Raw genomic sequence first — 64,372 nt, 5'->3', positions numbered from 1 at the left:
GGCAAGAGAGAGATTTAGGTTCAAAGAAAGTAGAAGAAAGGAAATGAGGACAGCAGAAGCCAACGAGGGGAGCCAGGGCCCAGTCCTGAACGCGGAGGCCTGCAGCAACGGGCAGCCGGGACCGAACCAGCCAGATGTGCCCTGGTGGCCGGCCGCCCGCCCTCCCCCCGATTCGGCTGCGTGTGGCACCCCGCTGACAAAGTTACAGGGAAAGGACAGCTAGTGGGGACACGTGAGTATGACTGTGTGTCGGCCGGTGGGAAGAAACTAGTGTTCCTTTTCTGACCGCGACACGGGATTGCAGTCCTGAAGTTTCATACATACTTACAGGCAAAACGTTTCCACATCTCAGACCTGCGTTAAGCTTCTTTAAGGAAGAAACAACACGGTTCACAGCTGGTCACCACTGGCAACAGGCACGAGGCCGATTCCCTGGCTCTAGTGTGTCTACTCTTACAGGGGACCTTTCTCTGTGGCCAGAGGGCCCCCCCATCCTGAGAGTCATCGTGCCCCCGTCCCCGGGCTGGCCTGTGGCAAGCAGCACAAGCCCCGTAGCTGCAGGTGGGGGCCCGGTGGGCAGGGTTTCAGCAGGGCCCTTCCCCATCATCAGAGCCCCTCAAAGCCAGCCACCGGGTCTGTCTGCAAGGATGACCCAGGGCTGAAGCAGGGGCTCTGAGCACCAAGCTCCGGTGCAGGGCTTCTGAAACTCGGGGACCCCGTGGGTGGGTACTGGGTGGGCGGGGACCAGGTGGGGAGGGCAGCCCACAGGAGGGGTGGGCGCCGGAAGGGACACTGCGTCTCAGCGGGCTCAGGCCACTAGAACAGAATGCTGCCACGTGCGAGGCTTGGACAAGCTCCTTCCCACCGTGCTGGAGGCGGGGAGTCACTGTGGGCCTCTCCTGGTTCACAGCCGGTTGCCTTCACTGGGCGTCTGCAGGGCAGAGGGCAGCCGGGAAGCAAGCTGTCACATCTCCTCTGACAGGGGCTCGAGCCCATCGTGAGGGCGCCTCCCGGAGGGCCCCTCCTCACGCCAGCACAATGAAGATAGATTCCAACATATGAATTTGGGGGACATGAACGGTCCAGTAACACATAAGCAAACCCCAAACCACCCTCAGGGAATCATTCTCTCTGTGCCTCCTCCAACAGCCACACGCACACACCCATACACGTCACGCATGCCAACCAAAGACTCCCCGGGGAGCCTTCCCTATCCCGCTGGGCAGGCCCCCACAGCAGGGTCACGGGCAGGGAGCTCACCCACATCTCTGTCCTCACCGTGAGGCCTGGGCTTTGGGCAGACAGGCGCTGGCTGAAGAACTGGGCCAGGCCCCTGACCTTGCCCCACCCCTGGACCTGGGGTGGGTGGATCCCAGGACACAGGGCAGAGAGGCGCCCCCAGCATGAGGGCGCAAGAGGCCACAGGTCACTGACTCGGGGTGCTCAGCAGCTGCTCGGGGCCACCGTCGACCCAGGCTCCCCTTGTTTTGCCCTCCCCAGGAGGGGGTTGTCCTGCATCTGGTGCCTTGGTGCTGATGACGCTCTCAGGCCAGTAGCCTAGGCGGGAAAAGAGCGAGACCCTGGCCAGGGGCTTCCTGGAGGCTGGCTTCCAGGGGTTTGGCCCCTCTAGTGCAGGGGCAGGAAGCACAGCCGGGCTTGTGCCCGGCTCTCAGCCCTGGGTCATGCGCCATCCGGTAGGTGGGGCCACCGTGGAGCTGCACCACCTTGGGCCCTGCGCCCGGCCACCCGGCTAGGCTCAGCTTAGCTGGCTCCGACATGTAGAGCAGGTGCTGCCCACGGCCGGCCGTTCCGACGGTGGCCTCCGTGTAGGGGCAGTGCTCCAGGGACAAGGCCAGCGCAGGTAGAGAAGGCCACACTGCTCTGCCGGGCGACAGCCCCAGCGTCAATGACCTTCTAACGCTCCCCAAGGAGCGCCCTGCTGCAGTTTATAGACTTGGGGGCTTTTTTCCCAAAAGACTACAAAACTACAAGTACAAAATTAGCCACAAAAAGAGAACAGAACGAGAAAAGAAACAGGTTCCAAGAATTTAAAAAGGCGATTGCAAGAAACGTCACAAACTGCAGGAAAGCGGCACTCTGACTAACCACTGCCTGATCCGTCTCCATGCTCCCCCCGGGGTTCTTGGCTGCACTCCTGAACCCCCTCGCCCCGTGACAAAGCTTTCATCCTATCACTTGCTATCCAGAAAGGCAACTCCACGTACATTTACGACTGCTGGTTCAGAGGCTCTTCCAACGTAAGGCCCATCGGCGGCCACGCCGCTCGACCTTCGTGTGACCTTCGGGGCTGTCAGTCAAGGCGCGGCCCCCCCTGGAATTTTTCACAGGCCGGCTGTCAACCCTGAAACCTGCTTCCCCTCCCCCCAGGCTCCGGGGGCAGCGGCGGGGGCCCCCGCCCGCCCTGGGAGCCACAAGTCAAGACAGCAGGGGCAGCGGGGTGGCAGGCATGCCCGAGGCCCGTCCTGGCTGAGGAGGGCGAGCAGAGGCTCAGCCATGTTCGGGAGCAGCAGGAGACATGCACCCGAGACCCGCTGCCCTCAAGCCGGGGTTCCCCTGCCCAGAACCACAGAGCTCCCCTGCCCCACCGGAGAGGCAGCAGGAGAAATGGGGTGAGGACAGGAGCCTTAGCATGCTGTGGCCGACAGGGGCGCTTGGACGGCCGGAGTCCTGCACGTGCAGGTAGGATGCATCCCGGCAACTGGCCACCTGCCTCTGTCCCTCTCTAGAGGCGCTCACATGTTTCCAGGGCCATCCGCAGTCAGGTGCCCACCAGCCAGCCCGGCTGGGATGACAGAGGGCCTGCAGAGTTGGCCCTGCCCAGGGCAGCTGGGCCACCAGGTGGGCGTGAGGCGTCCCACGGGAGGGAGCCCCTGGAATGCAAGCGGGCAGCTGGGAGACAACAGGAGAACAAAGGGGGAAAGGAAGGGCAGGAGCAGCTGTGTCAGCGAGGTGGGGACCCCCAAGCTGGAGGCCCTGCTCGGCTGGCCGTCCGGAGCGCACCGGTTCTCTGAACTGCTCCACCTCGGACAGGGGCAAGTGGGCGCTGCAGCCACTGAGACTGAAAATGTAATTTTTAAAGAAATCATATAAAGACACAAGGTACTTGTTAACCTTGAAAATAAAACTGCCAGTTATCTCACCAGCAAAAGATGGATTTATGTGGGAATAACAGTTTCAATGCAGGACAAGCAAGCTATGGAAAAAACCCGAGAACATGGCAGAGGAGGCGCCTTTCTGGGGGGCGGGGAGTGGGGCTGTTGTAATCGGAAAGCCCGTTGGAGTAAACTGGGAGCTCATAGAGATTTCTCATTGGCTGGGCTTGGGGCAGTCTCTTATTGGCTGGGTTGGGACTGCCTCCCTTTGGATGGGCCGTGATAGTCTCTCATTGGCTAGGCTGGACCATCTGTCATTGGCTGAGCCGGAACTGTCTCCCATTGGCTGGGCCGGGACAAGCTGCCATTCGCTGGGCTGTTGCCAGGGGCGGAGGAAACCTCCCCTCCTCCTGCTGGGAAGGTAACGTAGTATCCCTGAGCAAGGGGCGTGTCTGCCCGTTGGGTCTGCAGTGGTCAGTGACGGGGGTGCAGGGAGCGCTGCTCCTGCCGACCTCCTGAGGCCATTCTAAATGAGGTGTCTTTTACTAATTTTTCACAGTTTCAGGCTTATTGTTTATTAAGACACATAGACTTTATTTTCCACGAGGAAAAAGTACGTTCAGAATCCGAAGGAAGCCGTCCGTGGAAGTCTCAGCCTGCTGCTGGCTCCTCCAGGGCACTGTCCCTCCCCCCAGCCCCACAACTGGGGCAGAAGCAGGTGCTGAACGTCGGAGCCTGTGTGGTTGGCAAAGTGCCAATTTAACACATCCAAGTGAAACAGATAAGCCAGCTGAATTGACCTAGGAAAAAAGATCCACTCGTGGATTATGCTGTAGCTGATAATGAACACACTTCCATTTTGTTTGCTGGGTAATGTTTAATAAAGCAATGTGTACATGGTGGATATTAAAGAAAGGTCTTATGCAGGAAAGAAAACAGACTGTTTTGGCTAAAGGCTGGGTAAAGAAGAAAAAGCGCGAGAAGCAAGAGATGGGCAGGGGTGGGGCGGGGAGTGCAGGCTTACTTGTAAACCAGTGAAAAAAATCAAAAAGGTGTGGGTGTTCCCAGTGTCCAGGGCAGGGTCACAGGGAGCACGCAGGGTACCCCAAAGCTCACTTCCGCGGCACTGTTCCGCCAACCCCACTGTCAACCACCCTCGGGATTGAGAAGTCATACAATGATGAGTGTCCAGATTTAATTATAGACTTCACCTCACAGTTCTGTCCCAGCACCAAAGCAAGCATGGGCACTCTCCAGTCCAGCGCCCTTTCCACACACACCTGGCACATGGCGACCTCCGTGCATGCCAGCCCGGCAAATGTGGGTCCAGCAGCTAGGCTAGTGTTGACCTTTTTACCAGTAAAATGGGTTTATTCAGGAATAACAGAATTACAACCTGCTACGGCAGAACCACACACAAGTCCAACAAATGAGAGGAACATTATTTATGGAGAAAGAAGGAAGCGGAAGGGCTGTTTGGAACGGAAGTCCACTGGAGAGAAGCGGGAGTCCTGGGTGATGAGGGCTTGTTTCTGGCTGAGGTGCTGGGGCCAGCAGTTTCTGGTGGGAGATGCAATGTGCACCTTTTCCTGTGGGGCCTGCAATTGACTCTTTCCTGTTGAGGATTCTTCTGCTGGGTCTGTGATCGACAATCCTTGATGTCCAGTGGGATGGAGTGAGAGCCCCCTCTTCAGGCCTCCCCACTCTATTTGAGTGAGGTTTCCCTTGATTAATGTCCATACCAGTCGGAGGCCCTCTACAGTGAGGCATGCTGGCAGGCAGCATCTTCCCGGGAGAGGCCCATTGTGCTGGGAAAACCACACAAGAGGGGCCCCGAGAGTCAGATCCTCTGAAGGCACCACCCGAGACACCTGGGGTGCCCACAATCTGACTGACAGGATCTGACCTTTGCCTCCAACACATACATATAAATAGGCATAAATAAAACCTTCTGAAATCCCCACGTAACTCTAACGAAGACAGGGCTGGCACAGCAGATCTGGTAATGACACTCAAGAATAAAAGGTGGGGCTGTGCAAGGTGCTCTAATCGTCACGGAGGACAGGAGAAGGTTCACACAAACGTCAAGTGAAAATCATGACCTAGGTACACTACATGAGTGAAGCTTCATGTAAAACAAGTCCTTACTTAAACCTTAAAAAAAGAAATACACCAACTGCAACTGTTTAGGTTATAAGTTTCTAATGTAGCAGCAGAAAATGTTTATAGAAAAAATATACTTTTAAGAAAATAGCTGAAAAAATCTAAAAAGATAAAAGTATAAAAAGTTTAAAAAATATATCTTAAGACAAAATATTGCCCAAAACATATAAAACTTAATTTAAAAAAATTCACCTATCTAAAGTTAAACCAGGCTGGATACAGAGCTGGCAACTCGAGCCCTCCACAGAGCTGCAGCAGGACAGAGGGGACGAGCGCCCAAGGCCAGCGGGATGTCAGACTGGCCCGGATGACCAGCCCGAAGGAAAACCGCCTAGCCCCCTTGGGGAGAAATGGGAGAGGGCAACTGGATGGTGTTCTGGAACATTCTCCTCATCACAGACAAACCAGGCGCTGAGCCCGCAGATGCAGGGCAGCAAGCATCACAGGCCAAGCACTCTGGATGCCTTATGAACCCATCCCCGATGTGTCCCATCAGGGCACAGCTGCCCTCTCAAGTCTCCACCAGGATCTCCACCGCGTGCTCCAGCTCGCCCAGATCCGACCTGCAGCTGGAACTGGGAGGCGGGGCGGTCGCGGAGGAGAAGGCCTGGAGCCCGCTGCCGTGGCCTGACTGGGTGCTACCCACCACCCCCGTGAGCACCGCGTCCAGGTCATAGTAGGAGCTGTCCACGTCTGCAAACAGCTCTTCCACAGAGCCAGAGGTTTTATTCTCCAGCGTTTCAAATATCTGATCCAGGGACTTCTGAAAGCCTCCTCTGTTTTCTCGAGAGCTGTCCACTTCCCAGAGGCTGCTCTGAGGGCTCCTCAGGGCCTGTGCAGATGGGACTGTGGCAAGTCCCGGAACCAGGTCTGGCGTGTGGCCATCTCCCGCGTCAGGGGCAGGGCGCTCCCCCTCCTGCTCCCGCACCGAGCGACACAGGATGTCAGTGGAGACGAGGCGGTCCAATGGCGCCCGCCCTGCCGCCTGGGGTGCCACCACACGCCAGGTCCCATCCTGGGCCATCTCTTCCTGGATCTGCCGGACTGTGTTGGCTATGAGGACTGAGCGGCAGAGGTTGGGCTCCACCAGCATGTGACACAGCTGCAGTTTGACCAGGGACATGTCCAAGAGCGACTGGCGCTGCAGGCTGTAGGAAGGCATGGCCTGGGCACCTGCCAGGCCTCCTTCCACATCCTCCCCGTCTTCGGCGCTTTTTCTCTTTAACCCCCGTGCAAACATCGTGCCCTGTGGAAAGCAAGGAGGATGCCATTTAGCACATTCCAGAGTCCCCAGCAGACCCTGCCCTGAGACTCAGTCTGCAACTGCCAAAGGCAGGTGTAGGAGGGGGACTGGCTGCGGTAACGCCACCGATGTGGTCCTGGGGGCACATGGCGCCCCAGCTTCTGGGAGGGAAGGCTCTGACACACAACAGAGCTCTAAACCACTCCCCGCCCCCATCTCCATCAGGAAAGACAAACGGACTACAAATACAGGAAATACACTTGTGAAGAGCAAGGCTGAAACTCTACACCCAAATTCTGGGCACTGGTGCCCACAAGGGAGGAGAGCATGGGGGAAGCGGGACAGGTGCTGGCCTGCCTGCCACCCCTCAGCCTGTGCCCAAGCTGATGACCGTGGGGCCCCGCCATGGGCAGCTGCTGTCCCCTCAGGGCTTTCCTGCCACAGCCCTGCCGAAATGTGCCCCTTGGGTCCAGAGGGCCCAAGTCTTCACAGCCCAGGGTCTTGGCAGCACATTCGGCTGGTGAGGGCAGGGGGAGAACGACACTTGGGCTGATTCCCTAGACAACTGTGTCCCCCCTCCTCCAAGGCACAGCTTGGACTCCGCCTCACTGGGCACAGGTGGGTACTCTGAGGCCAGCTGCCATTCCAGCCTGGAGGACCAGACACCTTGGGGCAGGTTAGGATGCACCTGGAGGCTCTGGGGTGGCACCGGTCTCATATACCATAGCAGGCTCATTAGACGTCTGCTTTCAGAAGCCAAAATAGGGGCAGACTGTTCTTTTGAACTCATTCTAGGTTGAGAGATCTCTGGAGAATTAAAAAGCAGAGCAGGAAAGGTCTGGGGCCCCAGCTTGGTACCTGCACCACCTGGCCAGGCACCAGGAGGGCTCCGGAGCCGGCTCTCAGGGCTTACCACAAGCAGCGTGTGAGGTCTACCCTTTCTAGAACAAAGGTAAGCCATAACGCATCAAGTTTCTCTCTTCTCAAGTTCGTAAAGTAGCTAAACATTTTTATTTCAAGTAACTTTTTTTTTTTAAAGATTTTATTTATTTGACAGAGAGAGACACATTGAGAGAGGGAACACAAGCAGGGGGAGTGAGAGAGGGAGAAGTAGGCTTCCCGCTGAGCAGGGAGCCCGACGTGAGGCTCGATCCCAGGACCCCGGGATCATGACCCAAGCCAAAAGCAGACACTTAACGACTGAGCCACCCAGGCGCTCTCAAGTAACTTTTTAAAAAAGATCTTATTTTTTTGACAGAAAGAGCCCAAGCAGGGGGAGTGACAGAGGGGGAGGGAGAAGCAGGCTCCCCACCTGCCCAATGTGGGGACTTGATCCCAGGGTCCTGGGATCATGACCTGAGCCGAAGGCAGATGCTTCACCAACTGAGCCACCCAGACACCCCTTATTTCAAGTAATTAATTTGAGTTATTCATAAAGAGGATTAGTCTTTTAAATTTGTAAATTTTTAGATTTTTTTTTTTTTTTAATCAATCCAGTGGCTCTCTGTGACTACTGCTGGCCTATCTGGTGTGTGCCCAGGGCCCCCGAGAACCGTGGGAGGCGGGGCTGGTGCCTGTGCTGTCTGCACTCAGGCCCCCAAAGTTCTGCACCCCCGCCAGGAGCCCTCTGAGGACTCACTCCTGCCAGCCCCACCCTTAAATAGACAGAAAAAGGACCTCTGTCCCCAGGGTTTCCTTTCAATGTCAAAGATCTCACCCCCATACGTTTAACATTTTAAGAAATTTTTAAAATTAAGTGACCTTGGGGGCATTTATCCCAAAGAAATGAAAGCCAACATTCATGCCAAAACCTGCACAAGAATGTTCCTAGCAGCTCTACACATAATGACCCAGTGGAAACAAAGCCCAGCACCAGGGAGTGTCTGACACACTCGGGGCACCAGTCACACACTGCCACTCAGCAGGAGGGCAGCATACCCTAGAGAGACCCAAACCTGGAGGAGTCCTAGGGGAATTATGCTGAGCGAGAAAGCCCACCTCAAATTGTTGCATATGGCATACATTTCCGGAACATTCTAACACGACCTAGATAGGAAGTGGGTATAGTGCGTCCACGAAGCTCTCCATGTGCTCTGACCGCACAGAACCACGTGTGTGCACACAGGATCACTCAGCTCTGTGGTTACACGGAAGACATGTGTGTCTGCGTGTCCATTTAAATGTCAACACTGGGGAGGAGGTGTAGCTCCACATCATTTCTTTACAGTGGCCTACGCATCTGTTTACTTCAAACTAAAAAGTTTAAAATACTAAGTGACTGTAGCTTATTCCCCTCCCAGACTACTTTCCCCAGAACAGCAAACAGGTTACCAACTCTAAAGCCTGAAACCACTGCCATTTCTACCAGGACACCGGCCACACACTGACTTATCGACTATTTTTTAAACAAATGAATGAACAGGTTTACCACCACAACACATGAAAAAATTTCACTCACTACTGGTAGCAAAGGATTCAAGTTCTTTGTTGTAACTGCAAATTCAACTTTTACAGAAGCTTTTTTCTGTCAATATTTGTGTTAAAGCCACTTGCTTAAAATTGATGAGTATATTAAGAATTAATATGAGATTATGTCAAACTACAAGATACCCTGTGTTGGGGGAAAAAATTAAGTCTTCAGGGTTCCTCTGTGGCAAGTCACTTTACTTGTCTTTTAGTATCTCTTTTCAACCAAATCTAAAATCCCAACTCTGGGGGCACCTGGGTGGCTCAGTCAGTTAAGCGGCTGCCTTCAGCTCAGGTCATGATCCCAGGGTCCTGGGATCGAGCCCCGCATCGGGCTCTCTGTTCAGCCGGGAGCCTGCTTCTCCCTCTCCCTCTGCCTGCTGCTTCCCTGCTTGTGCTCTCTCATTCTGTCAAATAAATAAAATCTTTAAAAAAATAAAATAAAACCCCAACTCTGTATGGCAACCGATTTAATTTAGAGCCCAACAAAACTCACTCAAATAACATAATGAAGCCCACGTTACCAAGAGAATGACTCAGAGCCACCCTTTCTGCGAGCCCTGCATAGCGAGATCGGCTAGCAACACCAGGGCCGCTGGGGGCAGCGAGAGACCCACAGCTCACATAGCTCAAGACGCCTCGCCAAGGACCCAACTCCCTGGGGCCCCATCTCCCTTTCCTCGAGGGGTCCTCAGAAAGCCCAGGACATGAGCTTACGCGTGGTCAGTGCAGTGGGAGCCCCCCACACCAAGGCTGAATTCAGTGCCTGCCACAGCTGCTCCGGTTAAAAACAGCCCAGAACAGCACGTAGGAACACAGCACATCCGGAAAAGCCTGGGGAGGGCCCCTGTTAATATCTGCTTTGAAAGAATGAATAAACACAGGGTAGCAGCTAGATCCATCCAGGACGCCAACCCCTTACCTGCAGCAACCAGCCAGAAAAATTAATAAAGGCAAGCCTCACTAAAATGCAGAAGCTAGAAGGGGGAGCCAGTGCCACTCATGTCAATGACAGCCCCCCCCCGAAATATGCACACTGCATCTCCCACAGGAAACCGACACTGCAACTCAGCCAGTGGGAAACCCTCACCACCCCGAGCTCCTACTTTTCTCCAAGGGACTTCGTTTCCTCCATCTTCCTCCTTCCTCACCTTCGTTGGATTTGCCTATGGTTTCGCCGGAGCGTGCACGTTGTTAACCTTAGAAATAAACCTACCAGTTATCTCACCAGCAAAAGATGGATTTATGTGGGAACAACAGTTTCAATGCAGGACAAGCAAGCTACGGAAAAACCCGAGAACATGGCAGAGGAGGCGCTTTTCTGGGGGGCGGGGAGTGGGGCTGCTGTAATCGGAAAGCCCGTTGGAGTAAACTGGGCGCTCATAGAGGCTTCTCATTGGCTGGGCTTGGGGCAGTCTCTTATTGGCTGGGCTGGGACCTCCTCCCTTTGGAAGGGCCGTGATAGTCTCTCACTGGCTAGGCTGGACCATCTGTCATTGGCTGAGCCGGGACTGTCTCCCATTGGCTGGGCTAGGACAGGCTCCCATTGGTGGGGCCATGACGGTCTCTCATTGCCCGGGCTGTTGCCAGGGGAGGAGGAAACCTTCCTTCTTCCTGCTGGGAAGGTAACAGAGTATCCATGAGCAAGGGGCGTGTCTTCCGGTTGGGTCTGTAGTGGTCAGTGAGGGGGGTGCGGGGAGCGCTGCTCCTGCCAGCCTCCTGAGGCCATTCTAAATGAGGTGTCCTTTTACTAATTTTTCACCCAAATAAATACATTTTCGCTAGTAAAATAACTGACTTTCATTTTTAAGGTTAACACAGACCAGGAAGTCAAGACTTGTATCTCCATGACAACCCAGGAAGCCGATGACGTCTGTAACAGTCACCCCAAGGGCCAGGGCTTCATCAATAACCGACGGCTGCCCTAATATTTGTCCCCACTTCCTAGAAAAATCCAAACGTGCTGCCCACGAAACCACAAGGGCTGCTGCCTCCCCAGCCTGCAGCCCCCATCAGGGGCCCTGGAAGCCAGTTCCAGCTGGCAGTGCTGCCACTCCCCTGCCTGTCCCCAAGTGTCTGCCCGCAAGCCAGGAGGTGGCCCACTCCCTGGCTGCAGGTGCTTCCAGTAAGCAGCCTTTGCTCTTCTCCCACAGGTGCCTTCATTGGTTTCTGCAGCTTACTGTACATAACTGGGAAGAGCATCAGAAAGTACAAGACAAAAATTACCATGGCCGACCCCTCAGAGAACCAGTTAGGACGCGGGTTCTTCCTAGCATCTCCCTAAACAGGTTCTTCTCTGTGCATGAGAGCTCACTACGGGCTCTGCTTTTCTTGCTTACACACTTTCCACCACATGCAAAAGCTGACCATCACTTCCGACAGCCTGGCGGTGACCCTCAGGTATAAACACACTACAAGGAACTGAGGCTTATTCCCTGCTTTTACACCACTCACAGTCTCCCCAGTTAGAGTGATGCTGGGTTCTGACTCTAGGTTCTGATATTGGCAGTACTTGGCTCTGCAGAGGTTCTACTAGGGCAAAGCAGGAGCATTTGTAAGGCACGTAATACACACCATCAAGTTGCTCTCTAGGAAGGCGCCATCAATTCGCCCTGCACCAGGCTTTTCTGTAGGGATTTTTTCACATTTGCTGGGAAGTTCCCCTCCACTGTAGTCATTAACCCAGCTCGATCTTCCAGGCCCCTGCCATTAACCTGTTTCATCACCCTGGATGTAAACATTATTTTCAGATTCAAAATAAGCAAGTCAAATGGGTAAGCTGGGGTGCTGACAATGGAACACCACCCAGCAAATCCACACGGACCTGTGCATCATGGACAAACCTCAGATACTATGCCTAATTACAAAGCAAAAACAAAGAAATAGGTACCATATGATTCCATTTATATGAACTTCTAGAAGAGGTAAAGCTAACCTAAGTTCTAAAATAGCAGAATGGTTACCAGCGGAGGAGTAGGGTCAGTCGAGAACTCCCCAGGATGATGGAAATTCACCCCATCTTGACAGGAGCATGGTATTTGTCAGATTCCCTGAACTGCACCACTAGTAACTGCTCATTGCATTGTATGAAATAAATGATACCTTGATTATAAAGAAAATACATAAACAAGTTGATGGGGGGAAGGCCACCACATTAGTTTAAATCTAAACCATTTTAGATATTGCCACCCCTGCATCACTAAGTGCTTGGATCTCATTCCGCATGCCAGGACAAGTATGTGTTCAAAGCCATTCTAATTATTCCCTTCAAATGTCCCGAACCCTGAGCAACTGTTAATTTTTGTTGCACTCTGTACAAGAAAATGCTGGCAGACTTAGGACTTGAGACAGAGTAGCTCAAGGGCAGCGCATCCAATCACACGAGCCCAGGTGCTGTCACCAGAGCCGTGTCGGGGTGATGTGCCAGGCTGAAGGTGGCCGGTGAGGATCACCCTCCTCAGACATTTGTGTTTGGGACAGTCAGCGCAGAGTACGGTTCTGAAGGCAGCAGAGGTGGGCACACATTCCCCCAAGCACAGCTCTTTGGGCAGCCCAGGATGGTGGTCTGGGGCGCTTGACCCTTCGAGCACAGCACACAAGACCCCACACTTCCCAGACTGTCGTAACTGCAGAGCCTGACTCACCATTCAGTTCTGAACAAAAAAGCGTTCGGTATTACGCACCTCCATCCACTTCCACAGATGGCCGGGAGGTCTTACTGAGTTAAGTCCCATCAACCCCTCAGGGTTAACAGTGTTTCGCTCAAAACCCTCCAAAGTCAGTGGACAAACAGGCCATTGGTGCTCAGCCCTTGGTCAGAGCACAAAAGCCTCCAGGCCAAGGGCTGACCAAAGAAAACTGAAGAAGACAGAAAGACTGAGGGTCCCCTGTGGTGGGTGGAGCCAGGGAGGGGCACTGTCCTGTTCCCATCAGGACACCCCCAAGACAAAGGGGACCCCAGCCTGGCAGACTCCCCACGGTTCACGACAAGTGGCCTCTCCCTCTCCTTGCAGCTGCTCTCACATCCGGTGGCCAGCAAACCCCAGACTCCAAGCAGAAGACAGACTCGGCTCTGGCCTGACCTGTCACCACGATCTTCAGCCACCACCAAGCACACTCATGACACTCAGGTTTTTCAGGCAAATCCACATGAACTCTGTTTCTGTCACATGATCAGACTGTCTCTGAAATACCCCATCAAAGGAAAACGGGAAGACAGAGCAAGTGTGCCAAAGTCTTGAGAAGGGCTGCGTTGGAGTCCACCTGTGGGGGTTCATCTTCACTGTCTTGAAATTTTCCTTAAGCTATTACTAAAAAGGGCATTTCAGGTACTTTTGTTACTTGGAATGAAATACACAAACTTTCTCTGCCGGGAAACATGTTCCCTTAGGAAGCTGTAAAAAACTTCCTAGCCCTCTTTCCAAGATAAAACCTGTGATTCTTTTTAGAAAAAGATCATAACTGACTTTTCATTCTGAATTTCAACTTCAGTTGTAAAACATGGCAAAATTTGAAAATAAAGTTATGTGCAGAAAGTGTGTAAGACATTAAACTTAATTTTGTAAGCAGGCATTTTTTCTCTTTTAAAAAATTAACTCAGTCCTGCTGTCCTGTGCATGCAACGCAAGGGTCACCGGAAGAGGAAACAGAGTTGGGAAACCCTCCATTGGGACCAGAGCATCTCCCAGCAAACTATTACCTGGTAATCCTGTTTTGCAGACAATTAGCTTTTGAAAATGTGGAGTTAAGCTTGCTTCTGACTTCTGGAAGAGGTTCTGATACTTTCCCTAGTGACAGCACGGCTCCCTCCCACACACCTGAGTGGCAGGGCGGGAGGGCACAAGGAGCCCACTGAAGATAGTTCACCAGCCAGGTCTGGGCATTCTCCGGTCCTCACTCCCCACTGCCCTCCCCGATGTCCATCTCCACTGCACCGGGCAGCTTCAGCTGGACTGCACAGGAGGCAGGCAGGGCGGGAGACCACCTAAGGCTGTCATCATTTGCTCCCCGATATTCCCTGGCCAGCTTAAAGAGAAGTTGGGTCCACTCGAGTACGGGGGACGGAAACCGTTGCAAAATATCTTTAACGTTCCTTTTCAAAGCAATTAAAACCCAGAGACAAAGGAAAAGGAGCCGAAGTGAACACTCGAGAGGCCTGCAGTCCGCAGCAGAGATTGTGCGGCCCTCCAGGGTTCCAGAGAATGGTGCCCCTGGCTGGGCCATGGTGGAAGGCGTCCTAGTACCAGCAAAACCCAGCTTCGCTCAAGGACTTAGGACGCACCACGCACTGTGTCAGGAATGCAGAGCAGGACACGAAGACCCGGGAGCCCGGGCACCACAGGTCCCCGCGGAGGGGGGAGGGCGCAGAGGGCAGTGCGGGGCCCTCCGGTCGGCGCTGGAAACACCGGCCGGCCGGACGCGGGGCTCGGCGGGCGGCGCCGACCCGGGTCCCAGGTGGGGAGGCGGAGGGGCTTCCTGGGGGGCCGCGCCGCAGCCCACGGCCCCGGCTGGCGCGCTTCCCCTTCCCGGGAGCCCACAGCGCGCTTCCAGCCCGGGGCCAAGCACGGCTCTGAGCTTCAGACACAGCCGAACAGCCGAAGTCCGGGCTGCGGCGGCACGACCGGGAGTCCCCGGGCGCCGGAAGCCCCGCCAGGCCGGCCGGCCGGCCGCCCCGTGTCGCGCTCCCTCCTCCGCCGCGCCTCCACCCCCCCCGCCGCGACCCCCGACCCCCGGGGCGCCCAGGGAGGCCAGCCTCTGCCGCACAAAGCCCGCCGCCCGCGCCGGGACGCTCACCTGGCCGCCACCGCCGTCTGCGCCCGCGTCCGCCGCCGAGGGAGGGGCGGGGCCGCGCGGGGCGGGGCGGGGCCGGGCGGCTCCGCGCCCACAAAGGGTCGCCATGGCGCCCGCCCTCCCGCCCGCCGATTGGCCGAACGTGGGGGCGGGGCCTCCGGTTCAAACCGCGGGCGGGGCCTAGCGCGCGAGTTCCCGCGCGGCCGCGTTGGCCGTTGGGCCCCGCGCCCTGGCCGCCCCGCCCCCGCCCACTCCCAGGTCCCCGCGCGCGGCCCCAGTGCGCCTGCGCAGGGCTAGCGGGGCGGGGCGTGGCGGGAGAGGATTGGGAAGGGAAGGGGGACCTCAGAGCGGTGAGCTGGAGGGGAGGGGACGGGATGGAAAGGAGGGGGAGGAAGGCAGAGGGACGCTTGGAAGAGGAGGGTGCGAGAGCGGTGGGCTGGAGGGGAGGGGACGGAGGGGGGCAAGGAAGGGGAGGGGGGAGGGATGCTAGGAAGAGGAGGGGGGTGGAAGTGAGAGCAGGGGGAGGGGAGGGGAGGGACCCTAGGAAGGGGAATCAGAACAGTGGGCTAGAGGGGAGAGGAGGAGGGGGCAGCAGCTCCCTGGGCAGCCGGGGGTCAGTACAGGGACTTCCCAGGCTTACATCCAAGGAATGAAACCATAAAAGTCCAGGGGAGGTTTCTTAGAAAATAATTTCTCCAGAGGTCTTAAGTAGAATATAGAGTCCTGACTCCGTTAATTCAAGCAACATTGCTTGAGTGCAGGCCAGGGCTGCAGTCCTAAGCAAGTAGAAGCCTCTCTGCTCTGTTGTGTCATGTGCTGGGCCTCTGCACCCACCCAAGGAGTAAGTGGTGTTGGGAGAGGCCCAGGTGAGGTGGGCTCCCTGTGCAGACACCAAAGGGAAGGGACTGGGCTGGAGAGGAGGAGCCCTGGCATCCGGGGAAGGCGGCATGGCAGGGGCGGGGGATGGAGACCACTGGATGCTGGGCAGAAGAGGGGCAGGTCCTGAGTGGGGCTTGGAGAGCATGACTCTGCTAAGATCAGATGTGGGGGGTGGAGGGGGAGAAGTAGGAAGTCCACCTGGGTTCCTGCAGTGCTGGGGGTGGCACAGATGATGGGCTGTGACTCGCACAAATGTAAATGTTCGCCTGACAAACAGTGGGAAAAAGCTGGGGGAACTTTTGTTCCTAGCCATATGCCACACAGATTAAATTCCTTAACACACAGATACCCTGCAAATGAAAGCAAGATGAGCAAACCAATAGAAACTGGGCAAGGGATATTAACACAGTTCAAAGCAAAAGAGAGAAAATGCCCTTCCCTGGTGGAAGGGCCTTTGGCTGGGAAGAAGAGCCACGTGTGTTCCCGCTGTCAGACTGGCAGAAATAAAAAATATTCTCTGCAGTAAGTCTGTCTTCCAGAGCTGTCACTCTTTTTCACCCAGAATGTCCAGCATAAAATGAAATATTAACAGGCATACCAGGACGCAAGACCAGAAAGGGGGGGAAAAAAACAAGGCAAAAAAACCCAAAAAACATACAGATAATAGGACAGACTCATGGGTGACCCTGACATTGGAGTTTTCAGACTTTTAAAAACAGCAATCATTTTATTCATGAGAATTAGTGACAAGGTGAATGGGAACGTGTTAAAACGACTCAAATGGAGGAAATAGCATCGAACTCTTCTCAACCAAAGGGCCAGCATAACCCCAATGATAAAACCCAGAAAGGAGGCCAGAAGGAAGAATCGCAGGCTGACTGCTCTCACAGCCACACTTGAAACTTCCAAACAATAGTAGCAACTCCAAGTCCCACAATACACAGAAAAGAAGATAAAGCACGACCAAGTTAGGGTTGTTCCAGGAAACAGAAGGTTAACACTCCAAACCAAACCAAGTAATTCATGACATTAACAAAATGAAGAAATAGTTGGAAATCTCAACAGGTGGAGAAGTATCCCCTGGTAACATTCAACCCCCATTCATGATAAAATACTGAGCAAACTGAATATACAAGTGCAAGGTTAGGAACAGCCCACAGCACCCCCCTCACTTCTGACACCCACTGCAAGTTTGGGGCCACCAAGACCACCCTCGGTTCAATAATTCACTACAAAGACTCGTGACAACTCACACTTGCCGTCGTGGCTTGTTACTGTGAAAGTCCTGCAGGGACGAGGTCCAGGCGGCCCCCCTGCCACTGCCCCCCCGCACGGGGCTTCCACACCAAATGGCCCCTGCCAACAGTCACCCACAGGCAGGCAGGACATCCCAGGGGGTTGGGGATCCCCTCCCAGGGCCCAGGGGCAAAGACCAGACCTCCTTGGGGAAGGCTCTTTTTTTTTTTTTTTTTTTTTGCTACACAAAATAGGGACTCCCTTCACCTAAATAAAGTGTATTTACAAAAAACCTACAAGAAACCCTGTAGTGTGCAGTGCCATAGTGAAACCGTGCAAGCTGCCTCCAGTGATCAGGAATTAGGGGCAGATTTCTACCCAGCACCATGTGGGAGGGCCTGGGGGGCAAACAGGCAAGGAAAAGAAGTAGAAGTTACAAGGATTCAAAAGGAATTGGGATCATTATTCCCAGAAGATCAGTTTCTGAATGTAGAAAATCCAAAGAATCTTGTCCCAGCCGGCATGGTCACCCACAGATGGGTGACCTAGACCCGCCATGATTTGTTCTCTCTCTGTCCCGGAGTTTGGAAGGCCATGGGAAGGTTGTGATGTGCAGAGCAAGTGGGAGGATGAGAGAGCGGTCCCGCTCTGAAGCCAGCCGTCCCCGCGGAGCAGGGCCCACCCTAGGAGCTCTTGCAACCTTGATTACCTCCTAAAAGCCCTGCCTCCAAAGACAGTCCACCGGGGGCCAGGACTGCCACATAGGAACTGGAGGGGGACACCATTCCATCCATAGCAAATCTCCACATAAATGACTCAGATGAAGTATTAGGCATGACCATCAGATAATCCTATTTCTATATACAAGTAACAAGCCAGTATAGAATTTTAAAAAATGTTTTAATGACACCATTTGCAAAGCACCAGATGCATCTAGCTACAAATATGCACGGACTGTACCCGAAGGAGCACAAACCACCGTGGAGAGAAGTCAGGGACTGAGCTGGGGAATATGCCAGGTCCCCACTGGAAGACCCCCCATTGTAAAGATAGCGGTTCTCTCAAACTTACCTGTAGATTCAGTGCGATCCCAATCAAAACCCTAGCTTGTTTCCTGGAAACTGACAAGTTGGTTCTAAAATCTGTGCGAATGGGACACTGGGGGGCTCAGTCGGTGAAGCATCTGCCTTCAGCTCAGGTCACGATCTCAGGGTCCTGGGATCAAGTCTGCTCAGTGGGGAGCCTGCTTCTCCTTCTACCCCTGCCCCTGCTCCTGCTCTCTTGCTCTCTGTCAAATAAATAAAATCTTTAAAAAAGGGGGCCCCTCCATTATAGCCCCAAAGTGAGAACAGCCCAAGTGCCCCAGCGGGAGAATGAGCTGGGCATATGCAAGCACGCACGCTGCTGGCTAAGAGCAGGCGTGCACATGGAGGAAGAAGACACCAGAGTGCACACTGGTTCCACGGTTACAAAGCTCCAAGCAGGTGGAGCTGTCCTGTGGAAGGGGAATGGTGGGGCAGGGGGAGGCCCGGAAAGATTTCTGGGACCCCAGGACTGTCCATACTGGATCTGAGTGCAGGGGGTTCACCTTTTTTTAATACGTTCCCATTGGGAGCATTCTCTGTTTTTGTGCTCCAAGAACTACGCTGATTGGGACATTGAAGGCAGGGTCCTCAGAAGCCCGGCCCCCAGGCCCCCAGTCTCGGGTAATGCACCGGCTGTGGTACCTCACGGTCTGTCGTAGACCCTTGGAATTACTGGACCACACGTGTGTATGACCCGGTCCAAGTGTCCAGCCTTTTCAGTAATAAAGAAAACCACACTGTGGCTCTGTGGCCTCACAGCAGAGCCCCTTCCTAGAGCCTTAGGGAGCATGTGCTCAGCCACCTCCAGGCAGGAGGAGGGGAGCCCCCACAGCCCCCACCTGCCCTGCCGCGCTCAGTGACACCTGGGCTCGCCTGGGACCACGCCCTGCAGGTCCACCTGTCTGCCCCAGTCTCGTGGGTAGAGGTGGAGTGGTGGGGTGGTGACAGGCCCAGGCATAGAGGAGACTCCGAGGCCATGGGCCAGGCGGCCTGTCCCAGAGATGCTCCAGGCCCGCCTGCTGGCGTGGACCCTTGCTGGACCCCAACCCTGAGGCCCCACCACCCTTCCTGGGATCTCCTGTCTGCTCTTAGAGGGGGTCCCACTGGGCAGGGCACACGTTTGCTGCCAAAGAAAATAGGTCAGAGGGTTTATGACCTCACCCATCTGGTGTCATCACTCAGTCCTTTGGATGTGGCCAGAGTTAGAATTACACTTTGACAAGTGGACTTTCTTTGAACATCGGGAACATTGTTGTGAACGTACCTGTGTGCCTTGTTTGGTGAACTTTTCCCATGAGACATCCTTAGGTATCCAGAATCCTGGAAGGTTCCTCATTGGACTCTGTGTTGTCTACAAAAAAACAGAATGACATTAAGAGATGCTTTCCTTTCTGTCATTTGGTATTTGTATTAAGAGTGGCGGTCACTCACAGAGCTGCTGCCCCATGAGGGGTGAAAGCAATCTCACCTCACATCGGCTGGATCGGATCGGCTGCAGGAACACAAACCCTACCAGCTCCCTGGGGCTGGAAGAGAAGATGGGGCAGATCTGGCGGGCAGGGAGTCTGGCCTCTTCCTGGCACCCCCAGCTCACGTCTGGCCTCTGCCTGCACTGATCCCCTGCCTGGTCTCTGTCCAGGGACCATGTTGTCCTCTCCTGTACAGACCCCCCCCAGCTCCCCAGCTTCTGTGTTCCCGCCCAGGTGAACAGCCCAGACCCTCTCGGTGCCCCAAGAAACGGTCTGCCAGGGCCAGGCATCTGCCTTTGGTGCCACCAGCCCCAGCTGAGCAGGGGGACCCTCCCCTCTGTGTGGGTCCAGGCCTCAAGGGCAGGCAGAAGGGCATGGGCTGGAACCCCAAATCTGTCCATGGTTGTCCATCCCCCCAGCATAGCTTTGGGGTGCACACGGTCCCTGAACTCATAGACCACCAGACCTGGGTGCACGGCTGAGGGGGCGTCATCGGGGTCCCCTCTGGCCACCCCCCCACACACATGGGGGCTTGCTTTCCCACGCACGACCTCCGAGGGTGAGCCCTGTAGGTGGGCGCCCTTGGAGGGCTGGGATGTGATTTTGTTGAAGGAGCCCTTGGTTTCCTTACACGGGTAGCCACTAGCTATTTCCACATGCACCGTCACCGACTGCATCAGCCACTGGGAGGGCCCCATCTACAGATTCCCTCGAGGCCTGGGGACCCACCTGCCTCTGCACCCCCTCAAGCCCCTCCTCTAGGGCCCCCTCGCTGGGTCCTCCTCTTCTCCCCCTCCAGATGTTGGGGTGCCCCAGGGCCTGGACCTCAAACCACTTCTGTCTACACCCACTCCCTGGGCTGCCTTGCCCAGCCCCTGATGAAGCACCGTCTACCCCACAGTACAGAGTTTACGATGCCCGACATCTGGTCCCCCAGTATGTTCACGTACCGCTGTGGCAGACGGGATTCCATCAGTGGCTCCCCAGGACTCCCTGCACCAACCCAGAACCTGTGACCGTGGCCGTGGCGAGATGCCTGTCCGTGGCTGCGTTGTTACGTGGCAGGGTGACCTGCATAGCCGGATTTCTGGGATGGCCTGACCGGGTCACATGAGCCCTTAAAAGAGGCTGACAGCAGAAGGGGAAGCCACAGAGGCCCAAGCAAGACAAGGATGGGGGCGCCTCCCACGCTGGTTTTGAGGAGGCAGGGGCCACATGAGAAGGCGTGTGGGCACTCCGCTCGGCAGAGAGCAGCCCCCCCGGCAGGCCGGCAGCCGCAGGGGGTGGGGGCCTCCGTCTGACAACCAACAACGGCAGGAATGGAGTCCAGCACCCGCTTGAGTGTGCGGCACCCCCGCTCCAGCCGAGAGGCTCCAGCCACCTGCCTGATCCGTGCTGCATGTCTGACCTACAGACGGCCGGCGGTGTCCCCCAGACCCACCCCTCCTGTCTCACTTCCCTCCGTGTCTCCCGGACGCTGGCAAACTAACAGGCCTGAAACGGAAGCCTTCGCTGCACCGAGTGTCCTGTTTCTAGCACCGGTCCAGTCAGCCCCTCGCGGCTTTTGGCCAAAGACCTTAGGATCCTCCCAATACCCTCTTTTGCTCATATCCACCTCCAATCCTGTGCAGACCTCGTGGGCGTCATGGGCCAGCGACCCAGCCTTGGAACCTCAGTCATCCCCTGTGCATGCATGACGCGGGCCACTAGCTGGAGATCCTGGAGAGTGAGGGGCCGTGCTGGGTGTGAAGCCCGGGCGCGTGGCGGCTCGCCGCGGGGACAGGCGCCATCTGCTGTTTCCCCGGCATCTGGAACAGAGCTCCTCAGGGTCGAAGGATGGCTGGTGGAATGAAGATCCATTTTCAGCTGCGGGCACGGTGCTTGCCCGAAGGCCAGGAGCTGCAGTCAGTTCAGAAACTTACCCGAATTCAGGAAAGCCTGGCGTGGAGCTCTGGGTGGTCTGGCAGGGCCCCTGGCCCTGAGCCACCCCACCCCCACCCCCACCCCCGCCACCGTGGTGCCCAGCCCACGAGCCACGCCGATTAGGAAGAGCGACAGGCTGTAGCACCGGGAGTAATTATCCATGACAATGAAACAGCGCAGACCTGCGTGGAGGACAGTCCTCTGGGCCCCTGTGTGTGTGTCTCCTGAGCAGAGGCCTTGCAGCTCTTTCCAGGGATGCAGTGAGCAGATCACCAGGGAGAACAGGAAGCAGCATCTTTCCCTCAAGGTGGAGGATGGATTTGCTGTCCAGGATCCTGATGACACCTCCGTCTGGGGCCAGGATGGGCAGGCTTGCCACCAGTGCCCTGGGAAGGTCGGTGTTTCCCAGACGCAGGCTCCTGCCCTGTGTGCACCGCACCCACGTGGGCCCGAGGGATGTGGCGTGAAACAGACCCGCTGCGCCGTGAGTGACGGGCTCCCGTGTCCCAGGGCTTTGGGCGGCATCCCTGACAGGGAGGCGCCCCTGTCACTTGCAAGCAGGGTGAAATCTCAGACCCTTCCGCGCTTGACGCTCAGCTCCCTTTTCCGTCCTTCCCCTTCCCTCTGTGGGGACCAGCCTCTGGTAAATCCCGAGTGCATGGCAAAGGGCACTGTGTTCTCGTGGGGGGAAGGGGGTGTGAGGAGAGGAAGACGCCAGGTTGGGCCGGCCTGGTGTTGGGCTGCAGCTGGAAGTCGCAGAGCACACTCAGTTTCACACACGCAGACGTAGAGAGGTACGGACGTGTGTGCGTGCGTGTTTGTGGAGGCCGGCCCCAGCGGGCATCCCCGGCGCCCAGCTCTTGCTCTCACCGCTCTTGGCAGCAAGGGGCCGGGTCTCCTTGGAGAAAAGGCTGAGCTGAGTGACCTCAGCATCCTGTACCAGCAGGTAAGGACGCATCAGAGGGACGCAGGAACTGACTGAAGGTTACAGACAGTATTCCCTCGAGCAAACCAGCAGTCCAGATGTAAGAGTGTACCCCCCCAAGACAGAAGGAAACACCAGCCTCGTCGAAGACTCTCACACTCTCTCCCCACAAACTACTTACTAACTAATGAGTATGAAATGCTCACAGCTCACCCCGCGGTGAGGGTGTCGCCAGGTGCCATCTCACCCCAGTGCCGGGACTCCACAGGAGTGGCAGCATGTGACGGGGAGGACGGGGCCTCCCCCCGAGGTGGTCCAGTAGACACGCAGAAGGCACAGGAGACTCTGCAGAGACCCCAGAGGATGTCACTGAGACAGTGCGTGTGTTAGATCAGTGGCGATTTCCCGATCTTTCAGGTTGCACCACAGTTATGCAGGAGAGAGTCCCGTGGCTCTGAAAATACTCTCTCGGGTGTTAAGGGCAACAGGCATCGTGTCTGCAACTTATTCTCAGATGGTGCAGGAATAAATTGTTATACGGAACAGAGAGTGAATATTAAGGCAAATGCCCTAAAATGCAGACAATCGGGGAATCTGTGGAAGGAGAGAGAGAAGCCAGTGTGTTTTTGCACTGAGTGTACCACTTTTCTGTAAATTGGGAATTATTCTGAAATAAAAAGTTGGATAAAAGCAAAACAATTCCACATAGTTTCCACAGGTGCCCACGTAGACAAGTGAATGTTTAGGAATAGTCTGGAGGGTTGTGGAAAGGTGTGTAACATGTGACCTCAAAGGAGAGCGGGATTGCAGGCAGTGGTGGGAGGAGCCTCAGCGGGGCCTGCGGTGTGCAAGGAGGCATCCCGGGCAGCTTGTGTGAGCCGACGTGGGGGTGACAGTAGGAAGAGGCAACAGCGGACACAGCGGGGGGTGCCGATGTGGGAGAGCCGAAGGAGGCAGGGCTGGGGGGACGGCGGCCTCGCCTTCCGAGTGGAGCAGGCCCGGGGAACAGGAGCTGGACCACAGGGGAGTGTCACTAGCCCAGACGAGGCCAAGCAGTGGAATGAGCAGCGGCAGGACACAGAGGCCTTCCCCTTCGTGCCGGCTTTCTGCTCCGACGGCTTTGCCCATAGTCTCAGAGCGGCTGCCGCAGCTCCAGACCTTGTACCTGGCCTCACAGCAGGTCCAGGGAAAGGGAGAGCCTTCCCTCCAGGAGGCAGACTGAATCCCTGGCCCACCTCTCACTGGCCAGAACTGGATACGTGCCATTCCGATGGCACTGGGCTGAGACCAGAGGTTCTCAGTGTGTGGACTTGAATAAGGACCTCCTGGGCACCTGTTACAGATGCAAATTCTCTGACTCAGAAAGCGCGGGGCTAGTTCCCATCCCTGCTTTAACAGGAGGCCCCCTGGGTGATCTGGATGCAGGCTACGCACCCCGGGGCCACATCCAGGGGAGGAAGGGCAGACGGGGCGGGGCTGCTCCACTGCAGGCCAGTCAGGAGTGTTCATGGTCCCAGTTCTGCGCATTTCACAGAAATGGAATCCTACTGACTGTGGCCTCTCGGGTCTGCTCCTGTCACTCAGTGGTGTTCTCCGTCCGTCTGCCATGCCGCCTGTGTCCCACCGTGAGGTAGACCGCAGTTTGGCCTGTCTCCAGCCTCCGGCCTTAGTGAGTGCTGACGATCCATGTGGCTGCGTGCTTTCAGCCCCAGGCGGCACGGGGAGGGGTGCTGCTGGGGCAGGGCTGACCCCTGCGTGGCTCACTGAGGAACCACCAGGCTGTTTCCCTCTCCGTTCCCGCCAGCACCGTGGAGGGGCTCGGACGCCAACACCGACACCTCTTACCCTCTGACTGGTTCTAGTGCACGAGGAGGCCCTGCCCTGAAGGAGGTGTGCAGGGGGAGCCTGAGATGCGGTGGCCGGCGGTGGGCGTTCGGAGGTGTGCTAGACGCATCCTGGGAGGGCTTCCTGCAGCCATGGCTCACTTGGCCGCCTCCACGCTGCCCTGCCCGGGAGCTCAGCCTCTGCCCTGTGGCCTCCACCCCCTCCAGGAGCCCAGTCCTGAGCTTCACCCCGCCCCTGCTGCATCTCACCAGCCGGGCAGAGGGCTGATGTCACTGCCAATAATGCCGTCACCAGGGCTCAAGGCCGCTCGCCATTCCTCTTCTTCTCAGACCCAGCTCTGGGCCCAGGGTGCTTTCGGGCTCAGCCGGCCGGCCGGGGAGGTGGCTGGGCTCCACCTGCCCTGTCCATAGGCCCCAGGACGGTTCCTCCCCGAGATTGGGACTGGGGAGGGCCACACACCACCACCACCAGCCCCCGCCACCCCCCCTGCGGCGGTGCTGCCCCCTGGTGTCCACGCACCACACCTCCAGGGGCCACCCCTGGGAACGCATGGCCCTTTGTCAGGAATTAACTTGGCATGTGTGCAGGACCCCAAGACCAACGTCTAACTGACTTTGAGCACACCCTCGTGTCAGGCCAGCTTAGGCCAGGGACATACACAACTCAGTGTACCCAGCAGCTCTGTGGGCAGGTACAGTGGCCAGCCCCGAAAACAGTGAGCTGTTCTCAGGAGACCTTCAGATGGTCTGGGGAGCCTAAGTGCTCCGTGCCATGTTGGGGTGCATCCCATGCCAGCGCTCCTCACTCCCTGGGCACCACTCAGGAGGACCTGCACATGGGCTGCCCCAAGGCCCTCCCCTGCAACATCCCTCCTGGGGTCAGGAGGCTTCGGGGGGGGACTTGTACCCCTTCTAGACCCACTGCAGACCACAGCAGTCCAGAACTCCCAGCTACCCCATTCTGAGTCCTCGTCCCCCCGCTGTTTGGCCTCTCCTGAAGGCTGCGCCCAGGTTGCCACCAGCTGTACCAGGAGAGTGGGGTGGGCTGAGGAGGGGTCCGGCCCTACACCTGACCAGGAGCGTCTGTCAGGGCAGGAAGCTGGAGGGCGTCTGGTCGAACGGTCCAGTAGGTTGGTTTACACGTGGGTGCTGAAATGTCGGGTGACCTGGCCGGGCTCCCCAGCTGGCATGGTGCTTGTCCATGCACACGGCCGGCTGTCCCCCAGGGTTCCTTGAGGAACAGGAAGGGGACTACCCAGGCACAGGCCCTGTCCAGGGAGCCGGGAAGGCAGCCGTGAGCCACATGAACGAGGGAGGAGCAAGGCCCAGAGTGAGTGTGTGCGTGTGAGGGCGCAGGTGGGTGGGCGAGGAAGGGTCTCACACACAGGTATCTGATCTGGTCACTAGCACTCGGCAACCCCACTGCTCACCAGAGAAGTTTCCATAAACAGCGTGAGTCAGATGAAAGGCGAAGGTCTGTGGTCAGTGAGTGAAGACAATAGCATGACTCATCAAGGAGGGGAGCACCACCAGGCAGGGGGCACTGACGCAGGCTGGGCCTGGGGTCAAGCTGGGCACTGGCGCCCAGGCCAGCCCTTGCCCACGCCCTCCCCAGCTGCCCCTGTCCAGCTGGCATTCGGACCTGGTGCCCTCTGCCTGCTGCCCCCCAGACCTTGCCCTGGGTGGCCCCGCACCCAGCATGCAGCTGGCCCATGGCATCAGGGTTCCCCTAGCAGCCGTCAGCTAAGGTAAGCGCGCCCTGCACACTGTGTACAGTGGATCGGTTGGTGTCTTAGTGCGGACACCCCAGCTGTTTGGGCCCTCAGCCCAGAGCTTCTCCTGGTCCCCAGGGGTCACTGTCCCTCCTCATACACATTTTCTCATTTCACGCGGCCCCAAGCCGTCACTGCAGACACCCTCCGAGACCGGCCGGCGAAGGAGACCCTCCAGGTCACCCCTTCTGACCTTGGAACCCCGCTCACTGTACCCTAGCCCCGCGCACCCGGCTCCAGCCACCTGATCCCGCCCACGCCGGCCCCGCCCACGCCAGGCCCCGCCCACACCGGAGGAGGCGTGCCCCGGCGGCTGGTGCGATTGGCTACCTGAGGAGGCCTCCAGCGGACCCCTTGCCCAGGGCTGGGGCCGCACGTGCCAGCGACCCCAGCCCACCTGTCGTCCTTCCCTCCTGTCCGAAAACACTGGTCCCAGGGCAGTACTGAGGCGCCGGGACCAGGTGGCTTGTGGCAGCTTCTCAGGCTGAAGCGTGGAAAGACCCAGGAAGAACCCCCAGGTGGGACACTTGTGCACCTGCCAGGGGCCCTCAGACAGCCTCGTCACCCTGGTGCCCGAGGGGCAGGCTCTGAGCTCCCCGAGGACGGAGGACAGAAAGCCTCGACAGAGCACGTTGGGCCAGACAGCTGAGAGGCCAGCAGCCCCTGTGCAGGTGTCCAGCTGGTCACTGGAGGCCGTGGGACAGAAAGGTGGGGACAGGCTCCCCAGGGAAGGGCCCGCGAAGAGGGAGGCAGAGACCGGAGGAGGGCCGGGGATGGCTGAGAACAGCTGAGAAGCCAGCAGCCCCTGCGCAGGTGTCCAGCTGGTCACTGGAGGCCGTGGGACAGAAAGGTGGGGACAGGCTCCCCAGGGAAGGGCCCGCGAAGAGGGAGGCAGAGACCGGAGGAGGGCCGGGGATGGCTGAGAGAAGAGCCGGGACTGGTCCTCCTCCAGAGCCCCCCGAAGGAACCAGCGCTGCCGACACCCTGATCTTGGACTTCCAGCCCCAGACAGAACTGGGAGAGAACAAGTTTCATGGCAAGCCCCCGGGCCTGTGTTAATTGGTTACAGCAGCCCCTGCAAACCAGCACAGGGCACCCCATGGAAGGCTCACGGGCCCCTCCCGCGGCACCCAGCTCTCTCCCTAGCGCAGAGCATTCTGGACAGTTCCCAGAAGCCACGGCACATCACTTCGAGAGCCCAGGGGCTCACACCCCTCCAAGAGAGCCCTGGAGGAAAGTGTGTGCCCGAAGAGGTAAAGGACATCATTTCATCGGAAAGGAACTTGGGACCGGCATGCATTTTTGCAACTTTATTTCCAGACTTATTTTCTAATTGTGTCTTTTCAATGTCTCTCACTGCAAGGAAGGACAGTGGACTGCCTGCTGCCTTCCAGACACGAGAACGTAACTTGGCACCATGGCCCGGCACAGCTCCTGTGAAGGGCAGGCGCCTGGGGGTGCCCGGGCCCCTCCGCGGGGCATGCAGCCTGCTGGGCTCCTATTTCAGAGTGCCTGAGCAGAGATAGTGGGTCAGCCCCCCACACTGACCCGGGAGGTGGGTGTTATTGACCCTGTTACAGGCGGGAAACCAAGGCTGCGCCGTGACCTGGGTGCGACGATGCTGGCTGGTGCAGAGCCAGGCCCCGACTCCAGGCTTCATGGTGGCGTGCTCTACCCGAACTCCATCCGCACCTTGCTGTGGGGATGGAGGCCTGGGCGTCACCTGCTCACTCCTGACCCCCCTGTTCCGAGCCCTCAGCAGCTTCCCCCCTGACAGTGAAGCCAGGAAGCCTCGATGCACAGGAATTCCAACTATTCTCCGAGGCTCTTTGGTGGCCGTGTCACCCTTCCTGGGGTGTCCGCCAGCATTCCCGGCTTGGGCACCCTCCAGAATATATGCCGGCCGCCCTGCTGGAAGCTCCACCGTAGGGTCCACAGCAGCCTGTGGCCTCAGACCCGCTCAGCACGGAGCAGCCCAGGGCCCTCAGGGCTGGGCTGCTACCCCCACCGCTCAGGCCTCAGCTGTCCCGCCGTGACCAGGCACTGTGTGAAGCTCCCAGTTTGCACGGGCACGTTGAGGCATGACACAAAGGTCCCGGGTTGTACGATCGCGGTCATCCAAGCAATGCTTTGTAGAGAAGTGCGGAAGATACAGTCATCACGGTGGATACTGACCGGGCACCTACTCCGTGCGTGGCCTGGGCCAGCTGCTGGCAGCACTAGGCGGGCACGAGGCCTCTGCCGAGGCCCTGCTGTTCGCTAATAGCCGGGTGAACCAACCAACTCGAGTGCAGAGGAGGAGACCATCCTGCCTGCCATGTGCTGCCAGGGCACCCCACAGCCTGGAGCATCGCCCTTCCCCTGGGCATGCTGCCACCTTCTGTACGGGCCCCAGTGGGACCGTCCAGGGGTGCTGGGACCCTGAGGGGCAGGGGATTACGGAGGGCATGGCTCCAGGAATGAGAGATCGGCGACGTGCTTTCCAGAGGGGGCTGCACAGCCAGCGCCATGAACCCTGGCTAGCAAGCTCTCAGTGGATGGGGAAGCCACAGCCCTGGCCCCTGGGCTCCCATGATGGCCATCCTGCCCTGCAGGACACTGGGCTCAGCGCGACTATTCATTCAGCCTCTCCAGAGTGTCCAGTGAGCCCCGCAGGGCCGGCTCTGACTCTGATGGGTGGACAGTCCTGGGGAATGTGGAGTCGTTTGTGAGCGACGTGGGCAGTGGCACCTCCTCTGAGTCCTTCGAACACGTGAGCTTGGTGACTTCTGCTTTTGCAGAGTACTTTTTCCATTCCTTGTGGATTCTGGACACCTCTTGCCGTGAATGGTCCGTGGCCAGCACATAGATGATGGGGTCGGCCACGCTGTTCACCGTGGACAGGCACAGGAACACCGCAGAGAGCTTGCACAGGCTGGCTTCAAAGGCATGCATGACGCCCGGGTCTCCCTTGTAGTAGGAATAGGCCACGGCTTTAGTGAGGAGCACCAGGTGGTAGGGGGCAAAGCAGACCAGGAAGATGGTCACAACCGCTATGGCCGAGTGCTTCACCTTGGCCTTCTGGGCGTCGCTCAGGCCCGTGCTCAGCTTGATGCTCCTGAAGATGCGCTGGTTGGTGAACGCGATGATGAGCAGGGGGATGGCGAACCCCATGGTGAAGCGCAAGTAGTAGTACCCAGCAATCTTGGCGTCCATCGATGCCTCGAAGCATGTCTTCTCCTCGTCCATTTTAAACACCGGGCAGTGAGCGAGCCCGACGACAATAAAGACGGACGCGGAGATGAGGGCGGCGGTCCACTGGTGGCGGCGGCCGCGGCTCTCCAGGGCGTACACCACCGCCGTGAAGCGGTCGCAGGAAATGCAGCACAAGAAGAGAATGCTCACGTACAGATTGCAGAAAAAGATATAGCCCGTCACCCTGCAGGCCCAGATGCCCAGAATCCAGTAGTGCTGGTTCTGGATGTAAATGACCCAGAGGGGCAGGGTGCTGATGTAGAGCAGCTCGCAGAGCGCCAGGCAGAACAGGTAGACGGCCAGCACGTTGCCCTGGAGCACCTGCAGCAGCGTGAGCCAGGCCGTCAGGCAGTTGGCTGGCAGCCCCAGCACGAACACCGTGCTGTACACCACCACCAGGAACACTCTGCTGTCCTCGAAGGACCCGTTGCAGTTCGAGGTGACCACACCAGGGAGCACGGTCACTGGCCCAGGGCTGGTTACTGCACTGGCGTTTCCTGTGGGACAGAGACAAAGCATGAGGACAGGCCTCCCTGGGAACCACCTGGGAGAGACTTTATGGCGCTAAGAAAGGGTAAGATTCAGGCTAACTCCAGACTAGACACACCAGGTGCTTACGCATTTCCAAGTGGGTTCCTTAAAATGACTCTCCGACCTCTGGTCTCCAACCCGACGGCGTTACGGACAGAATACACGGGCTGGTGCAGTACCCAGCCCTTGGGGCGGGAGGTAAGGCCGCAGAGGGAATTAAGCTTGCTAAGTGGCTGACAGAGCAACAGGGAGACTATCACGGATGACCCAGGGGCCCGATGTAAGCAGCAGCCACTGGTGACTTGGCCGAGGGAGGAAGGGGCCGCGGGCCCTGGGAAGCAGGCGAGGGAACGGATCCTCCCCTAGCGCCTCCGGAAGGAATGCAGCTCGTGCCACCCCATCTTGGCCCATCTCCCACGGCTCACCCCCAGGACGATGACGATAGTAAGTCTGCACTTTTAAGCTTCTAAGTTTGTGGGAATTTGAAGCAGCAACCACAGGAAAGAGGTCAAATTTCTGATAATGCTTTTAGCAGAAAGGCTTTTATTGCTTGAGTCAAAAATAGCTCTCTTTTGATTACTATCCATTTGGTGTGTTTTTTCCAGCCTTCTACCTCCGAACCATCTGCATCCCCATGTTTTAGATGTGACACTTAGGAGAAGCTTGTGGCTGGATTTGAAAACTGGACGCTCTGAGCTCTGTTACTGCGTGCGGTCCGTTAATATTGATACGGTTTTGTTTCCCCCTCATTTTGTGCTCTTCTGTCTGCCCTTTCTGTTCCCCTTCCGCCTTCTGTGACAGGTTGAATTGCGTTCCCCACCCCCAGAAAAATACTTGGTGAAGACCTGCCCCCAGCAGCTCAGAGCATGGCTGGAGGTGGTCAGGTTACAGGGAGGTCATTTGGGAGGGCCCTAACCCCCGGGGACATTCGAGCACAGGGACACATGCAGGGCAGACTCTGTGTGTGGGACACGGAGAAGGCGGCCATCCACAAGCCCAGGAGGGCGGCTGGAACACGTTCTTTCTTCCGCACCAGCAAACACACACCCCTTCTGGATTTGTTCAGTTCTTGAATGCTGTTTCCCCCCCACCCCAGTGGTTTGGAAATTACCATTAGGTCTATTTGTAGTCTTGCAGAGACTACCGTGGAAATGGAATGTGCAGGTTTGTAGCACCTGGAGCTCGTCAGAGCCTGCAGCCTCCTGAACGTGCAGGAGCCTCGGGCGTCGTCCATCCAGTGCCCCGACGGGCCTGTGTGCCACTCTGGCCTGGTGTGGCGGCTCGTGTGTTTGTATCCTCACACGTGGGCATGGTTGTCCGCCATGTGCAGGACGAGCCACCTGGCAGCCGGGCTCCCGCCAGCTGCCCTCCCTTAGTCTCTGGCCTCAGGACCTCCTCCGGCCGCGGAGAACAGGAGCCTGTGGGACGCCCTCTTCACGCGGTTCCAGCAGGTGGTCTCCTGGGGGTCCTGGCCTCTCAAGCCGTGAGGAGCTGTCACCCGTTGGTCTGACTTTGGACCCTCTGCATCCGAGAGCGTATAAATGCCACCGTTGCGCACAGACCCTGTGTCCGGCCCCTCGGGGCTCTGCTCTGTTTGTCTGCCACACGAGGCTCCTGGTCCCACCCGTCGGAGCCCGTGGCCTCCGCCCTGTCCTCGACCCGCAGTGCCAGCCGGTGTCCCACGACGTCTCTCCGTCTGTGTCGGTCCAGGTTGTGCCTTTTTAGAAGTCAGTGATACACTTTCATCACCCGAGCTCGGGGGGCCAGAGGGCAGGGGTCCTGGGATTCACTCCAGAGCTGGTTTCCCGGCAGCTCTCACGCTGGGGCTGTCCTTTGGGGTCGTGTAGGCAGGTGTCCCCTTGCAGACCCCACGCCCACCCCACATGACAGCCCGGGGCTTCCCTGCCGCCCCCATCAGTTGGGAAGAGAACAGCAGTGAACCAGCACGGGAATGGAAAACAGGCTCTGGGGCATCACGTCGGTGAGCGTCCCCGTGCTGATTCTCCCTGAGTCACTGTGCGGTGCCATGTGGAGTCCAAGGCCCAGAGACGTTCAGGGCTCTGGAGTTCCGGGGACCCGAGGGGCCCCGTCAGTGCACAGCCTCGGGCACCCAGCCAGCCCAGTGCCCACGGGGAAGACAAGCTTTCACGGACCTCTGCCAACGGGTGACCCGGGCTTCAAGGGACTTCCTAGTGGGAACATGTTGAGGCTGGCTGATGGGCCACGGCGTGCCAAATGGGTGCCCCAGGGGAGTGCTCCCTGCCGTGTCCCATCCATGCCTGGACACAGGGACTCCTCCAGGCCCCACTCCAGTGCCCATTTGTCAGGGAGGACTCTGGAGGAGGGTGTGACCCGACGCCCACCTGCCCATCACCACCCCGTCCAACAGCAAGGAGGCCCGACCCCATGCTCGCGCTGCCAGAGCCCGAGGTCGGTCCTCACCTGCCCTCCCTCCCGGGTGCTCCTGAGGGGCAGGGGACATGTGGGTGGATGAGTCATGAAGACAGAGTGCTGTGCTGCGAGGGGCGACCCCAGCGCTAAGGGTCAGGGACACGGCTGTGCCTCACGCATTGTCTGGGGACCTGCCGTGGGGAAGGAAGCTGCCACGTGCCAGGCACCGCCCGCTCCTGCCCAGCCTGCTCTCCTGGGCACCCTCTGAGCCCCCGACCTGCACCCAGAGCCTCCCCGGAGCCTCTCCTCCCTCCCACCCTCCCCTGGGACCCATCATGGGGATGAGCGTCTGTGGCCTCCGAGGTGATGCGTGCTTCCCAGAGCCTGTGCCCCTGGGCTCTGCCTTTCCGTTCCTCCGGAGATGCCGCGCCATCCTAGCCCTGGACCCCACCTCTACTCCCCCGAGGTAAACATGCTCCCGAGGTCAGCAGGGAGCGTGGACAGCTGCCAGCCCAATGCCAATGCAGGCCGATGGCTCCTCTGGCCACGGCGTCCCCCCGCCCCCTGGTCTGGCCGGGCCTCGGTGAAAGCACGGAAGGGAGCTGTGGCTTCTCGTGCCCCTGAGTCACGACGCCGCGGCCTCCCCACATGGACGTCCACTGGGTTAGGAAAGCAGCACATTCCAAAGGCTAACCTCGCCGCGGGTGTCTGGCCAGGGCACCTCGCTGGGTCTCGGCAGCCTGGCCGGGCAGGGCCACTGTTGCAGAGTGCGGGCCGCCGGCGGCACCTGGCTTATTTTCCTGCTGGGGCTTCATGGTCAGGCCTCCAACAATGCGTCCCTGAGCGACAGGGTCCATCAGCCTCACGGCCGGACCCTGACGCCTGGTCATTCCACTCACGCATCTCCCCCAGTGCTCTGATTCTGGTAGAATGCACGTAATAGAAAAGTTACCGTCTTTGCATTTTTATGTGGGCAGCTCAGAGCTGTTGGCGACATTCCCGTTGCCATGCAGCCACCACCGCTGCCCCTCCACAGGACGCTTGTCATCTTGTGAGACCCATCCCCCATCCCCATGACGCCGGAGCTCCACTCGGCTGCCCGGGCGCCTGCCCCCCGCATTCCGGAGGTCCCCACGGGGGTGTTCTTGTGCCTGGCTTCTCTCCCTTGGACCATGTCCTCAAGGGCCACCCACATCCCAGCCGGCAGCACACGAGTCACAGTCCCGTGTGCTGGAGCCATCCGAACCTGTGTCCTTTGGCAGAAGGACGCCCGGCTCGTCCCCACGTCCATCTGCAGAGGGACGCCCGGCTCATCCCCAGGTCCGTCTGCAGCTTGTCCCCACGTCTGTCTGCAGTAGGGGCACCTGGCTTGTCCCTAGGTCCGTCTGGGGTGGGACACCCGGCTTGTCCCCACGTCCATCTGCAGAGGGACGCTCGGCTCATCTCCAGGTCCGTCTGTGGCTTGTCCCCACGTCTGTCTGCAGAGGGACACCCGGCTCGTTCCCACATCTGTCCGTGAGTCCTGCTGCCCGGGACATGAGGTGGAGCTTTACCTCAACACCCTGCTTTCACTTCTTTTGGGTAAATACCCAGAAGTGGAATTGCCGTGTCATAGGGAAGTTCTATATTCAGCTTTTTGAGGAACCGCCCAGGGGCTTTGCCCACAGCCGCACCACCTTTTGCTCCCACCAACCGTGCTCGGGGTTCCAGTTCCTCCACAGCCTCGCCGACACTTGGCGACTGGATTTTTAAGAGTCGTCACTGTGATGGGGCAGGGTGGCCGTGTGGCTGACCCCCCCGGACCCCCCCTTCTGAAGGCCTTGGACAGGTGCTGCCATCCCCACGCGGAGGCAAGGGGCTGGCGCTCAGGGACGTGAGTGCAGCCAGGCCCAGTTATAGGTTCTTCCCCAAGACCGGGGTGGCAGCGGCGGGTGGAGGGGGCACAGGGGGTATGGGCTGCCGCGGATCTCAGGCAGGAGGGGAGGGCACCCTGTATTTGCTGGGGCTGCCCTGCAGGTCCACACGGGGGACCCTGACCTCCGGGGAAGAGAGCTCCTGGTTGGGGTGATGAAGCCCCGGGAGACGGGGTGAGAGGCTCCTGTGGGGCGTCTGAGACAGCTCTGGGGCTCTGCACTGCCCCAGAAATGGGAAGGGTGGGGGGCCCTGGTGCCCCCCCAGTCCTGTTCCTGCTCTTTCCTAGCACTTCAAAACAATAAAGAAACAGATGCCCCCTGATGTCTTGACGGAGAGTCTCCACCTTCACTGTTTATGACTTAGTTTTTATTTCGGTAAATCTATTTTTGCATGCTAGGTTTTGAACTAAGTATCCCCGTTTGAGGCAAAGCGCATTGTACAGAAATTCTTACAGGCTCCCTCCTAAATGTTTAAAGTCAAAGGAGACGGACGTGAAGGGAGGGCGCTCTCACCTGGCATATATGAGGGTTCCGACATCATGGTGGCTCTAAAAGAGTGCCTAGTACTCGTCATACATTCTGTCGATCCTATTGAGAAGTTTGCTCTGAGAATTTAAAATGACCTGGAGAAAGAGGAAAGTGAAATGACTTTGGGGAAATCAGATTAAATCACAAATGAAGCCATTCAACAGATGCTTAGTGAGCATTTACTTTGTGCCAAATCTTGTATTTATCCTATGGGATACAACAGCAGCTCCTTAATATATAAAGGAATATCTACAAATCAATTAAAATAAGTTTCAAAGCCAATAAGCAGATAATTCACAAAAGAAATTAAAACAGCTCCTAAAAATTCAAAAAGAAATGTTCAACTCCATTTGTAATCAAAGACACGTGAACATAAACACCAAAATGATAGTCTTTTTTTGCCTATGAGGTTGGCAAAAATAAAGAACTTTGATTCTCAGTGTTGGCAGAAGTGTGAGGAAGTGGGTGCCCTTTCCTGCTGTTGATAGGAGCATCAACGGGCACAAATGTGTTGGAGCACCGTTTTGCAACATGTATCCCAAATCCTCAACGTGCTTAACTTTCGATCATGTAAAATCCTTTCTAGGAATTTTTCCTGTTGAAATAATGAGCCAAGATGTGAAGTGCATGCGACCTGGAAGCACGTGACAGCACATCACCCCATGTGGGCAGGACCAGGACACCCAGACAGCGCCCACGATGCCTGCAGAGCGCGGAGTGTGGGCCGTTCTGAAGGCACAGCGGGTCCTGGCAGGTAAGGGGCACCGTCCAGGGTGCCTGCTTCCTCGCCTAAGCAGAGGCGCCTCGGAAACAGCCTCTGTTCTCATCAGCCAGAGTGTCCGGCGGGAGGCGAGTGCTCTAAACCCATCCTCTGACCGTGCGGACGGCACAGCAGAGCCCTGGGGGCCCGCTGGCTCCCGCCCCGGTGAGGCAGGTCGGAGGCTGGGCCCAGAGGGGCTCCTGCGCTGGCTCCCACCCCAGGCCGCATACTCAGGGGGAGACACCCATGGGGAGCCAACGGCTGCACCCTAAGAGTAGATTAGCCACCCAGCCGCCCTTGTCGCTGTTTCTCCGTTGACTAGGATGGCCGGGATATGTGCCTGAAGCTACAGAAACCTTGTTGACTTAGCAAGGACTTTCAAGGCCTACCTGGAAAATCCAGACAAAGGGGACTCTAGAAACAGTAGAAGGTTATTAACCTTCTGAGGCTGACGTTCCCAGATAGGCCGGGAGGCGCGGGCCTGGAGGGTCACTGGGCCTTGCCTGTCCCACCCCAGGTCTCAGATCTGCCCCCCGCCCCCACAACCTACGCTGGGAAGCGGGGCCACCCCTGGGCGTTCTCTGCCTGAGGTCTGTGGCCTGGCGCCGGAGGATCGCGTGCAGGACTCTGCCCCGTAAAGAGAAGGGCCAAGCTGCTCCCAGCGGTCACACAGCAGAGCCTGCGCAGGGCACACCCCAGAACAGAGACCCAGCCGGCTGGGGGGTACTGAGTGGGGTCCCCAAGGGAGGAGTGGCTGGGAGGCCACCTGTGAGGCATTCAGGTGCGTCTGAGCCCCAGGAGCATGGGTGGGATGGACACGCCAACCTCGCCCCGGGCCGGATTTCCTTCCTCAGAACGGTGAGCTGCCTGAGGCAGGGCCTCGGGGAGGTCTGCAGCGTTCTGGAAGCCGGGGTGCTGAGCGCCCCCACCCCGGGGCCTGCACTGCTCACTCTTCCCTGAAGCACACAGGAGCAGAGAGGGAGTGGTATCTCTGGAAGCCGCTTCTGCAAATGCCAGAGGAAGTGGTGGCCCAACTGAAAATGTGCGCTCTCCTCCCAAGTGAGGCCAGCTGGCAGAAGGGCCCTCTCCCAGGGCTGCCCCTGAGGCCCCAGGGGCCTGCACTCTGAGGGCACAGGTCAGGGCTGAGTGGGGCTCCCGGGGGGCCTGGGGGGCCCTGCTCACGTGGTCCATGTAATGCCAGGTGCTGATGTCCAGGTCTGGGGCCAGCCCGGCTGGACAGAAGGGACAGGGGCGGGGAAGGACCGCCAGGGAAGAGCCCGAGGGCCAGCACCAGGCCCAGGCTGGGGTGGCCCGAGAGAGCAGGTCCTAGCCCTCCAGGGCGTTCTGACATCGAGCACCGCGGTCTCGCTGCTGCTCGCTGGTGCTCTAGACGCCCACCTCTCGTTCCTCAGAGCCTGTCCTGTTCCCTGCCTGACGATACACAGCTTCCAACCTCAGCCCACGGGCCTCCCAGGGTCTTCCTGTCTCCCCTACTTTTCCCTACTGCCCCTACTTTCTCCTGCTTTTCTGTGCCCCCCCCTTCCAGGTGAGCAGGCCCCAGAGCGGGCCAGGCCTCACCCCCGCCAACCTCAGTGGGCTCTTGCATCACCCTTGCGGCTAGGACGTGGGGTAGCCGGGCCCAGATGTGGAGCCCGGGTGCTGACCACAGTGCCCAGCGCGGCCAGGGTCTTCGCTGGGCCGGGGTCTGGTGCGTCCTCCCGCGGGGCCGGAGGGTGTGTGGGAAGACGAGGGCTGAGGGGGTGGCTCTCTGTGCTCCTCCACACACAGCAGCGGGCCGTCCTGGGGACCCACAGAGGCAGGTCTCTGCGGCGGGGCCGGGGGAGTGACAGACCCCGTGGCGTGGGCCGACTCAGTGGCTGGCTGCTCCCAGCCCCAGGGCGCAAGGGAGGGGCCAGCCGGCCCCATCTGCAACGCCAGCCTGGGCCTGAACCTCAGGGGTCTCTGCGCTTGGTCTGTGCTCCGGGGAAAAGCCACGGTAGCCACAGAGCTACGGGGTGGGTGGGCGGGTCAGCCTGAAGCTTCTGTCCCCCTGCCGCTGGTCCCCTGACAGCCCTGGGCACGCCACCCCGGGGGCCCGCGGAGCCCCGCGTCCTCCTGGCCAGACCCGGCCTCTCTGCCTCCAGCTGCACCAGGTCCCCTTCCGGCCCTTCTGGTCTCGCGGCTCACAGCGTGCCTCCCACAGCGAGCCCGCGAGCCCATGGCCCACTCACAGTGCTTCTGAACCGGCCACTCTCCCCGCATTCGCCAGCACTGTGCCCGCCGTTCTGCGTCCTGGGTTTGCCATGCGTCCCTCAAGTCTTTCAAAATACATCCTCTAACTCGTATTACATAACTTTTCAAGCAGAACCAAAGCACAGCCACAGGGTGCACACGATTTTCACCCTGCCCTGGCTCCCTTGGCGTTTGTGCGTGGTTTCCCCATCCTGACACGTTGTTGAAACCCCCGGGGCCGGGATCGGCTGTACCATGGCTGGACATTCCAGGATCTTCCAAGTTCCCCACATCCTCACACCCAATGCTTGACTCCATTTCTTTTTCTTTTTTCTTTTTTTTTAAGATTTTATTTATTTGACAGAGACAGAGCACGAGCAGGGGGAGCGGCAGATGGAGCAGGAGAAGCAGACTCTCCGCTGAGCAGGGAGCCCGACATGGGGCTCGAGCCCAGGACCCTGAGATCATGACCTGAGCCGAAGGCAGGCGCTTCACTGATGAGCCCCCAGGCGCCCCCTTGACTCCATGTCTGTGTTCGTGTTTGGGGTAAACTCTGGGGACGGAGTTCCTGAGCTATTCGCCCCCACGCGTATCTCCCACGTGGGCTTCCCATGATTTTTTCTTTCCATTTTGATAGATTTTTTTTTAAGAAATCTCTAGGCCCAGCATGGGGCTTGAACTCAGGACCCTGAGATGGAGAGCCATGTGCTCTAACCCACTGAGTCAGCCAGGCGCCCCCAGCAGATTTTTAAATGCATGGTTTAAAATCTCATTTGCGTTTCTTTGATTGGTCATGAGGCTGACATCCCCCCACCGTGTCCACCCTTTCTTGTCCGGCCCCCCTCTGCCCCAGGGGGCTCTGCGTCCACCCTCTGCCTGACAGGTCCCCTCCAACATCGTCTTGTCACCCTCCTGAGCAGACATGCCTGAAAGAACAGTGCAGCCCGACTCCCCACCCTCGGTGGCCTGCCCACCCTTCTCAACAGACACAGCCCATGCCCGGCACCAGACAGCATCCTGAGAGGCCTGCCAGCCACCCAGCCCCAGGCCCATGCCCTGTGACCAGGACCGTCCCCCAGCAGAGATCACGTCACCCCCATCCCTCCTCTTGTGCCCCTCAGCCCAATCAGTCCCTGGAGGCAAGGGAGCCAGGCCCTTTATATCTCACCCACCAAGCACCCCGAGATCCAGCCACCAGGAGGTTCCACCTCTCCACCCTGGAGAGTTTCCAGGGACGAACCTGCTCCTGAGCTCCGACTCTCTGGCCCCGGGGACTGGCAGCCGTGGTGAGAGCTTCACAGAAGGAAACCTCAGGGTAGGCAGAGACTTTTGGGTATGGACAGAAGCTGCTGCCCCTGCCACACCCACACCCACATCTGTGCACACTGACGCCCCTGGGCTCGCTCTTGGTGAAGGACCCCAGGCTGAGACCCCTGACCAAGCCCCCACCTTTACGCCAACAAATCACCTTTGCTTTCAGACCCCACCTGTCACGCACACTGCCACCCCACCACCCCACTGCCCCCCAGCACGTGGGGCCTATGACTTACTTAGGGAGGCAAACTTCACACTCACGCTCTGTAGGCCCAGCTGAGAGCTTTCAGGAAGTAGCCAGGTCCAAGTGTTTCCTTTAGAGCTCCCCTTACTGGGGCGCCTGGTGGCTGTCAAGCGGCTGCGTTCGGCTCAGGTCGTGACCCCAGGGTCCTGGGATCAAGCCCCGCATTGGGCTCCCTGCTCCGCGGGAAGCCTGCTTCTCCCTCTCCCATTCCCCCTGCTCACGTGGTCCATGTAATGCCAGGTGCTGTTCCCTCTCTAGCTGTCTCTCTCTCTCTCTCTTTCAAATAAATAAATAAAATCTTAAAAAAAAGAACTCCCCTTACCGTAAACCGCAGGCCCCAGGTTGGCCAGCGCGGCCGAGGTGTCATTTGGCTGCTGCCTTGGAACTTTCCTGGGGCAGATGCAAGAAGCCAGCCCGGACTCACTTCTCATGGCTATGCCAACACTCAGAGACAGGTTACACCATCTTCCCAGCTGGGGCCGGACCGACGGGACCAGCCCAATGAGCTGTGTGCCCAGCCTCCCCAGACAGGATAGGGCCGGGCACGGGGAGGCCCTCGGAGAGGAACTCAGCTCCTGCCCTAGGGCCCCCATTCGTCCTCCCCCAGGCAAGCCCAGCCACGTCACATGGTACCCTCCCTCCCCACTTCCCGTTCAGGGGTGGGGTCCCACCAGCGGGAAGGGGCCAACACAGTCTGTCCTTGGCTCTGCCTCTGAACCCCTAGAGCTGATAGCAGCCGGGCCCTGGGGACTCTGCAGATGAGTTTCTCTGGGAGGGGCCGCCTGGGTTCCCCGGGACACGGCATCCCTCGCCAAGGCACTGCCCAGCCCTGGCAGGCACGGCCGCTTGTCCCTCTCCCCGGCTTACAGGACCCCAGGCGAAAACATCTTGGATCCAAACACCCACCCCACTCTCCTTAGAAAATGCCCTGGGCTGTAGGCGGCCCCCTGTCTTACCAGCCACCCTCTGCCCAAGGAGCTGCTTCTGGGTTTGGGGGTGAGACGAAACCACATCTCCCACCACCAAGGCCTGACTCGGTCCTGGCTCTTTTAGCCCACGGGGGCAGGGCTAGGCCCACCAACACTCGGGGTGATCTGTGCCCAGCCCTGCAGCAGGGACAGTAAATGGTGGTGGACCCAGGCAGCTGCACCCTGGGCACGTTCAGGGCTGGGAAACCCCCCAGGAAGGTGCACCCCCACTCTGCTCTTTCCCCAAGACACATTCAGGTCACAGCCAGCCCCAGGGCTGTGTGCAGGGTCTTGTGGCTCTGGGCTGGTGTCCTGCTCAGCCCCACCCTGAACAGTGATTTCTCACGGGTGTGGGCGGCTGCCGAGTACCTAGAAAGCTGGGCATGGAGTATGTGTAGGTCTGAGCGTAGTGCTTACCTCAGCCTTCCAGAAACACCCGCCCGGGGTCTGGCCACTGCCCTCCCTGGGGCTCAGGCCCAGGACACCTTTTCCCAGATGGGCAGCAGCAGGCAGAGCTAAGGCTCTGGGTGGGCTTAAGACCCACCCTCCCTTGGCAGCAGCCGCCAGAGGTCCAGGGATCCATGGGAGGTAGGGCCTCCGCAGACGCAGAGCCCACATCAGGCCAGCTGGGCCAGGGGTCTCCAGGGACGCTGGGTGTCCATACTCGTGGCCCAGGCCCCCCTCTGGGACCTGCTCCCCTCTGGAGCCCTGCTCAGGAGTCTATGTTTTCTGTTGATGGATCCAGGTGTGAAGCATGGCTCCAACCCAGACCATTATCATCTCCGCGCCATGGTTGGTCGGTCAAGGATGGCTGCTGATTCAAGTTAGGTCAGCTGAATTCTCCCCCGGAGGCCCACCTCCACCCCCCCGGGTTTTGCATCGTCTCTTCCAGTGCACGAATTCCTGAGCTGCGAAGGAGGGAGGAAGGCTCCTGGGGAGAACCAGAGATGAGCTCACCCGGCCAAGGGGTCTGGGCCCTGTTCCCAAGGGCTGGCTGCTTCCAGGCAGCGGGGAGGGGGGCCCACAGCCTCCTCACAATACCCCTGGGGGTCACTTACCTCCTGACTTCTGCTGGGCACTTGCCCACAAAACCTGGAAGGGCTCTTCATTTATCCTGACTACAACACCACGCTCTTCCTCTCTCAAGGAGTGAAAATTATTCACCATTTCAAATAGGTCCTATGGATTTGAATTTCAGAAGGTACAAAGTGTGGGCGTTGACGGCTCTCTCCCCCCTGCCCTGCTCCTGGCTCTCTCGGGACATCTGCGTACCCAAACAAGGGTGTCCATTCTCTTCCCAATTTCTGAAGTCTTTATAATGAGAAGGAGGGAACATAGAGCCCTCCTGCAACCACTACCTAGATTCAAACCAGTGTGTAGATCTTAGACGGGCTTCATCTAGAAACAGCCTCAAAGAGGTCTCTCCTCAACCGGAGGCCAACGACATGCCCCCGCCGGCGGTGGCGCTCTCCACGGGCAGCTAAGGACTTTGAGTCTCTCTCTCTGAATATCATCAAGGACTCACAGATTTGTGTTTTTGTTTTTATTTTGTTTTGTTCTTTAAGATTTCATTTATTCATCTGAGAGAGATCCAGAGAGGGAGCACGAGTGGGGGGAGGGGCAGAGGGAGAAGCAGGCCTCCCACCGAACAGAGAGCCCGATGCGGACTCGATCCCAGGACCCTGGGACCATGACCTGAGCCGAAGGCAGACGCTTAACGACTGAGCCACCCAGGCGCCCCAGGATTTGTTTTAATGTGGTAAATTACACATAACAAAACATTTACAATTCCAACCACTTTGAAGTCTTTTAAGTGTACGGCTTGGAGGTATTAACTGCACTCACCATGTGCGGCCGCCTCGAGCATCTCCAGACTCTGTCAGCTTCCCAAATGGAAGCCCTGTCCCCATGAAGCACAAGCCCCCCTTCCCTGGCACACATCACTCTTCCGCCCGTGTCTACAGATCTGACCCCCCTGGGGACCTCATATGTGTGGGTCATGCAGGCTTTGTCCTTCTGTGTTTGGCTGATCTCACTCAGCACAGGGTCCTCAAGGTCCAGCCATGTGGGAGCAGGGGCCAGAACGCCCTTCCTTCTGACGGCGGAGTAATCGTCCATCGTGTGGATGGACCACATTTCCCTAATCCATGCTCATCAGTGGACCCCAGGCTACTGTCACCTGTTGGCTGCTGGGGAGGTGGGGGCACCGGGCTCCATGTCCTCAGTGTGTCTCAGTGAACCACAGTCATTAAGCTGTCCCAAAGTGGACCCATGGCCCACCCTGCCTCTGGGGGGTTAATTATATGGTTTGTCTCTTTGGATTTGTTCTCATGGTAACATTACCCATCGGTTGCCATGTCTTCCTTCCCCGACTCCGATCGGCATCTCCCCCCTCCCTGGAGCAGGGCTGAGTCAGGGGCTGGAGGAGAGAAAAGCAGGGGGCTGCTGGGGTTTCCAGGGGCTCGGCGGTCCTCAGAAGAGGGCAGGAGTTTCCCAGGCCCCAGCCCAGAAGGGGTTTTCGGGGCAGTTCCTAAGAGAGCCGCCCTGAAAGGGAGGAGGCTGGGGGAGGAACGGGGCTTTTGAGAGCTCAGTGATTCTGAAAGTCTCTTTCTCAGGCCATGTTCCTCTGACCAGGGCACCTGCTGAGTGGGAACCGTGAGTCCTGGTTCAGCCCAGGACAGGCTGCCCCCATCGCCCCAGATAATCACCCTCCACACACAGGGGTTGTCTCTCTTGGGGCTGGCCCGGCAGCTTCCATAGCCTCGGGAAACTGGTGCCTTATCTCATGGCCCAAGAGGTTACTTGATTGGCAGCCTTCGCGTCTGTACCTCAGGTGTCGGGAAGGAAGAAAGTGGACGACAGCGGCGCCCCTCCCCTTTGAGGAGACATCCCAGAATTCCCACCCAGACCCCTGGTCCTACATCCTTGGGAATGCAGGGCTGGGACGATGCCTGGCTGCAGGGGAGGCTGGGAAATGTGATCTTTGCTGTGCCCGTCCTGCTGGGGGCTCTTCCTAAACGAGAAAGGGCGTATGGGTTATGGGGCCATGTCGTGCCTCGGGCACACGGGGTTACCAGCTTTGCTTTGACCCGCAAGGGCAGGTCCCAGGCAGGTGAGTGGGGTGCACACCGCCAGGCCCAGGGATGAAAGTGCCTCCAGATGAGGAAAGGGTCCAGAGAAGCTGGGGAGAGGAGGTCTGGGGGAGACCCCCGAAGGGTTGACGGACGAGTGGAGGCCCTGTGGAAACCACGGGAAACCCCCTGCCCTCGGACCTCTGGAAGCAGGATCACTGTGGAGAACTGAAACCATCCGCACGTGACTCCTGGCCCACCGGCATTAGCGGGAGCAGCTGCCTCTGTGTCCACCCACAGAAGTCTGTCCTTCTAGGGGGGAGAGTGATGCCGGATACCCTTGCTTCTCACCCCAGAATCTCCAGGAAGAGCCATCAGCTCGTAAGCAGGAAGTGTCAAGTGACACCTTGGGTGATATTTTGGGGATGCACAGCACCAGTATCTACTGGGGGCACCCGAGGATCCCAGAGCCCTGCAGAGGGGGTCACAGCCACACCGGGTCCTGCTGGTGTGACAGGCCGCGGGCCCTGCCTGTCCGTCCCTTTAGTCCATGAGCCCCGCCGGCGGCAGGGTCCACACCCCATTTCCTTTGGTGCTTCTGAGCCCGCCATCGCCTGAGTGGATGCCCCATCAGTGGAACCCGCTCTCGGAAGGTTACGTGTAGGCCCAGCACCCTGCCATTCAGAGCCACCGCTGGGTGGGCGGAGGAGGGCGCCCAGCCCAACCTGGGGGCGGGGGAGGCATTTGGGACACAACAAGGGGCTCCTCGCGCACAGGAAACCCCGCACCAGAGGGTCACAGAGCAGGTGGGAAACGGAACTGTAAAGCTACAGAAGAAAGCAGCGGTCTTCACGCCGTGGGTGCCGCCCAGGGGCAGAGGATGGCGGGGGGCAGCGGGGGGCAGCGGGCTCTGGCAGGACAGACAGCGGACTAACAGACCCGCTCACTGCATGTGAAGCCACAGACCCAGGAAGTACATAGAAAACTGTACTGGAGGACATTTCGGCTGCCCCGGACAAAGAAGGACCTCAGAAATCCCCCAAAGCACCCAGGAGGCCCCTTCTCCCCTGGCCACTTCAGGAAGCTCTGTCCAGGCACCCACGGGAGGCAGGGAGCCACGGAGACTCAGGGTGGCACACCGCGTGGCCGGGCGGCCAGCTAGGCTCATGGAACACAGTGCCTCAGCGTGAGCCTTCTTTTCTGGCTCATTCCCCCAGATCCTCTGTTGCCAAGGTCAGCAGCAGACCGGAAATGAAAACCCGGTCCTTCCTGTTGGATTCCTCCTGCTGCGGGGAGACCCCTGGCCACCCCCACCCCCTTGCAGCATGGCCAGGCCAGGGCCTCGCCTGGTGGTCCCCGACCAGGGCAATGCCTCCCCCAAGGGGGCATCTGGTCTTTCTGGAGACATTCTTGGGTTTCACTGGGGGGGGGTGGTCCTGATGTCAAAGGGGGTGTCTACCCATGACGCTACACAGCCCATAATGTACAGGACAACCCCTCCCCCCATGATTCATCGTGCTGCGGGGGGAGCCCTGATGGCGGGTGGGCACCAGGGAGGGTTTGGGGTCACTCTGCACAACCCCCACCCCCATGAAGAGGCTGCCCGCTGCAGCTAGGAGGCCCCCCTGGGCCTCACACCCCCGCCCTGGGGAAACCCCGGAGCTGTGGACGTGAGGAGTTCGGCAGCAGCCAAAGCTGGGGCGGCTTGCCCTCGGGGCCCGGACAAGACCCGGCCTGCAGAGTCTTCAGCCCTGGGCTCTGGGACCCTGTGCCTGCTTCCTGCCGGTACCCTCTGCAGTACAGAAGAAAGCAGAAGTGAACTGGGGAGGGGAATGCCACAGGGTGGGGCTCCCCCTCCCCCCGACCCCTCCGCAGGCTGACGCGTCCTAGATAGCAGTCACACAGAAAAACACTGTTGGTATCTGAGCCCAGCGGAAGCAATTTGGTTTCCTCTGCAGGGTAACAGGCCTCCAGCCAACCTCAGCTCTCAACAGTCTGGGTAACACTCAGGGTGGGGGCCCAGGACGCTGGGCTGGGGGTGTTTACGGAGCACCTGCTGTATGCACCACCCTGGGCAGGTTCTGGAGGGTCGGGGACCTCGCCCGGGCCTCTGGGAGCCTGCAGCCCAAGGAGGGGGCCCCTCACGTCAGCAGAGAGAGGTCATGGGGGCCACCCGGGCGTGTGGTCCTAGGAGCACGGCCACAGTCCTGGAGGGTGACCGGAAGCACTGCAGGGCACTTGGGGTCCGGAAGGATGTCAGGGCAGAGGGACAGAGAGGAGGCTGGGAGGAGTGCATGACCCCGGGGCCCACAGGGGGGGAGAGAGGGCCAGGACTGTGCAGCCTGTCTCCCAGGGCGGCCAGTAGAACCTTCCAGTGCAGGGCTGTGCAGTCCCACGAGCTGTCCTGCCAGGTCAGGGTGAGGACAGAGCCAGAGGGCAGTGGCCAGGCCTGAGACCGCAGGGCCAGGAGACCGAGAGGAGGTAGGGGCAGGGGACCCACTGGATACAGGCAGGAGAGGCCAGAGCTGGGCACTGCCCAGGGGACAGCGATGCCAGGGGTCACAGAGGGGACTCTGGGGCCTGAGGGCCTCGGAGGCCGGTCACCTGCCCACAGTAAGATGGGAGCAGGTCAGAGGGCAGGGGGTCCCGCTGACCTGCTCAAGAGGTTATGCTCAGGGCGGGGGGAGAGGCGGGCGGGGGCTGGAGGGCAGAGGGAAGGGGTGCGTGTGGGTGTGAAGCCATGTCTCGCATCTGATGGGCTCCTGGACATCCCTCCCCTCACAGAGAATCCAGGTCAGAGGCGGGAGCAGCCTCTGCTTCCTGCCCTTCACCTGCAGCCTCCACACTCTGCCCGCCCCCGCCGCCTGGGCTGAGGCTTCCTTCCAGGGTGGAGAGGCGCCGCCTTCCTCCCCACCCCTGCCAGCGCCCCCTGGAGATCACGGCTTGCTCATGTTTGCCCACGCACACAGACACGTGGCTGCATGCGTGTGCGCACACGACACACACACGTGCACAGAGACGCACACTCACACACGCAGGAACCCCGCACGGGGCTCCGGGTGGGGCAGGAGCGTGGGCAGTGCTCAGGACTCCTGGACCCATCTTCCTGCTGTGTGACCCCAGCAGGCTGCCTGGCTTCTCTGGGCTGGGCTCCTCTGAGGTAAGCAGCAGGGGAGAGCAGTTCCCGGGCGGTGGGGGGAGGGGGGGCGGATGGGATGTTGTCTGCAAAGCGCTCAGCAGCCCCGCTAGGTCCATGGGGCGGAGCGGCCCCTCGGGCAGGGGCTGTGCCGAGCTGGGGCAGGGCATCAAGCCTCACCCTGTCTGCTCCCCGTCTGGCTTCCTCCCCACACGGTCCTGCGTCTCCCGGGCCTGCACCTGCCCTTTGCCACCGCCCCTCCACTTGGTCTCTGCTGGCCAGGCTGGGGGCAGATGGGCAGGCGTCTGTCTCCACCCCAGCATCAATTCCTTTGCTGTTGGTGTCTCATGAGACTCCACGTGAATTTTAGGATGGATTTTTCTATTTCGGCAAAAAACATCACTGGGATTTTGACAGGAATTGCAGTGAGTCTGAAGGTCACTTGGGGCGGGTCTCCCATCCACGAACATGGGACATTCCTTATGTCTTCTTTCATTTCTTGCCACACACTGAGTAGGTTTTGCTATGCAAATCTGGTAAGTCCTTGGAGGCATTAACCCTTGAGTATTTTATTCTCTTTGATGCTATAGAAAAGGAAGTTGATTTCTTCCTTTCCAGTTTGCTCCTTAGCCGTGCAGGGGAGTGCAGCTGGTGTCGGTGTGCTGACTCCATATCCTGCCGTTTAACTGACTTCATTTCTTCTAATGGGTTTCTCGTGACATCTTTAGGGTTTTCTACGTATAGGATCACTTCATCTGCAGACAGAGAGAGTTTTTCTTCTTCCTTCCAGGCTGGATGCCTCAGATGGCCCACTGAGCTCGTTCTGCGCTGAGCCCTCCAGTCCTGCTCACGTGCGTGACCCCACCCAGCAAATTAGCACCCTAGCCTTATTCTGCAAAATGGCACCCCTGCTCCCCTGCAAATTGTCCTTTCTTTGTTGGAGGCTGTGCACCACTCTTGGATCCTTGGGGTCCTCACTGGCTCCTGGCACCGGCTGTCCAGCCCTGAGGCTTTCCTGCAGGGGGAGGCAATGGCCATTCTAGAAGACCCAGCCCTACTGCCACCTTCCGCCTCCGCAGGGCCTTGTCTCGCCTTTGGATGCCGGGCTGTGGTCAAACCTCCACTGGCCCCAGGCTGAGCCTCAGAAACCCTGGTCAGTGTGGTGGGGCGGGGGCGGGGGACAGGCTTCCGTCCCCAGCAGCATCTCTGGGTCCTAGCTGCGGTCTGGGCGCTGGGCTCTGGTTGGCTCCTCTCTGCTGTGGGTGCAGATTGTCCCCGGCAGACGTGGTCAGGAGAGCTGACCCTGCGCTGGCTTTGGGGCTCCGTGCTCTGACGTGGTCACCTCCACGTCCTCATTTGCAAAACGGGCCATTCCGGCCCCAAGTGCCCACATGGGACCACTTTTAAGTATTGCCTCCATTGACCTGCTGGCCATACAACTAGTCAAACTTATTAGTTCTGTTTTTCTTCCTAATAATGTTTCTGTCTCATCTATGTTTTCAGAAACACTGACATACAGTTAGTCACAGTATTCTCTCGTTAACACTTTTTTGGAATTGATTTTTTTTGCCTTTTTCAATTTTTTAATTTACATGCCGCAGAATTCACTCTGTGACATTCAGTCCTATGCGTTTTGACAGATGCACACGGCTGTGTCCCCGGCAGAGTCAGCTCTGTCACCCCCAAACTCCCTCGGGCTGCCACCCCTTGGCGGTCAGTGCTGCCCCCCACCCTGACCCCTGGCGACCCCTGCTCTGTGTCCCCTCTCTCTGCTCCTGCCGTTTCCTGGACATCTCCGTCTGCCCCCAGCCTGGCCTGCCGTTTCCAGAACACCATGAGCAGAGTTATAGAGGCTTGCGAATCCACCCTTGCCCACAGAAAGTGCATTTGAGATCCGTCCGTGGTTTGCACATGAATAGCTCCTTCCTCTTCAGTCCTGGACAGACGGTACTCATGTTGCGGACGGACAGCCGGCTGTGCATCTGTCAATTGAAGAGCCCCTGGTTTTCTCCAGTTTGGGGGATCATAAACCATATGCTGCTGTAAAGATTCACATGCAGGCTTGTGCACGAACACAAGTTTCCATTTCTCTTGAGGGAGCACCTGGGAGTGGAGTTCCTGAGTCATCACAGGGGGAGAAATGACCCAGCCGGCGCCGCGCCCACAGCGACCGCACTGGCTGCGTGCTTGGCAGCCGGGGGCCTCGAGGCTGCCTCTGCCCGCAGGGCTCGTGTCCTAGCGGGGGGGGGGGGGGGGGGGAGCCGGGGGACCCTCCTACCCCCGCCGTGCCTTTAATTTGCATTTGCCTGATGACACAGGTTGGGGACCACCCTCTCGTGTGCCACCTTCCTTCTGGATGCCTTCCTCGGCACCTCGTTCAGAACTTAGGCCCATTTTTGCCAGTCTGTGGCTTATTATCTTCTAAATCTGCAATTACAGGCTCTTGTTGATTCATGTTATTTATTGGTGTCTTTTCTTTCCTTTCCTTTCCTGTTGTTTTTATTCCTCGCAGACATTGGTCTGCTTCAGTGGGAGATGAATTTCTGGAAGAACTAACTTTTGTCTTCATCGCCGTCTACCACACCTTGTTCTTTAGTTCATTGATCGCCAATCTTGTTTTTTATCTCTGTCACCCGCCTCATTGCCTTGAGCCCCTTTACAGCCACTGCCCGCCCCCAGGCCAGCCCCCCTGGCTTCCTGAGGTGGGGTCCCAGCCTACAAAGCCCGAGGCTTCCCCCTATTCCAATATAAGTGTTTGTACTCATTCCCTGGGAGCGCCGCTCTGCTGCCCTCGAGTCTGGACATGCACTGTTTTATTATCATTCAGTTCTGGGTATTTTAAGTTTTCCATTACGATCTCGTCCTTTGCTCATTAGTTATTCAGCAGTATGAGGGCATGTCTTACAGCTCCTGTCTATAAAAATTTCTCTAACGTTGGATTGTATTTTCAGACACTCAGCACAGTTAACAGAATTGTACGGCGAAACCCCTCAAGCTCACCCTGAATACCCCACAGTTCACCTGTCCCTTCAAACATCCCTCCATCCACCCATCTGCTGGGGAGGAAATATTTTCCTCTACCCTTCAAAGGTTCTTCCAGGTGGTCTAAGAATAAAATGGACACCAGACAGATCAACAGAAGAAAAACAAATTAATTTTGTCTGTACAGGAACCACCACCCACAGGAGAGGTTCCAAGACAGAAGGGTAAAAGGAAGGATTTATGCCATCCTGAGCTATAGATTGGGACGGGGGCCCGGGCTCCAAAGTGGAGGAGGGCAGTTCACAGGGCCGTGAGAAGGAGAACTGCTGTTTGCTAATTAGATGCCTGCCCTGCCACAGAGATGGCTCATTCACATAAACTGTATCTCTGATGATAACTCTTATTCTGGCAAAGGCTCCCAATTTAGGTTCTTCTAGGTATTTAGGGAAGGGACAAAATTTTCCCTGAGCCCACGGGGTCTTAATTACCCTCAGCTCAAAATAGCCTTCATACCAAAATGGCATATCTTGGCAAGACTTGTCCTGAACCCCTTCACATCTCTCCACCCATCTATGCCTCTGTCCCCCTCCATCTGTGCCTTATCCTTCCCTCCCTCTAGCCTGAACTCCCCCCTCCATCTATCCATCTACTTATCCATCCATCCAACCAACCACCCACCCATTCTTCCACCTGCCCATCTCTCTATCCATCTCTATCTCTGCCTGCCCTCTCTCTCTACCCCACCCCCTCCCTTTTCTCCACAAACCCCACTTTCTTCCCTTGGAGGGCTGACTCCCACCGAGAGCACTGCTTCGAGGGCCTGTGCCCTGGAGAATGGGAAACCAAAGGAGAAACGTCCTGTAGTTGGGTCCTTGGGGCTGCCACAGATCACTGCTGCCTGCCGGCTACCCACCCCCAGGGCCTGTACTGCTTCTTCCTGTGCACAAATTCCTGACCAACAAAGGGACAGGGGTCTCAGATGTTCTAAGGGCTCAGAGGTCGCCTCCTAGGTGCCAGGCAAGGGCCAAACCTGTCTTTGGGCTGTGCAGGGTGTGGACAACCCAGGCCTGCTGAGTTAACCCTACACTGCACGGTCTCCAGAATGGGTAGTCGGATGTTGAGGCCAAGCTCTGTGGGATGAGCAGAGGGAAGAGCTTGGGAAAAGCAGAGGCCCTGATGGCGGGGACACGGGGTGGGAGCAAGGTGGGCAGGAGAGGGGCAGCTGGGCAAGTCTGGGGCATTGAAGGCAGTATGCATTCTGCTGAAGTGTAGATTTGGGTTTGGATGCATCAGTTTAAGTTACTCCATAATAAATATCATTTCAGCTTACCCAGGGGTCTGCGACAACTTTTTCTGCCATCAAACATTTGTGCATTTCTCAGGATGGGGAGGCTATTAGAGTGTGTGCCCCGCCTGCGATGTCATGGGCCTGGGTCCTCGAGGCTTGACTTGGGGTGAGGGGTCATCTGTCTGCTGATCATGCTCATTAAACCAGTCTTGGGAGAGCCACCCCATGTGGCTTCCAGGGGTCACAGCAATCATTTCAGCCCAAAGTCTGAGTTGGCAAGTAGGGCACAGAGGGGCTAGAGGCAGCCCCAGAGGGCTCCCTGGGGACGAAGACCTGCCCTCTCCCCTACTTCCTGCCTCCCCACAGCTGCCAGGCCTTGTCATGGGAAAATGAGACCCCATATCCCTGCTCCCCACCTGGCCCTGAACTACCACCAAGAACACCAGCAGAGGAGGAGAGAAGGGACCAGCATCAGCTAGTATCTAGGACCCTCTAGATACAAAGGCCCCCTGGCCCTTCACCTCTCCTCTGACCCCTGATCCTGCTCCCGCATACAGGTGCTCTGGCTCTAGACACAGGTGCTGCTGCTGGTGGCCTGAAGATGGAAGGCCACTAACTCTGACCTTGTGCTGATGCTGAGTGATGGCAGGACTCTAGGGGGTCCTGCCCAACCTGCTCCTGCCTCCATGGAGCTGGGCCATGGTGGGGCACACGTCTGGGGAGAGGGTCCCCGGGAAGAAGGCTGGCAGCATCCACTGGAGGGAGAAGCCCACTTCGGGGACAGTGCCCTCAGGCTAGTACCTCAGCTAAGCTTTGATACGGGGTGGGGGGGCCCTGCTGCAGGCTGCCCCCCCCCACCTCCCAGGCTGCTCCCCAGACAGTAGATGGCTAATGACTCAGGCTGTGCCACCTTCTGGGAAGTTTGCTGGGAACTTTTCTTCATGATTCTTCATGGAATCCCCCAGCTGCCCTCAGATAAAAGTCTACCAGATCCTTTCTATGAAGCTATTGACCTTTCCTCAGACCACAGACTAGGAAGTGGTGCTGCGGTCAGGGTCAGTGACCCTGGTGGGCAGGAAGGTGGCCCAAGCTGGCCCGAGCACAGAGGTGTGCCCCTCTCCTGCTTTCTCTGAGCTGTGGAGAACCTCTGGTCCACAGATCCCTCCATGCCTCCTCCTGGCTAAGTGCTTGTCTATGGGGAGACAGGTCACAGTGCCTGGGCCAGGAGGGACAACATGCCTGCCAGCCCGGGGCCAGCAGGTGGGGGCATGCTCAGTGGCATCCCCATCTGTGAGTGGCCAGGCCCTGGTGGAGATGTGCCCTCCTAGCTGCTCGGTCCCAGACCCCCATGGCTGGGCCCTGATCAAAGCACCCCCAGGGTCAGGTCAGGAGCCTCTAGTCCCAGAGGACCCTCTCCTGGCCCAGGGCTCACCTTCCCCTCCTGCAGCTCAGCCTGGGTCAGCCCTCCCGGGACCCCCGCACCGACCCCCTTTTTCCTAGGAACAAGGAGGAACAGCAGCCTAGGAATTCCCCCCTCCCTGACCCCCACTGTATAGGGGAAACAAAAGCACAGGGAGCTGAGTTGCTCAAGGTCACCCCATAGAGGCGGGGGTTGGGGGGGCCTCAAGTTTCTTTCACCTAAGGTCCCCAAAGAGCCGCCTCCCTGTTGGGCTCCTGCACAGGGACTCCAGGATGAGAGGGTTGATGTCAGGGGCCTGGTTCCCCACCTGTGACCCCCCCAGGCAGGTCCCTGGAAGGGGTGCTCAGGTCTGGACACAGCCCACCTAAGAAATTGCGTTTGCTGGGCTCTGGGGCCCCAGCCTCCGTCACTCCCGGCGCTGCCCTGCCCCCTGGTGGCTGCTGCCCGCGCTGCGCCTCCGGGCCTGGCCCCGGGGGTCGCTCCACGCCGACTGCGCGGCCGCGGGCTCAACCCCCCCAGCTCCCAGCCTAGCGCCTCGGCGGGGTAGGGGACCACCCGCACAGCCCAGGCTCAGGGCTTGCTTCTCCCCTCCAGTGCCGCCCGCAGCCCCCCAGGAGCTCCTGGGGGCTCCTCAGCACCCCTGCGCTGGGCCGACGCCCTCGCCACAAACCCCCTACTCCCGCCAGATGCGCTGCAGACCTGAGGCCTCGGTTTCTCCAGCAGTGAATGGGCCTGCTGCGCCCAGAGGTACAATGGGGGGGGGCACGTGTCCCGGGGGAGAGGAGGGGTCGGCGGTACCAGCGGTCCCGGAGCCCTCCCCCAGCGGATTCAGAGATTCCTTGCTCCCTCCCCTCACCCTATCCGGGCCCGGAGCCTGCCAGTCCGCGCCCCGCCCACCTCCCTGCCCCCTCCACTGCAGCCCCCCCCACCACCCCAGCCTCCTGGCCTGGCCGTGGGCGTCTTTGTGCCCACGCGGCCCGGCGGGCAGGCTAGGGGCAGGCAGGGCAGGCCGGCGGCAGCGCGCACACCCACCCTGGCCCCGCGGCCGGCCCGAGCGCGCCGGAGCCTGTCGGGGCCGCGGGCAGAGCCCTGCCGGGGCGGGGAGGGGCGGGCGGGGAGGGGCCCTCGGACGTCGGCGGGCGGACGAGCCGGGGATCGAGACCTGACCCCGGAGGGCCCGCCCTGCAGCCGTTCCCCGGCGGGACCGCCCCGACGGCGCGCACGGCGCTCGCCTCCGTGGCCTCCCCGCACAGTAACTGGGGGGGCGGCGCACCCAGGCTCCAGGCACCGCCCCCCACTCACGTAGGGGTTCGCACAAGCCGGCCGGCGTTCGTGACCCCGGGGGTCCTCCCTCTGACCCGCAGGACAGGGCCTGCCCCCCAGGCGATGAGTGTGGGTCCCAAGGAACGTCCCTCCCCAGCTCCCTCCTCGGACGCAGAAACCCGCTCCCGCCAAGGCCGCTCTGGGGGTGCAGGGGCGGACCCCCAACTCCGCCCTAAGCCCTGGGGTCACCCGTCCCCTCGGGAATCCAGCGCTCCGCGCCAAACCGCCGGCTGCGGCCGTGGGGGCGAAGCCCAGCGCGCTGACACACGCGGCCGGAAGTCCCCGCGGAGCCCGCGGCCCTGGCGGCCCCAGTCAGCCCGACCACGGGAGGGCGGCTCCGCCTGCTCCCGGAGCCGGCAGGCCCCGGCCCCTCTCGCCCCCCACCCCAGCCCCACCCCAGCCCCACCCCAGCCCCCGCGGCTGCCCCAGGGCCCTGCGCCTGGCTCCCAGCAGCTTGGGACGCCTGACCAAAAGGTCTGTGCCTCGGTTCCCCACTGTGCAAAGGGCGTTGCTTCCATCAAATCAGGGTCGCTGAGGATTCCCCGGATACATAACCGCGTCTGGAGCTCTGGAGAGGTGCCTGGTACCTGCTCAGTAAGGCGGTCTTGGGGCAATTACCCCGGAAGACAAACGGGGGCAGGGAGGATCCAAAGCCACAGAGCCCACTTCTCCTGCCCTCCCTGGGGTCAAGCTGGGTAGGCTCACACACGCGCGTGCACGTGTGCCCTGTGCTCCCGCCTGTGTGAAGGTGTGTGCTGGTGTGCGTGTGTGCTCGCCGAAGTGTGCACGTGCCTGTGTGTCCGCACGAGTGTGTGTGTGCGTGATTTGCCAGTCCCACTCCTTAGGTGGGGGACTGGGTAAACATCGCCCCGACGCCAGCCCCTGGAGACACCGGGCTCCCCCTCAGCCCGCCGGCTCCCCTCCCCCGGTCCACCCTCCCCTGGAGCGCTGGCTCCTCCGGGATTCCAGGGGGGACGCAGCACCCCGTGCCAGGGGAAGGCAGGCTTGTGCCCCCAGCACAGATGTTTAGCCCAGTGGTCCCAGGTGACAGCAGGGCCCAGGAAGGAGGGCCAGCCCTGGCAGCCACCCCCAGCAAGGGACAGCCGCTGACTGGCCCCAGGACCGTGGGGGGCACTCAGCAAAGGCCTCTGATCCACTGCCCCCGGGGAGGAAGTGTCCCGCTGGGGGTGGGCCGGGGGCTGTCACGGCCAAGACCACAAGTCCTAGGGTGCCGGGAGCCCCTTCCCCACGGGATGCTGAGAATGCCCCTGGGCTGAGCAGAAGAGGCAGGTGCCTTCCCCCACAGAACCCACAGCTGCTTCTCAGACCCCTCCTGTGCCTGCCTTGCCACCCAGCCCCTGCCCTGTCTCACACCCCACTGCCCTCACAGTGAAGGGCCACAGAACAACAAGCCAAGACTTGCCCCTTTGCCCTGTGCCCAGAGGCCGGACAGGAATTGCCCCCCGCCCCAGCCTGACCCCTAGCTCAGCCCCGTGCCTGAAGGCCAGAGAGGGACTGGCCTGGCCCGTTTTGTCCCTGTGTGATGGTGAACCCCCCTGCGTGGCCCTCCCCTTTATGCTGTGGGGCCGCTGGATGACCCTGAGTCTCCCCCGCCCCCAGCTTCATCCCTCTCCCCCCAGACCCCTCAGCGCTCGGCCATCCACAGCCCACTGGCTCTGACCAGGAGGGGCAGCAGTGCCCGCGGCTGGACCCCCGGCTGGGGCAAGTGAGGAGCCGGGATGCACTGGGAGCCCCACGTGAGGCTCCTCATTCATTCATTCATCAGAGTCCCCTCCAGTCATTCACATCTCCAGCAAACACCGACTGTGGGCCTCCCGGGCCAGTGCTGGAGGCCACAGCGGACAAGGTAGGGTCAGGGTGGGCCTCTGAGGGTGGAGGGGCAAGGGGAGGCCTCCCGAGGCCACCCGAAGGGGCGTGAACGTCACCATCTCTGAGGAGGCTCCAAGGCCTGGCCTCCACCTCCCCCCGCTCGTGGCCCCGAGGCCTCAGACTGACAATGCCACAGCTGAGCACTGCCAGGGCCGGTGGGGTCATCTGCCGGGAGCCTCTCCAGCTCCCATGGGTCTCCAGTGCGGCCCCTGCCCCAGGCCCTGCCACCCCTGCAGCCCTCCTCCAGGGGACAGTGTTCCCCAGTCCTCATGGCCTTCAGCTGCCCACAGGATCTGCTCCGAGCTCGCGACCTAGCACTTGCAGCCTGCCCTGCAGACGCCCCGGGGGGAGTAGCGTTCTCCCCAGGCCCTCCATCTCTTCGCGTGAACCAGCCCCCAGGGACGCCACTCCAGCCCAGCAGCCCCTCTGCCCCTTGGCCCCCACAGGTCCCCACCCCCCACCCCCTGCCCAGGCCTGTTCTCTTCCCTTCCCTTCTTCGGGTGCCTTCTGGACCACTTGGTAGAGGCCGGGCCGTCGCCAGGGGAGAGGACAGGGCCTCACACCATCGGTGGCCACCAGGGGACGCCAGCTTCAGATGCAGCCTCAGGGTGCATCCGGAGAGCTGAGCTGGGAGCTGCGAGCAGGCCTGGCAGCAGAGGAGACTGGCCCTTGGCCGGCGCCTTCTGGGCTTCTGGAGAACTCTACCAGGTGGTCACTGCGAGCCTACCTCCCAGGTGAGGAAACAGGTCAGAGAAGGGGGTGCCGCCCCCCACCCTGGGCCCTCAAGAGCACAAGGTCTGGGTCTTCAGGGTTTCTCCAAGTCCACCTTGAATCTGCTGTGTTGCTCCTACCTTGCTGTGTGACTTTGGGAAAGTCACCTGCCCTCTCTGGGCCTGTGACTGTGAAGCGGGGGTGGGAGGTGGAGAGGGCCAACTTCTGGGCAGAGAGCATGGTGGCTGGCTGGCCTCTGCCCTTTGGGGGCAGGGCTCCACCCGCACCCGGCTCAGGCTGTCTCTGAGGGCCGCCGTCTCAGCAGGCCCCTGGCCTGGCTCCCACGGCGTGGGGGTCCCAGGGCCGAGGCAGCCCTGCTCCAGCCAGCGGGGGACTGACCGTCCCGGGAGCTGTGGGGTTGCAGCAGGACAGGCAAGGCTGCTTTCCTGCCAGAGAGCAAGCGGCCATGTGTGTGCCAGGATCCTGTCGCTCCATGTGGCACCTGCCGGGCATGGTCCCCCAATAGGCCCTTCCTGCCCCTTGCCAGCCAGGGCGGGGCAGGGTCTGCCAGCCCAGCGTGCTGGTGCGGGCCAGGGCTGCATCTCCCCCGGGAAGTGAGGGGCACTCAGTCCCCACCCTCCTCAGGAATCCCCACCTCCCGGCAATGTGCACCCCTCTTGGGTCCTCCTGAGGCCCTCAAGGGAGGGCAGAAAGGGTAAAGGCCACAGCAGGGGCCGGGCAGAGGGTGCCCGCCTACCTGGGAGTTGGCAGAGGCATCGTTCCCACGCTCCGTGGTGCCAGTCTTGGCACCCCAGCCCTGCCCCACCCTTGCCTTGTGGCGACCAGGGCACCCGGAATGTGGCTGTGGATTCCGTCGCCTGGGGCCACGGATTCCTGTCTCAGTGGGCGAGGGCGGAGGGCGGCTTTCCGCCCTTTGATCCCTGCCAACTCCAGGGAGCTGGGCGCGCCCAGGCCTTGCCAGCCAGGCCACAGGGGAAGCTAGGAGGGGGGCACCCAGGCGGGTGCCCCAGGAGTTCCTGACTCCCCTCTTGCCAGCTGAGGGGTGGTCCCGGCCCCTCACCTGTGGGCCCAGGCCTGTTCCCCACCTTCAGCTCCACACAGCTCTGCCCCTCCCGTAATCTGCCCTGGGAGGCCTGGCCCTGACTCTCTGCCAGACTCCTCTACCTGCCAGGCCGAGCCCTGATCACCTCCCAGCACCCCCACATCCCCTCTTGAGACCAGCCTGGTGCTGGTCAGGGCGTCGGACCATCCAGTACCAGGAGGGACCCCGGGATGTCCTGGGCCTCACCCCAGTGTCCCACAGCCCAGCAGGCAGACCTGAAGGCCCTCACCTTCACCCTCAGATGTGCTTGTCTCCTGCCCCTCACAGCCTCTCTGAGCCCGTGACAACTGCCCACTCAGTGTACCCTGTGTTCACCACCGGGCACCCCTGACCCTGGGACAAGGGGCTACCCTCCGAGCCTGGGTTGGGGGCAGGGGGGTGTTTCTCATCAGGAGCTCCTGAGAGGCAGGACAGGAAGGCAGCTGGGCTCTGCTTTGCCTCCTCTGCCAATTTGGCCCCGGGTTCCCTCACCTGCCAGATGGAAATCAATTAGCAATTAGCACCTCCTCCCGGAGGCCTGTCTGGGACCCGCTCCACCCGCCCCATGCAGCCAAGGAGAGGGCACTCAAGCTGGGCACCCGCACCTGAGGAAGGGGAGGGCCCAGACCCGGCGCAGGAGCAGCCTGGCCCTTGGGGAACCTTCCCCTGCGATGGTCTGGGCTCTGCAGCGTGTCTCGGCAGGGCGTGGGGTCTGCTCAGTTGCCCCCCCGCCACGTGTGGGCACGCTCCCCAGCCGGGCAGTCCTCTGGCCACGGGACTGCCAGAAACCTGGAGTGTCCTTTCCCGGAGGGGCGCCTCCCTCTGGGGATGTGGGAGAGGGGCGAGCCAGGCCAGGTCCTCAGGTCCACACACAGCGAGATGAGGAGGAGGCCTGTGCCCACCGAGCAGCCCCGGATGCTTTCCGGCCCAGGGGCAGGGCACGGTCCTTTGGGTGCAGGGGCGCGTTCCTGACAAAGTCTCTGCCCATGTGGAAGAATGGAGTGTGGCAGGGCCCACGGGGAGTCCGGGGCCTTCCACGAGCTCCCAGGCAGTGTGGGTGGCAGAACGCACCCCTGTGTGCCCTGTCCCAAAGTGTGTCGCCGCAAGCCCGGCGGCCCGGCCTGCTCCAACGCCCGCCCGTGGCCCGCGCCGGACCCTGCGCACATTCCTGGGGAGGCCAGGAGCAGTGGGAGGGGTCCACGGGCCGGGCTTGGGCTGCGCTGTCGTGGGCGGACGAAGGGCCCTCGGGGAAGGGGTGAAGACCTCCCGGAACAGCAGCCCCCAGATGGTGGTGACCCGAGGTCGGGGTTCCTTCCTGGCCACCGCGGGTGTTGACCCACACGCTGGGGCTGGGACCCGAGGGGCCGGGGCGGGGGCTGTGACTCGGCTGGCCTGGGGCAGGGGGAAAGGAGGCGAGGCCGCCGGGGCCCAGTCCGCGGAGGGGTGGGGTGCCTGGGGCCAATGGCTGTTGGCAGGGGTGGGTGCAGCTGAGCCCGGAGGCCTGGGAGCAGCACTGGAGCATCGAGGCGGAGGTGCGGGCAGCCTGTGTGGTCAGAGGGGCAGGTGGGCGCTGGGCCAGGCGGGGCTGGAGGTGGGAGGTCCGAGAAGGCACCAGGGTTGCAGGGCCTGCAAGGCTGAGAAGCTGGTGTCCAGGCTGGGTGCGCCTCCACCCCTCAGCCCTGCCTCCACGCCTCTATTCGTTTAATTCAGACCTACTGGGTGCCAGCGTCCCGTCCAGCACAGCAGGACACTGGCGCCCCCTCTGCCTCAAGGGGCAGGAGTTGGGGAGTGCAGGAGAGATCCTGGGGCCCTGGGGGGCAGCGCGCACCCTCCGGGAGGACTGGGCCAGGGATCCGCTGCAGGGCTGGCTGGGCTGCCCGCTGCTTCCTCCCAGCCCGGGGCAGGCCCCCACTGCAGGGCTCCCATGCCTCCTCGCTCCCAGGTGCTCAGCTCACCTGGGCTGACACCCCAGCCCCAGCCCCAGCCCCAGGTTGGGCACTGGACACACCCACATTCCACAGAGGGACCTGATAACAGAAGGGGTGCTGGGGTGACAGACAGAAGAGAGAGAGGCAGGAAGTGCTCAGAGGGCAGGGGGAGTGAGGAGGGGTCGGTCTTGAAAGGTACAGGAAGGGCCCCAAGGAGCAAAGCAGACCAGTAAGAAAGGCCTGGTTTCCTGCGCAGAATGCAATTGTGGACGTCAGCATGGAGGAGGAGGCTAGATAGAGGAGTCTGGGCTCCAGCATGGTCATGAGGGCAGTGGGGAGCCACGGGAGGTGTTTGAGCAAGGGGGCAGTGACATTGTCAAATGTGCGTTTCAGAAACATCACCCCAACACGGAGGAAGCATGCTACGTAGGGTTGTGGAACAGTCCATCCTTCAGGCTGGCCCAGTTTTTACTGAGTAAATCTCCTATTGTTGGATATGAAGGTGGTTTCCACATAATTCTGCAGTGAAAATCACTGTCCATCACTGTTTGCATTTTGAGGCATTAAGACAGATTTCTAGAAGTGAGTAAAGACTCTTCATGATCATTGCCTGTCTGCTGACGGAGCCCTGCCAGCTCGAGACTCTACCCGCAGGGCCCCTGCAGGCCCACAGCTCCCTCTGGCCCTCCCCCAGCCTCCTCCGTCGCCAGGACGCAGTGCCCCTCCCGGGTTCCTCATGGAACCCCCAGGGACCCCTGATCCCTGAAGGGGCACCAGCTGGCCTCAGGACCCTCTCAAGATCCCACCCATAGGCCCCATCACTCAACACACCCTCCCACCCCCTCCTCTGTCCTCTAGCCTCCTAAACTCCGGTCTGCCGGGGGGGGGGGGGCAGTCTCTCCTCACCTGCCCCTGCCCTGCCCTGTCTCTGCTCCCCCGACCCCCTTCTGTCCTGGCTGGCTGCCAAGAGACATCTGGCAGGGTCCGCCCTTGCTTTAAAGCCTGCAGCAGCTCCCCAGAGACCACAGCTCACAGTGCAGCACCCGGGGCCCCGCCCCACCGCACCCCACCCCCCCTCTGCTCAGCTATCTGCAGAACCCCCCCATCCAGTGTCCATCCCCCCCTTCTGCAGCGGAACTCAAGGGTGGCCTCTTCTGCTGCTGCCCCTCCTCTGTATCCCTCCGTGCTCGCACACCCCTGGCATGCTCCCCTACAGCCCCACACCTCTTCCCTGCCCTGGGACGGGAGGAGGTAGCTGCTCCTGGCCCGGGCTGCATCTGAATCACTGGGCCTCCCCAGGGCCTGCAGCATCGCCACATCCCACGTCAGAGCCCAGGTCAGAGGAGAACCCTCACCGAGGGTCCACAGAGTGCAACCCTTGGCTAGGGCCCTTGGCTGGGATACAGCGTCCCAGAGAGGTTTAGTGACTGGCTGAGTGTCATGCAGCAAGTCCAGGGTCCAGGTGGCTGAGCAGAAAGGAGCATCCTTTGGCCTGCCCACTGCCAATCCTCCTGGAAGTTCAAGCCCCCATATCTACCCCCGCTCTTTAGGCCTAGGGAGGTACTGACTCCAGTTCTCCTACAGGGGTCCGTCCCAGGCCCCCCACGCCCATCACAAGCGTGGACACACACACACACACACACACACACACACACACACACACACAAAGAAGCTCGGTGAGCCAGGCCGTGGATGGGCATGCTCTAGCACGCCCTGGCATTCCTGGCCTCACAAGCTGGGAAGAACTCAGGCAGGCCTGGTCACCACCCGGATGTCTCTCTCCGGAGTTCAAGGCACGAAGGTGCTGAGCAGACAATGCCAGCACAGCCCAATGACCTGTGACCAACTGTGTGGGGTAGAGGGGCCAGGATGTCTGTTCCTGGAGCCACAGAGCCCAGCATGAGAGGGGCAGCCATAGGGAAGGCCAGGTCCCAGCACCACTACTGGGTGGGCAGAGGCCCAGCCCATGGAGGCTGGTGCTGGGGGCCAGGGCAACTCAATCCCGCCATGGGCCAGCTGGGATCAAAGGCACACCCAGAAGGGCCATGATGCCAGCAGAGCAGAGAGCTGCTCAAAGCCTCCCACACGCCTCCCAACCCACAGGAATTTGGGCACTGGACCTGGCAAGCGTGGCTGAAGCAACAATGGACCAGAGTGCACTGGCATTGCCCTCACAGCCTGGCCCCACCCACAAACATGGCAGAAAGAGATCATCCATCCCAGTCTTCTGTTAAGGCCTGGAGAGAGGTTTTAGGTTTTGGGGGTTTTGGGGGGGGAGTTCCCCCCAAAAAGAACTTGTGGGTCCCAAATTAATTTTTTTAAGATTTTATTGTTAAGTTATCTCCACACCCAACTCGGGGATTGAGCTCGCAAGATGAGGAGTTGAATGTCCCACTGACTGAGCCAGCCTGGCGCCCCATACATATATTTTTTAAGAAACATCTTCCCTGTTTTTTTTTCTTCCCCAGTGACTTAGGGAAACTCTATTGATTTTTGTATCAGCAACCCTTTTGAACTCAGATTACTACCAGTAGTTAATCTGTTGATTATTTTGGCATTTCAGTGTAAGTTAGCATGTTATCTGAAAATACATGATATTACAACTTGGTCTCTTTTCATCTAGTTCCTAAACCACTGATTTCTTTTTCTTCTCTTATTGCATTGGACGTCCAGAATAACACCGAACAGAAACTGTGAGAATGAACATCCTTACATTAAATGTAACGTGTTTCTCTCACACCTGCCAGGTTTGAAGGAGGCAGTGCTCACCACATTAAGGAAATTCCCTCTGGTTCTTATTTTCTAAGTTTTTTTTAAATCATGGGTATGTATTAAACTTTGTCAAATACTTTAATCTGCATCAGTGTAAGAATGATCTTACTTTCCTTCTTTAACCTGGTGAATTGCTGTGTTTAATCTTCCAATTTGAACTATGCTTATGTTCCTGAGATACACTTTGTGTGACCTTAACACACTGTTGGATTTGACTTAGCTAATACTTTAAAAACTCATGCTCATACAGAAAACTGGTTTAGAATTCAGCGATATAATGCTTCCTATTCTATCTCTATACTGGCTTCGCAAGATGGGTTGGACCACTTTCTCTCTATTTCTCCTTTTCTGGAACACTTATACATCATACGAGTTATCTGCCCCCAAGGGTTTGGTGGATCTCACCCATGACGTCCACGGGATGAGGGGCTTTGGGAAACGTGTTTGTGCTGGGAGAGAGGTTTGATTACTATTATAATTTTTTAATGATTATTAAACCCTTGTGGCTATTTTTTCTTGTCCCAATTTCAGTGTTTTTAATTTTCTATAATCTGTGTTTTGCCTGGGTTTTCAAATTTATTGGTGTGTACTTTTTAAAAAATGTCTCCTACCTTTGGAATAACCAGAGCTATAGCTACTCCCCTTTGCCCTCCGTTTTATTTCTTTTATGTTGTTAGTCAGTCTTGAAATAAACTTTTTAGGAGCCAGCTTTGATTTTGCCATCATTTCTTTTTTCCTTTTGTTCCATCTTCATCTGTGCCTTTGTTATTTCCTTCTGTCTTTATTTCTAACAAAGCTATAAAATTGTCTCTAATACTTTTAAACATGTCCCACAAATTTTAACTTGCAAAGCCTCCATTACTGTCAAATTCTAAGCATTTTGTGATTTACTTTATGAATTCCTCTTCAACCCGAACACTGTTTAGTACTTAAAAAGTTTCCAAATGTGGCATTTTTAAAGCCATGCTTTAGTTACTGGTTTCTTTTTTGAAAAAAAAAAAAATATTTTTAAGGGGGGAGGGGCAGAAGGAGAGGGAGAGAGAGAATCTTAAGCAGCCTCCTCACCCAGCATGGAGCCCGACACGCGGCTTGATCTCAAGACTCTGAGATCATGACCTGAGCTGAAACCAAGAGTCAGACGCTTAACCGACTGAGCCACCCAGGCACCCCTTGAAAATTATATTTGTATTTCTTCCTTGTGTAGCTAATAAAGGCACTCAGTATTAGATTCTGAGGATAGAGTAGAATCCCCCTTCCCCGCTGCAGACACCCTGTTTCCTTTCCAGAGCCAACTGGCATCACCAATGCCTTATGCATTCTAGGTGCGGCCAACATGGCCACTGTCCCTGCCCTTCCTTAGTACAGACTCCTCACAGCCGGTTGGCAACTCTACTGCCCAGCCTCCCCTGCAGCTAGGAGCGGCTCTTCTGTCTGGGAAATAGAAGCAACACCCACTGAGAGGAACAGAGAAAACATTTGCTTCTCCAAAGAATGTGGGACAGGTGTGACTGACCCTGACTTTTCCTCTTCTCCTTTCTTGCCGTGAACACTGCTGTGATTTGGGGAGAAGGGGCAGCCATCTTGGATGAATAGTCTACAAGGCTGAGGGGAAATGCCAGGCTGCCAGGAGACTGGGATGCAAAGACAAAGTCCTTGACGGCACTGCCTCGAAGTTGAGCCGGGACTAGGCCACTTCCTTTGGGCCTCTTGGGAGGAAAATAAAGCCCTAGTTGGTGACAGCATGCTAAGTTAGGTTTTCTTTTCCTTGGAGCCAAACCATTTCTAACACACACACACACACACACACACACACACACCCCTCTCACAATGATCGAACACCATTCCCTCAGCGCCTTGATCTTCTTCACGCACCATCAGTCTGGGAGACACGCCTGTATCAATACCAGACAGCGACCTTGTTCTTCTTGTTAACAGTGGAACGCCACCTGCCGTACACGCACCGCGGTGCCCTTCGCCAACCTGTCAGCCCGTGGAGACGTCACCAGTCTTCTACTATCACAGATGAAGCTATAATGAATAGCCCTGCACACGCTTCATTCCACACATGTGAGATCACATCTGTAGGATAAATTCCTGGATGTGGAGACTGTTGTCTTTATGAGGCTGAATCTCCTGATCCTAGAACGGTGCTCCACCTTTCATGCATTCACGTCTCCATGTGTGTCCCTCAGTGGGGCTTGAGCCCTCCTGCTCTGAATCTGATGAGTGTCTTGTTAACTTTATTCCTGGGCACCTTCACTGTTCAGTGCTACAGTCAACGGGATCTTTCCTCTCCTTACCCTTCCTGCAAACAAGCCGTTTTTTGTACAGACCAAGGCTAATAATTACATTGCTTTTGTCCCGGCCACAGGACTGAGATATTGTTTGTAATAGAATCTAAATCAATCCTCTTGGACTTTCCAGGGATTTAATCATATCATCTGCGAAAAGTAATATTATACTTCCTTCTTTGCCATTTTTAAAAAGATTTTATTTATTTATTTATTTTTTAAATTTTATTTTTAAGTCATGTCTACACCCAACATGGGGCTCAAACCTACAACCCAGAGATCAAGAGTTGCACACTCCACAGACTGAACCAGCCAGGGGTCCCTACAACTTTTATACCTTATTTTTTTCTCTTCTCCAATTGCAAAAATATTAAGTACCAGTGATAACAGAAGACAAGCGTCCTGAGACTTGGCTTTAATAGGTAGGGCTTCTCC

General features: G+C 58.7%; 2 protein-coding genes across 4 annotated transcripts; both read right to left on the bottom strand.

Moving 5' to 3' along the window:
* Positions 1-3,970: 3,970 nt before the first annotated feature.
* On the bottom strand, positions 3,971-34,576 carry CDCA4 (cell division cycle associated 4). 3 transcript variants are annotated; one of them, XM_088024416.1, is made up of 3 exons: positions 34,491-34,576; positions 19,240-19,326; positions 3,971-6,522 (listed from the first exon to the last, which is right to left on the bottom strand). In XM_088024416.1, exons 2-3 carry the CDS (start codon positions 19,309-19,311, stop codon positions 5,788-5,790), a joined length of 807 nt encoding a protein of 268 aa, XP_087880542.1. In that variant the 5' UTR covers positions 19,312-19,326; positions 34,491-34,576; the 3' UTR covers positions 3,971-5,787. The 3 variants fall into 3 exon arrangements, with proteins under 3 accessions (XP_087880542.1, XP_027952557.1, XP_027952558.2); XM_028096756.2 differs by lacking the exon at positions 34,491-34,576 and adding an exon at positions 19,444-19,635; XM_028096757.2 differs by lacking the exons at positions 19,240-19,326; positions 34,491-34,576 and adding an exon at positions 14,779-14,883.
* Positions 27,204-34,574, bottom strand: GPR132 (G protein-coupled receptor 132). Its single transcript, XM_028095779.2, has 2 exons — positions 34,491-34,574; positions 27,204-29,639 (listed from the first exon to the last, which is right to left on the bottom strand). Exons 1-2 carry the CDS (start codon positions 34,549-34,551, stop codon positions 28,522-28,524), a joined length of 1,179 nt encoding a protein of 392 aa, XP_027951580.1. The 5' UTR covers positions 34,552-34,574; the 3' UTR covers positions 27,204-28,521.
* Positions 34,577-64,372: the final 29,796 nt, after the last annotated feature.

Source organism: Eumetopias jubatus, unplaced genomic scaffold, assembly GCF_037043125.1.
Source record: "Eumetopias jubatus isolate StellerSeaLion01/CBP00866 unplaced genomic scaffold, mEumJub1_p1.0 scaffold_7, whole genome shotgun sequence".
Classification (NCBI taxonomy): Eukaryota; Metazoa; Chordata; class Mammalia; order Carnivora; family Otariidae; genus Eumetopias; species Eumetopias jubatus.
Note: the sequence above shows the minus strand (reverse complement) of the source record. Positions and strands in the feature narration are given on the sequence as shown.

Bases quoted from the DNA above. Each gene is read 5' to 3' on its own strand.
- CDCA4 (XM_028096757.2), bottom strand. From the start codon at position 14,883: ATGGCGACCCTTTGTGGGCGCGGAGCCGCCCGGCCCCGCCCCGCCCCG. The intron at 6,523-14,778 runs GTGAGCGTCCCG...TGCTTTCCACAG, and splicing joins CAGACGGCGGTGGCGGCCAG to GGCACGATGTTTGCACGGGG.
- GPR132 (XM_028095779.2), bottom strand. From the start codon at position 34,551: ATGACGAGTACTAGGCACTCTTTTAGAGCCACCATGATGTCGGAACCC. The intron at 29,640-34,490 runs GTGAGAGCGCCC...TCTGTCCCACAG, and splicing joins GGAACCCTCATATATGCCAG to GAAACGCCAGTGCAGTAACC.